General features: G+C 37.3%; 2 protein-coding genes and 1 non-coding gene across 3 annotated transcripts in view; 2 read left to right on the top strand and 1 right to left on the bottom strand.

Annotated features, from left to right (window-relative positions):
• Positions 1-984, top strand: part of LOC111890329 (uncharacterized) — a 2,538-nt gene extending 1,554 nt beyond the window's left edge. Inside the window, exons 2-4 of the mRNA XM_052767143.1 lie at positions 1-151; positions 263-358; positions 884-984. The exon at positions 1-151 is cut by the window's left edge and continues 429 nt beyond it. Of these exons, the coding sequence (XP_052623103.1) occupies positions 1-151; positions 263-358; positions 884-984 (348 nt within the window). The remainder of the gene's footprint in view (positions 152-262; positions 359-883) is intronic.
• Positions 985-36,680: 35,696 nt separating this feature from the next.
• On the top strand, positions 36,681-43,960 carry LOC111890328 (uncharacterized). The gene is made up of 11 exons (XM_023886459.3): positions 36,681-37,116; positions 37,890-37,951; positions 38,032-38,364; positions 38,466-38,680; positions 39,313-39,796; positions 40,357-40,449; positions 40,541-40,632; positions 40,728-40,845; positions 41,205-41,290; positions 42,142-42,193; positions 42,341-43,960. Exons 2-11 carry the CDS (start codon positions 37,943-37,945, stop codon positions 42,833-42,835), a joined length of 1,977 nt encoding a protein of 658 aa, XP_023742227.1. The 5' UTR covers positions 36,681-37,116; positions 37,890-37,942; the 3' UTR covers positions 42,836-43,960.
• Positions 43,961-52,539: 8,579 nt separating this feature from the next.
• LOC111877951 (small nucleolar RNA R71) lies at positions 52,540-52,646 on the bottom strand. The gene has a single exon (XR_002845594.2). It is a non-coding gene; the product is annotated as a small nucleolar RNA R71 (small nucleolar RNA).
• Positions 52,647-72,089: the final 19,443 nt, after the last annotated feature.

The raw sequence follows: 72,089 nt of genomic DNA, 5'->3' as shown, positions 1-72,089 counted from the left end.
TTGTTAAATCCAGTTTTCCAGTATGATCGTGAGAATCTTTGTTCTAAAAGAGAGATATTTCAAGGCGTTCTTGATATGGTTGAGAAGAATTTTTCTGGTAGCAGCATTAAAGATCTTACAATGTCTCTAGGAAAGTTCTATGATAGTGAAGGTACTTTTGGTAGACCTAGTGCCATTGCTTCTCGTACAAGTAACGTCCAGGTAACCCTTAAGTTTTTATATATTATTATGAAATGTTTTTTTGTAACCTTTTCTTTTGTAGATGAGTGGTGGAAGTTATTTGGTAGGGATACACCTATGTTGCAAAAGTTTGCTATTAGAATTTTAAGTCAAACCGTATCTTCTTCCGGTTGTAAACGTAACTGGAGTGTCTTTGAAAGGATTCACAACAAAAAGGAGAAATAGGTTGGAACATCAAAGGCTTAATGATCTTGTATTTGTGCACTACAACTTACGTTTACAAAATAGGTATGTTAAATTATAATAAAATATTTATCAATTTGGCATTTTACATTTTTTAAAAAAAATTGAATGGTATTGTAGACTCAAGGTTGATAAAAGATCTTATGATCCTATTGACTATGAATGTATTGATAAGACAGAATTTTGGGTGGTAGAAGAATAGTCGAATGGAGAACTTTATTACAATGATTTAGAAAATATGCTTGACGAACAAGAATATGAACCAACTTCTCAAACATAAGGTGACACTTCTTCCTATATATATATATATATATATATATATATATATATATATATATATATATATATATATATATATATATATATATATATATATATATATATATATATATTAATGTATTATTGTAATTTGTTTATTACTAGTCTACTTAACCTTAACATTGTTTTTTTTATATTGTAGAAAACGAAGTTGGTCATGTTTTTGATGAGAATGAAGTTGATAGTAAATTTCATTTACTAAGTGATCGTGAAATTGATACGTTTAACACTCCATTGTCTTAAAATCCGTGATATGATTTGATTTTGATGAGATATTATATATATATATATATATATATATATATATATATATATATATATATATATATATATATATATATATAGTTTTAGTACTATTAGGATTTACGTTTCTTTGTTTGATCCATTTGGATTGATGTTGAACCTATGATTATGTGTTTTTTAGTGTGTTTGAATTGATCTATAACTTGTTTGTCATACTTATTTTAATGTTTAAATTTTTGGATGTTAAATTATTGTTTTTTTATATATTAATATGTATGCAGATAATAAAAAAAAATACATAAAAATTCATAAAACCGGTTGAACCACCGGTTAAACTGGTTGAACCGCAAATCGGTCATTAGACCGGTTCAACTAAAAAACCGGTTTTTAAAACATTGGTTTCAACGATCAGTAAATAGTTTATTTGTTTTGTATATCGAAATTATAGCTTCAAAATTGATTGTTCCTTTATACATTGACCTAAAATGAGCTATCATGAACTAACTATATAGCGTTGGTTCGTGAGTGCTAGACTGCTAGTCCGTTGCAACAAATTTCATGATGCTTTCTTACATGTCTTTTATTTATTGGTTGTTATGTACACCGACGTAATTTATGTTGAAGTATCTATAGGTGGATTGAACTAACCATGGTGTGGGTTACACTACTACGAAAATAACTTTTGGTGGTGGGTTTTGGAAACAAGGCTGTTACGGTTTTGGTTATCACATCACTAAAAGTTATTAATAATGAAATATCAGTAATGTTTTAGTCACACATTTGCTAAAAAACGTCACCATTGCAAATCATGTTCACACATTTAGTCATTGTCGATCATTGTGACAAAATTATCAATTGTTAAGATTTTTTTGTTTGATATTTAGCTTTATATTGTGATGATTATTAACTGAGATGTAAAAACATATAAGGACATATTAAAATAAAAAATATGACTGTAAATATTTAATGGAATAGGCAATGATAAATTAACAAAATATGTGGTTATAAGTATTTTATGATCATAGTTTAATTTCTTATGAATGTCTAAAATTGATACGGTTTTACATAACAAGTATGACAAATACTAACCAATAGACACAGTTGATCATTAAAACAAAATATCATCGATTGTAATGGTCACATGAATTTGAGTTTTCAACTCCCAAAATTCCTCAATTTTCAAGTCCCTAAAATTCTTCCCATCCCTCTTTTTGGCTTTCTCTCAAAATTTTCATGTGAAAATTTTGAACTCTCTCTTTTTTTATGGCTTTGCCTCAAAATTGACATGTGAAAATTTTTTAACTCAAGATGGCATCCTCGGTTTTTTTTTCTCTAAACCATAAACGCCACAACCAAAATGCATGACTTGCTTCTCCTTAGACCCTAAGCAATGGCTAACACTCAGAAAAGAAAAAACAATGTGTTTTTTGTGTTAGATTAAGGTGTCTGAGCTCATAACTACATTAGTATATACTTGTATTCAGAAGCAAAGTTCTTTTAGGGTTGCCCTCATAATTAGAACTTAGTTAGAATGACATTTGTAAAGAGAGGATGATTTACTGATTTATTATATGATTAATAAATGATTTGTTAATATATTATGTAATTAATATATCAATTCAAAAGAGTAATAATTAATTAAGAATTAATCATAAATTAGTTTGGGGATTAATTACAATTGATTGAGAGTGTAAGGGTTAAGTTGTAGTTAATTAATAGTTGAACAAAGGAGATGTTCCACAACCTTCCTATAGGGGACAGTTTTGGAGACCCTAATCAGGGTTTTTGGAAGCCTCCATGATGATAAGGAGACTATATAACTCTCCGCTATCAGCTGCATAAGAAGTCCCTGCTATCTCCCCCTGACTAGCTCGCGAATAACATTACATATTACTAAGACCAGATAATTCTTTGAATGAGAGGTCTCTCCTTACAACGGTTAAACTCAAACGAAAGCTGCGAAATAGGGCTAAACCTAACCTTCTGAAATTGTTTAGTCCTTGTAATATGTAAGTTAACATATTCATTTACTTGTTAGTTAAAGATAACTAGAACTCCTAAAAGCACAAAGAAAGCAGCATTCGGGCATCGATTAAACAAAACCAAGCATATCCTAATCAGGCCATCATATCAATAACTAATCAGTACTAGCATGCAGTTCAATAAGCTCATACAGTAGGCATACAAGGCATCATTCCTAGATCCTTAGCCCTAATCTAGCATGTTGTAACACCCAAAATCTGGAAGGCCAAGAAAGGAAAGAAAACCCTAATTTTTAGGGGCGACTCGGCGAGTCCGAGCGGGACCCGGGTCGAGGAGTAAGTGACCGACTCGGCGAGTCGGCCAAGGTGACTCGGCGAGTCTGGTCTGTGCGTGGAAAACCCTAAATTCGGGACTTGGAGCCTATATAAACATCTTAACCTTCTTCCTAGGGTTCCTTTACTGCCTCTTTAGCCCTGGATACCAAACCTTAGCCGTCATATCCATTGATTGAGCCAATTATTGCCTTGAAGAGTGCATTAAGCTTGGAGAAAGAAGAAGAATCTTGAGAGTGCAAGAAGGGGGCTGTAGATCCGGGATTGGGAAGACATTTCTGAGCTTTTGGAGGTTAAGCTAGTCCTTGGACTCCCTTGCACCTAGATCTATGTGTGTGTTGGGCATTCTTGGCATGATAGTAACCATTTCGAGCTAGAAGTCCAGATCTGAGGTTGCTACCTTAGATCCATGCTTGTTTTGGTCTAGTGTCCCATAAAGTATCTGCCCTTGAGCTGATTATGGAGCCTTCTTGCCTTAAACCCTAGTTTATGGGGTATTGTGCCTAGATCTCCTTCTCTACACGTAAAGTTTGCAACTTTACGTGAGGAATAGGCTTGGGAAGGATAGATCTACAGTTTGGAGTCCATGCATGACTCCAAAGTCCTCTGCATGTATGTAGATTTGAATGGACTCGGCGAGTCCTTCGAGTGGACTCGGCGAGTATCATGAAGATGAGGAGGAACTCGACGAGTGGGATGAACAGCTCGTCGAGTCGGATGAAGTTGGGCATGAACTCGGCGAGTTGGAAGAACAACTCGGCGAGTTGGATGAAGATTGCCTTGTACTCGGCGAGTCTGCTCTTGGACTCGGCGAGTCTGCTCTTGGACTCGGCAAGTCAGGTTGCGGAACCCCAAACCCTTCGAGTTAAGACTCGAATCAGTGAGTCGGGTGGAGACTCAGTGAGTTGGATAGGTCAGGACTCGGAAATCGTTGGACTCGGCGAGTCATGGACTGACTCGGCGAGTCGTGTCGCGAATGGAAGGACCCGGAGCATATGAACTCGGCGAGTCAGTAGGTGGACTCGGCGAGTAGGGTTGACCTGGAAAGTTAACTTTGACCAGGACTTTGACTTAGACTAGAATTGACTTGGTTGGCTGTCGGGGGTCAGTTAGGCTAAGTGTTGCATTGATATTGATAGCTCGGGAAGCTAGCAGAGCAGGAGTTCAGTGAATTGTCGGGCAGCAGCTAGTGGGATCATCAGCGATTTCAGCCAGTGCAGGTGAGTTTCCCTTTGTATGAATGGGTCTACGGCCACAATGTCGGCCCATGTAGTTATGAGTAGAAGGCCCGGGGGTTAGCCCTAGGCACAGTATGCTAGTATGATATTCGGGACGAGGTCCAATGATAGAGGGCGGGTGCCCAAGGAATGGTTTATGTGATAGTTTATACTTGTTGTCTGTATGATACTTGTATGTGCCTGGTAGGGAGGTGAGTGTGGGCGAGGTCCCGTATCTCACCAATAGCAGAGTGTGGATGGTGTTCCACATCTCAGTAGCAGTAGATCAGGGGCGAGGCCCAAGTTAGGGAAGGAGTGAGGGTGGGCTGGGCCCGTACCTCACTATCAGCAGGAGTATGGACGGGGTTCCATGACTCATCAGTAGCAGGACAAGGGCGGGGCCCAGAGATAGGCAAGGCCTTAGGACAAGATCCGTTAGTATGCGTTTAGATTATGTGATGTGATGTGATATGCTTACGTGCTATTATATGTTAGTGGGCAAGGCCCTGTGACAGGTGCGGCCTAAGTGAAACAGATATGTATCCGAGCAGGGCTCGAAGCCAGGCGGGGCCTGGAGCGGCGGGGCCATTATAGAGGGCGAGGCCCGAGGTAGGGGGTGAGGCCCAGGATAGCGGGCGTGGCCCAGTATGTGCAGTATGTGGTTATGCATGGGATGTGGTAGGGTGGGGAACTCACTAAGCTTCGTGCTTACGGTTTTCAGTTTTGGTTTCAGGTACTTTCGGTAGCGGAGGGAAGAGCTCGGGGTGATCGCATGGCACACACCATAGTTTAGACAGTCTGGGAATGTTTACTCTGATAACGAACATGTATTTTGGAAACTAATACTTTGTTTATGTTTTGAAATGATGAATTTGCTTAAAGTAATGTTTTATTAAAAGAAATTTTTAGTCTTGAATTTTGGGACGTTACACATGCAATTCAATAAGCACATACAGTAGGAATACAAGGCATCCTTCCTAAATCCTTAGCCCCAATCTAGCATGCAGTTCACATATTCACTCTTCATATCATAATATAACATGTATGGGTATCTTGGGGAAAACTTACTTGAGCCCGGCCGATTACACGCACCACACCCTTTTCTCTTTTCAAAATCCTTTTTATAAAAATGGTTTTCTTTTGAAAAAAATTTATACCAAGTCCTTGGTTTGAGTTCAGACATACCCAACCCTCAAACCAAGGCTTTGATACCAACTTGTCACATCCCAAAATTCAAGACCAAAAATTTCATTTTTAATTAAGTAATTATAAAACAATAGTCTGAAAACATCCCATATCAAAACCAATATATCAATAGTCAAAACATGTCATAATAAAACAACATCAAAGTATAACTCCCAAAGATATAATGTAAGGAAATCATGGTGTGATGCGTTGCGATCATGCCGACTCCTTTCCTTTTGAAGAAGAACTACCTAAAACCAAAAATGAAAACTGTAAGCACGAAGCTTAGTGAGTTCCCCCATCATACCACATACCATACAATAAACATACTGTTAAGCATATTTGGGTGTTGGCCTACCCCTTCTGTCTCTTTCAACCGGTAAATGGCCTAACATATATGAGTGCTAGCCTACCCCTTCGGTCTCTTTCAACCGGTAACTGCCTAGCATATTTGGGTGCTAGCCTACCCCTTTAGTCTCTTTCAACAGTAACTGCCTAGCATATATGGGTGTTGGCCTACCCATTCGGTCTCTTTCAACCGGATACGAGGACTATTTCACCCCTACCACTACCACATAATATCCTAGCATAAAACTAAATCACATATTGCCTACATATCTGGGTGTTGGCTTACCCCTTCAGTCCTTTGAACCGGCTATGGGGACTATTTCACCCCTACCACTACCATGTAATAACATACTGTACAAGCACATAAATCTCAACAGATAGTGACATACCAGACAGTTATCACAAAGACAATCATCTCTACTGTAAACAACTACTAGTGGGCCGGCATTGGTGCCTTCGACTCACTCATACCGGGAAGGTAACTCACCTCGAATACTAGAAAGTAGCTGAAAATCCTCGGTTCCGAATATCAACCCAACTCAAGCTCCTAAACATAAAAGATTTCCTTTAAGTAGCCTTTCATACTCATAAACCCTTAAGGGTCACTTTGGTCCAAGTCAAAGTCAAAGTCAAAGCTCCGAGCTTATTCGGCTCGTTGAGTTCGCCCTTCGACTCTACGAGTTCTCAAGAACCATAGAATCATGAAATAGCGATCCAACTCGCCGAGTTCCTCCTTAACTCACAAAATCGCGATATCCCAGGTCGAATCGTCGAGTTTTCCCCTTACTCAGCGAGTTCGTCCTTTATAGCCACAATCGAGACACTTCCAATCAACTCGTCGAGTTCTCTTATGAACTCGTCTGTAACACCGTAATTTTTCAAACAATTTTTCACATTTAAAAAAAAACGTATTTTCATTCATAAACATTATAAAATCTCATCATTTCACATATCAATCCATATAACACAACCCAAGATTATAATGTATAAAACTCCTCATGTGTGTATTGATCATGTCGGCGCCTTCACGCGATCCTCATTGGTACCTGAAACACATAACACCAAACACTGTAAGCATAAATGCTTAGTGAGTTCCCTAAAATACCACATGCAACACATATTAGCCACTCGAGGCTATAAATCTGTATGATCCTCTGGTCAAAGTGTCTCAGTGGGACCCACCAGTCCCATAACTCTGTGGACCCTCTGGTCCTAACTTTGTGGACCATTCGGTCCTAACTCTGTAAACTCTGAATCACATATAGCACAGAATCACATAGATATCACATCATGTAAAAGCATACAACATACTCTATCACATAACTCTAATTACCACTCTAGGTAAGGTATAGTGAGAAGACTCACCTCGGGTAACTCGGTAAACCTCGAACTCTGAAATATTGTATTAGCCTCTGCCTAATCACATAAATAATTACTCTAATTAATACAACTTCTAAAGGCTATGCTAACCCCCCTCTTTAAGTTCTCTAGGAAGGGTAAAAGACCATTCTACCCCTCTAATGGTTCATGAGTCCAAACACTGACTAAACCCTAAAAGTCAACAAAAGTCAACAGTCAGACTTTGACCCGACTCGTCGAGTGCACTTGTGTGACTCGGCGAGTACATGTGTGTCCTCTTCGCCCTTGGTCCTCACTCAACTCGTTGAGTCAACCCTACACTCAACGGGTTATCACAGGTCGCGAATCGCGATGCAACCTGACTCAACTCGTTGAGTCCCTTATGGGCTCGGCGAGTTCCTCCCATGACAACACTCATCTGGCCTCCTGAGGTCAGATCTGCTGCTCTAATATATAGATCTGACTTCCTGAGGTCAGATCTACTGCTCTAATATATAGATCTGACTTCCCCATGACCAATAAACACGTAAAGGTCGAATCTTGCTATACATGCAATGCTCCTAAGGCTTATTTTGGTGAAGTCCCTTCTAACATGGCAACCTATGTCCATTTCCTCCATAGAACCACAAAAAGCAGAATGGTTCAAGCTCTCTGGACCTCAAAGGGTCCAGATCTAGAGTTTAGCACTAAATGGGACACTATACTCGACTAAACAATCCAAAAAGGGGTTTAGAAAACCCTAAATTCAATGCCCTTAAGCAAAACAAAAGGATAGGATCGAATAGCTACCTCAAAATTGAAGATCCAAGCTAAAAACCTTCTGAAATGCAATCCTCTTGACCTCCCCTTGCTGGAAACACTTTCTCCTTTGCAAAATCACACCAAACATGATCAAAATGGCTCAACCTCTCTCACAACTCACTCAAGCTCTCTAGGGTTTCTCTCTTGGGACTGGTAGCCGCAAATGGAGGCCATAAAAGCCTTTAAATAGGGCACAGACGCCGAGAATTAGGGTTTCAATCCACAGCGCGAACTCGTCGAGTCCACCCTTTCTGACTCGTCGAGTCCGTTCATTAATCCAGTCAGCAATCGTGGTCCTACTCGACGAGTCTACAACTCAACTCGTCGAATTCTTCAGTCTGTCAACCTTCTTAATGCATTAAGTCCCTATTCTACAAATCAAGGCCCTATCTTCTGGATCCATGCTGGAAATACGTCTAGAAGGGTAAAGTTTCCAACTTTACCCATTACAGACCTCTCCCCAACATATAAAACGCAAACCCTAACCCAAGGGCTTAGATCCAACTCCAAAAGCCATCAAAACTTCAAGATAGACCATGAGGTCATAGATCTGGACTCTAGGGACAATTTAGTCACGTAAAGCTCCTATATTTACTCACATGCATGACCTACTAGGGCTTAGAAGACCAAAAAGATAGTCTAAGAGTTGCATGGGACTTCCATGGCCATAAAGTGTTGGGGTTTGTATACTACAACATCCTATGGTGCACATATAACCCTAAATGCTTTGCATCTATGTTTTCTCTAATTATACATGCAATATTGTTTCCAAAGCATTAAGCCTACAACTAGCATACAATTGACATAAACAACATAAAAATGAGTTATAGAATTACCTCTTGTTGTAGCTTGTAGTTTTGGCCTTTAAGAACTTAACACCTCAAATGTGATGCCTCAAATGGTTCACAAACACCATGAATAAAGGAGGACTTAAGAGAGAGAGAGAGAGAGAGAGAGAGACTACTTAGCACACAAAATCGTTTATCACTTTCTTAGAATGCATAGGTCCGATTTTGGTGACTATGGGTTCTTTTTATAAGGTGGCAAAGTCTAGGGTTACATCCACGCAAACCCTAATTAATACGACCCTTCATATTACTAAGGCTCCATAGGTTAAACCTCCATGGACTATCATATTGGTTTAGCCCATCCTAAATAACCATGAATCATTGGCCTAAACTATAATAATCATTTATTTACTTAATTAGTCCCCATATAGTTAATTAGTCTCTTATGATCACTAAATTAATTCCAAATTAATTCTTTATCAATACTAATAAAAAAATATGATTTCATATTAATAGACCAGAACTTATAATTGTGACATCCCCAAATTTACGGTCATTTTAAAATTTTTATTTATGCTTATTTTAAAATCAGAGTAGCCTTTTAATAAAAATGTTGTGGAAGTTGTTCCCAGAAAAACATGATAATTACATTATCAAAGCGTTTCTGAAGAAATGTATTTTTTTTCTTTTAAAACATTGGGATGTCATCGTCAATATAGAAACATAAACATAAACAGACCTTACATTCATTTACACTAGTGATCTCCATCTTCTTAGTCTCTCAGTGTAATATAGCTTCGAATCGACACCTGTGATACAAATAAACTGAGTGGGTCAGTTTGGGAAACTTGGTGAGTACATATGGATTTCAATCCCACAATGTCATATATATATATATATATATATATATATATATATATATATATATATATATATATATATAATTTAGAACTCACAAAATATACAATTTCACCATATATATAAGCAATTCTTACCCCACCCGGTCGATCCTCTCAACGACACTATCCATACTCTCAGACCTTAAATTTTACCTCTTACTTAATCCATACTCCCAGATCTTATCCATGCTCTCATATTAATAACTGTGCCCATTCCATACTCCCGGACTAGGGACAATTGTTTGTATCTAAATCCATACTCCCGGATTAATGACAAATAACTATGTCCTATCCATACTCTCGGACTAAGGATAACTGACGATATCTTAATCCATGCTCCCGGATTAATGACAAATAACTATGCCCAATCCATACTCTCGGACTATGGAAGAATGACTATGTCTAATCCATGCTCCCGGATCAATGACATGATTTTAAAGTTTCATTCTCAGTGTATATCTCACTCGTACTCATAAGAAGATACTACCCAATATTCCTCATAATTAATTTAGGTTTACTCTTTATCCTAAACCATCATATATATTATCAGGTATGCTCTTTAATACGTATTTCAGGCAACATCAAATATTTCACACATAAACATATATTTAATACTTCAATCAATACTTGTAGTAAAATCATGCTCATGAAAGGGACTATGCACTCATTTGTCAAAGTGATGATTCCAAGCACGGGCAGCGCTTTGCTTCTAATGATTCTATTTTCCTTCGACAAAACCTAGCATTATTATCGCTAAGTTTTAGTATAATATTTTGTTGCGACTAGTTATTAGTCTAGATTCATCATCAACTTAAAGTCTACTTTCATGATCTATCAAGTAAGGATTAGCCAGGCAGGACAGTTGGGAGGCAGGACCATCTCGGCATATAGCTTTTCTGAAATCCAACAACCAAACCCAATGTGACCATTCTAGACACCTCTCCCGTAAGTAGTTCAATAAGTATAACGACTTTGAACCACTGATAAATCTTATTTATAGGTTCATAATAACGATAATATATTTAAATATAAGATATATTTAAACTATGGTAAGCGTATTTCACTTACAACTGGTTTTACTAAAAAATCAGGGTCCGCTAAAGTAGAGCTTCTGAGCTGAATGCTCTTCTTCTTTGAGCCTTCTGGCGCTCCGGGACTCGCCTCTAGCACTTAGAAGTTGCTAGGGATTAGGAGGGAGAGATTGAGAGTGTTGAGAGAGAAAGAAGGGTGAAGGTGTGAGTTTTTGGGGTGATTTACGCCACTATTTATAGGTTGTCTGGAGCTGTTCCACGTCGTGGACTTCTGTAGGCTCCAAGGCTTTGCCTGGTGCTAACATGTGGCGCTAGACGCAGCTAAAACAGCCAATCTTAAAAAAAATCATAACTTTCGCATATGAGCTCCGTTTTTGACGTTCTTTATATCTACGCATAGGTAATGACAATATCTACAACTGTTCATTTGACTCCATTGGCTAATTCTCAACCAATTTTAAATTTAACAGTACGAGAAGATTACACTGTTAAATGACTACGTAAAATTCATAAGAAAAATCATAACTTCCTCATACGAAGTCAAATTTGGGCGTTCTTTTTTTTGTATGTTCTCGGTTTAATGTATACTACAACTTTTATTTTTATCTCTAAGGAAAAAAAAAGTAGTTTATCAAAAACTCACTTTTTACGATTTCCGGTGTTGTGTCGGTTTTACCGTAAAACTTCGACAAGTCATAACTTCTTCGTTATAACTCGAATTTCGGCGTTCTTTATATGTACGGAACCCTTGTGACATATACTATAACTTAGTTAAGATTATTTACTCTTAACAATCTTCTATTAAACTCATTTTTTTACACTTATTGTCTCTAAATTAACTAGACCGAATATGCGGGCGTTACAATAATATATTAATAAATCACAAATAACCTCTTCTCAAAAGTCCATCCTATCAAATTGCTCTGGTGAAGGCAACCCAAATGGACCATGCTACTCTCGGGTCAAGTACATACCAATTATAGTTATGTGCTTAGACACCTAATTCAACATAAAGTTGGCGTCTTTATGCCAGGAAGTCCCATCAAGACCCTAGATCTGAAGCGTTTGCCCTTGTGGGACGTCCAAATCTCAACCATCAATATATTTGGACAAAAACATGAAGCAAAATATCCTAAGACTAGATCTAAGCATGATATAGACAAGGTTGAAGCTTTATACCTCATATTAACCAGAAATGAAGCCCAACTTCTGGATCTACTCTCCTCCCACACGTTCTTGCTCCTCTTTCAAGCTTCTTCTTCTTCTTCAAACCCACCAAGAATGCACAAGATTAGCTAACAATCACCAAAAATGGCTTAGGGTTTCGAGGTTAGGGTTTTGGACAGTGGAGGTTGGAGATGAGGCCAACACCTTGGGGTAAAGGTGTTTAAATAGGGTGCAAAACCATGGAACTAGGGTTTCATTTCTACCAGCCTACTCGTCAATTTGAGGCCCCCCAACTCGTTCGAGTAGGTTTCCAAACCTGCGACCCAATTCATCTCTACTCGACGAGTTTCTATATAAAAGTGGATAATTATAATTTAAATACATACCAAGAACCAGTCGTTACAACATTAAATGACAAAATATGTATGGAACTTTTGTCACATAAAATAACAATTATAAAGTTGACATAGAAAATATGTATGAACTCATTTTCTTATAAAAACAAGTTATCCATATTTTCCAAAAAGTAAGATTTCCAAAAATCATAAAATCTAACCAAACTTGCAAGGATGACTCTGATACCAATTGTTGGGTTTTTATTTAAAAATTAGTTTAAAAAACATAAGATTTTAGCAACGGAAGACTTTAACATTACAATAAACATAAAACTAGTTGATACCCACCATAGATTTTCGTGCAAATTTTGGAAAGAAAACACCAACCAAAGAGGAAGAAGAAGAAGATAACAACCTTTATTTTCTTTAAGTCCTCAAGGGGAGGCTTGGAAGTTGTAGAAGAATGTGGAACCTTTAAGACACCAACTTGATTTAGATGCTAGTTCATAAACTCTTATACTCTTAAGGTTAAAGTTCATATCCATATATGAAATTCAAGAGAGAAAAAATGAGCAAGTATTCTCCAACAAAAGGTAAACAAACGAGAGAGTATGCATCTCAAATGCATGCTCAGGGGCGGAACCAGAAATTTTTGTTAAGGGTAGCACAATTTTTTCCCCAATAAAATATAAGACCAAATTAACCACACAAATTTCACATTTTATGGGATCTCGCACAACCTACATCTTCAAATGACCATAATGGCGAATTTTAACAACTCCCATATCCTATAGTTTTCAAACTAATTAGCATACTAGAACATTAAAGCTTAATGAAAAATTGTAGGGTCAGGTTAGTTAAACATGAATGGTTCCCCTTGAGTATGAAACAATTAATCTAACAACATAATGTAACCCAAAATATCAAATAGATGATATAAAATTTAATAGGGAAAAAGCTTATAAGATGGGGTTAAATCACCAGCACTCTTTCAGATAGAGTGCATTTGTACCTCAAGACCATAAACCATAACATGCACTCAATGAATCACCTGTATCATAATAGATACACGATTCTATTTTGATTTGAAGTTGTAAGTCCCCAAAATGCTTGAGTATCAATCAGATCCGTTTGATGGTGCAGAATCCCAATCAAACGGATGATGTCAGATCAAAATAAAAGAGAAGGAGAAGAAGAAGATGATGAATCTTGAATGTATTGATGATATGAATGAAGCTCCTTACAATAGATTCATGCACACTCTCTTCTTCTCTTTTGTTTCTCTCTCTAGAACACACCTTAAGTTTCACACACTTAAGCTCCTCTATTCTTTCACATTCACACCACTCCTCACCCCTTACACCTATATTTATAGGGAACATGGGCCGAACACAAGTTCACGGCCGTGAACGGGTTTACAGCCGTAAACCACCTAGCCGTAAACACATAAAATATTACATAAAAATACAATTGCCCAGAAAAGCAAAGTATAAACCATATTTTTGACCCAACAATCTCCCCCTTGGTTTATAGCATTTTTTTTCTTAATTGACCCAACAAGATCCCCCTAAAAAGTAGTTGGCTTTTCTTGTTAATCTTCATTGGGAGATTGGCTTCAGCATTTATCTTCAAATTCTTCACAACTTCAAGATGAACTTGATGAATCTGCAATGAATGACTGCATCTTGAGCACTTGATATTTTCTTCAAGATTTGACTCTGAACGCACATTGGGTGAGGAGGCTTGATGTACTGATTCTTGAAAGATAGCGCTTTCAGCTTGAGAATCATCAGAGAGAACAACGGAGAGAAATATTCTTCTGGATCACTTCAGCAGGTTCAAGATAGCAACAGACTGATTGAGGAGACTTCAATGCAATCCGTCACATAATCTTCAAGAACAACTTCACCTTGCTTCTGGAGTTGAAGGATTGAATGTTTAAAGAATAATCTTCATTTCTTGCTCCTTCGAATGAAAATTCTTCGATGCTCACGGATGAAGCTTCGGCTCAGAAATCTCGATACAGACTCCATGAGTCTCATCTACATCTGAATTCATTTTTCAAGACAAAACAAAACTAAAAGAAAACTTTACCACACAATATTTTTGAGTTTTTCATATTTTCTAAAAAAATAAAACAGAAATAAAAATATTTTTGGATTTTTGATTTTCTTGAACAAGAAATAAAACATAAATAACACTAATTTTTTTTATTTTTTATTTTTTTTTTAAATTCTCCCCCAAAAATTTGTGCATAGAGGAAAACTATGAACAAATTTAACAAAAAGAAGAATATTTGGGATCAAAGTTGTGAGACAGCCTGAACTTGTTTATCAGTACCTTCACCTTCATGAATAGATCTGGTCAATTGTCGGTATTGTGGTCCACTTAAACACGAAGGATATCGACAAATTTTATCTAAATATACCATTTAGCTGACGACGACTACGAGTATTATTGTCCACTTAAATTAAGCAGCGAGATCTACAGGCAACCTCTAAATGGTTCAATTTTAGTTGCACTAGAACGTGTTCCCCAATTCTCGATATACCCTGGTTATCAAGAACTTCCTAAGGCCGACTTACTTTAGGTGAGTAAACAATTATTAAGGAGGAAGTCAGATTTAGAGATAGATGCATATGTTGTGTCCCAGGTCGGATCTTTTCAATCACGCAGAGGGGACACCATATGGCTAACTAGGATAAAGGGATTCAGATGTAGAATGTTGCATATGCTGTGTCCCAGGTCGGATCTTCCGATCATGCAGAGGGGACAACATATGACTAACAGATAGAGATAATTTCATAGATAAGAAGGTGTGTAGAAATTGAGTTGCATATGTTGCATTCCAGGTCGGATCTTCCGATCACACAGAGGAAGCAACATATGACTGACAGATAGAAAGCAAGAAAATAATTTCCTACATGCCTACTTTATTAGAACCACCAGTCGCCCTCTCAGAACCAGAATTAAGGACATAAGTCTGTACATCAAGGAAAATTTAAGCCACAGTTCTAGATGCGTATTAATTTAGTGTATCCGCAGATTCCCATGTATATCTCTCTGCTCAACCTATCTAAGCATCGTATTGTCAGACTCTATAGAACTATGTAGGTTAAAGTTTGTCAAGTCTCTAAACTTCTTAAGTTCATCTGATCCTAGTCAAGTCCATTTAAAAAATCCTTCATGTCTACCAGCACATCAAACACAGAGCACAGACAATTCTACTTTGGTACTAGCGCAGATTTAGATTGCCCGTTATCACATGATGATATCACTTCCCGATAAACAAAATTAAAAAACAACATATATTTTTTTAATTTTATGATTTTCTAATGTTTTTGAATTTTGATTTTCTAATTTTTGTTTGGTTTTTGTTTATTTCTCCCCCTAAATTTGTGCATCGGTGAGAATGAAATTAAAATGCGCAAATTTAAACTAACCTAAAACAAAAATTAATCCTCAAAACGAATCATTTTCAAAAAAACTCACAAGCACATCGAATCGAGCTTTGTTAAATGGCTTTGTGAATAGATCTGCCACATTATTAGCAGTGGGGACCTGTTCCAGCCGAATGAGCGAACGCTCATAGCAGTCTCTAATAAAATGAACTTTGATATCAATGTGCTTGCTTTTGGAATGTTGGACATGATTTTTAGTAATCTGAATTGCAACCTCATTATCACAGAAGATAGGGATTTCTAGATAGTTCAAATCATAATCCAACAGCGGATGTTGGATCCATATAACTTGAGAACAACAAGCAGAGGTAGTAACATATTCCGCTTCTACTGTTGAGGTTGAAATGGTGTGTTGTTTCTTGGACTGCCATGATACCAGCCCGTCACTAAGGAATTGACACCCTCCTGATGTAGATTTCCTATCAAGCTCACAGCCTCCATAATTATTGTCAAAAAATGCATATAAATCAAATTCAGAATATTTCGGGTACCAAAGACCCAATTTTGGGCTGCCTTTGATATACCGAAAGATTCTTTTGACATCAATAAGATGTGAAAGTTTAGGATTAGCCTGATAATGTGCACCCTGACAAACTGCAAACATGATGTCTGGGCGGCTTGCAGTTAGATACATCAATGATCCGATCATCGATCTATAGTGTGTCTGGTCTACGGATTCGCCATCAGTATCTGGATTTAGCAGGGGTCTTTTGGCCATCGGTGTCGATGCAGTTTTTGCATCTTGAAACCCGAACTTCTCAAGTAGATCCTCCATATAATTTGCTTGATGGAGCAAGATTCCAGTTGACTTCTGTTGGAACTGAAGCCCCAAAAACATGGTCATTTCACCTAACGAACTCATCTCAAACCTCTTTTTCATTACTCCTTCGAACTCTTTGCATAGCTGCAGACTGGTAGACCCGAAGATAATGTCGTCAACATAGATTTGGACTAGAATTTGATCATTAACCACATGCTTGATGAATAAAGTTTGATCAATAGTGCCACGAGAGTATCCATGTTCGAGCAAGTGCTTTGTGAGAGTCGCATACCAGGCTCGAGGAGCTTGATGTAATCCATACAATGCTTTGTCCAACTTGTAGACATGATTAGGAAACTTCAAGTTAACAAACCCAAGGGGTTGATCAATATATATTTCTTCCTTTACCTTGCCATACAAGAAGGATTTCTTGACATCCATCTGATAAACTGTGAAGTTCATGTAAGAAGCATATGCAAGGAAGATACAGATAGCCTCCAAGCGAGCTACCGGAGCATAAACCTCGGTGTAGTCAAGACCCTCGATATGTCTAAACTCGCGATCCACCAATCTTGCCTTATTGCACACTATGACTCTAGAATCATCCCGCTTATTGCGGTATACCCAGCACGTGTCAAGAGACTTTTTGCCCTTAGGAAGTTCAACCAACGTCCAAACCTCGAGTTTTTCAAATTGATTTAACTCTCCGTGCATAGCATCTACCCAAATGGGCTCATTAAAAGCCATTTCAACGTTCTTTGGCTCTATTTGAGAGATAAAGCAAGAATAGAGACATGTGTTTACATCTCCACTCTGACTTCTTGTTTTAACACCATCACCGAGCTGGCCAATGACATTCTCGATCGGATGATCACGTTGAATACGTGAGGGTATCTCCTGGCTGATGTCATTGAGGGAGACGAGAAGATTGTGAATGTTGATAACTCCATCATTTGCTGAATGTTCCACATCAGGTGAACCTATCTCTTCAGATGGATCTGATAAAAAAATCATCAACAATTTGTTCAGGAAAGAGTAGTCCATGAAAGTTGGAGTAACAACGGAAGCATCTCTAGACATAAACTCTCTTTCAACAGGAGTAAGGGGTGTAGCATCAACATCTGGAGAATCACGTCGAGCGTGAACGGATGACTCCCCGGTAGGAATTGAAGAGGATACCGTTGGAGGTCTGTAAACAACTTCTTCGTCTTCATCTTCAAGATCAATCTTCGAATCAGAGGAAGAACCGGATGAACCATCTGAATACATATTGAACGATTTGAACAAAATGTGTAATCAAATAGCCAATCCGGACCCACTATAGCATTTGTATCATTCTCCTCCAACCAGCGCACGTCGAAAGATTCAACAATATGCTTTGTCTTCTTATTGTAAACCCTATACTATTGGATAAGGTGTCTAAGTCCATAACTATTTCTGGTATGTACTTGACCCGACCCGGCATGGTCCATTTGGGTTGCATGTCACCATGCAATTGGATAAACTAAACGAGAGAAATAACACTTATGATTTATTAATATATTATAAGTTCTAATATATTAATAATATTATTTAATTAGTTTGATCAAGAATTAATTTAGAATTAATTAAGTGATCAAAAGATAACTAATTAAATATATGGGTTGATTATGTAAATCATCCATAACTTGTATAGTAGGCTAAGAGGTTCCATGGATTATCAAGTTAGGTTAAACCCATTGGATGCTCCATGGGAGTTACAAACCCATGGGTCATGGAAATGAAGAGTCATGACACATTAGGGTTTACATGGTGTAACCCTAGATGTGTCAACACTATATAAGGAACCCATTCTCCACCAAAATCGGCTACACTAAGAAACAAGAGGGCTAGAGCCGATTTTGCAAGTGTAAGATTCTCTCAAAGTTTACTCCTTTGTATTTGGTGTTGTGTGAAGCATTTGAGGCATCACACTTGGGGTGCTAGGCTCACAAGGTTTCAAGGATCATAATCAACAACAAGGTATGTTATTCTATCTTTCATTCAAGATAAAATTGTTCCCCATGTATGCTAGATAGGAATATAACCTTGGAATTCAACTTTGCATGATAATTAGAGAAACATAGATCCAAGGTTATTAGGGTTGAATGTACACTTAGGAAGTGTTAGAATGCTTAAAACCCATCAGTGGTATCAGAGCCTAGGCTTGTTTGTTTGTTATTTGTGCAAAATTGTGTTAAAAATCGAAACTGCATGTTGTCTGATCAGTGAACTCGCCGAGTCCATGGGGGGACTCGACGAGTTCAAGTGTATGTCCAACCTACTCGTCGAGTAGGTTCATGCACTCGACGAGTAGGAGGCCCTGACAGTATATTTTCGACTTTTGTTGCTGGAAATGGACTAGAAACATTACCCTAAACTATTTTGGTACTTGAAAACTTGTTTTAGATGGTGTAATGTTTATGCTAATCCATTTAAAATGGCAATTATCAAAATTACAAGTTTTTTAAGTGTAATTTTTGATTCTTGAAATGTTCATATTCATGTTCTTGAACTTATGAAGATTAGATGATCATAGGAATTGCTTGTAACCTTCATGGTAGTTTAATTCATGATCATAATGTGTTTTAATGGAGTCCATAACTTGTCCTCAAGTTATGGAAAACCAAAAGTCACACTTTTATTAAAGCCATTAAAAGAACATAAGAGTTATAAAAATGAAGAGTCTTCATTTTATATTACTCAATTAATTCATAAGTTATAAGAAATGAAAAGTTTTGAAAGTTTACAAAACTTGCCCTCAAGTTTTGGAACAAGTAAAGTCTTGATTAAAACTTTAGTTCCAACCCTTAGAATTTTAAAAATTAAAATTCAACCCTTATACTCTATACTATTATAAGTTAATAATATATATATATATATATATATATATATATATATATATAAGATCAAGTCGTCTTACCGCTAGTACGCCTCATTCACGAAGCCGGTCTATAAGGGGGTATAAGTTTGTTACCTATAAAATGACAACTTAATGGGTGTCCACTCTCACCCACCACTTCCTTGATCGGTGGAGGGTCGTTAGCCGAACGGGTAGGACAAGGACTTATAAATTCTCATTAAAAGTATGATGAATATTATAAATTAGCTAAATGTTTTATTGAATTCCCAATCTTAGATACTTTAGGAAAAATGTGAATAAGGTGTTAATCCATGAAATTACACTTTACACTTTGTTTAAGTCGTTGGTGGAGCGTGTGTGGTTAACCGGCACACTAACTTGGACTTAACAAGGTAGGTAAAGGGGGACTTAAGGTTTATTATAGTATCGGTGGAGCGTGTGTGGTTTACCGGCACATCGATTGAGTGATAAACATTAAGGGTGCCAAGTGACTTGCATGGTTACTTCACACCTCGTTTTGTGATCCTCGGTATCCCAGTCACAAAACTTGGAGGGCACACTCGAGATTGAAACATGCCTTTGAAAAGTTCATTGAATCTCAAAAGAATCTTGGAATTTCTAAGAACCAATTAAAAAACCTAATATTTAATATTTCGTTATTCATGGTGGAAATTGGTGAATCGTCATTCACCTACCTTTCAAATATGTTATAGCTTGGATTACAGAATAACTCTTCTAAGTTATAATATATTGTGATTGGATCCTAGTCTTAATATTACATTTGGGTGTTTTATTAAGGACTCTCTTAATATCTAAACTAATCTTATTCACTTCTTTCAGATGTCTTCAAACAATGCTGCTTTTGGTTCTAATCCTAATGGCTCCTTTTCCCTTATGAACTTGTGTGGGAAAGTCACCTTTGATGGATCCAACTTCAATGAATGGATCAGAAACATTAGGATGATTACCCGCTACAAGGACAAAGAATATGTACTCGACAAGGAGCTTAAGGATATTGATGAGACCACTGCAACTCCCCAGGAGATCGCTGACTTCCGGGCACATGAAAGGGATGCTACAAAAGTGGCATGCATCATGTTGGCCACCATGACAATGGAACTCCAAAAGTCCTATGAGGACTTCTACCCTTTTGAAATGCACCAAGATCTGATGGAAAGATACCATCAAAGTGCACGACAAGAGAGGTATGAAATCATTTGCTCCATGATAACAACCATGATGAAGGACGGGGAATCCGTCACGAGCCACATGCAGAAAATGAAAAGGTATGTGGATCGATTGCTGAAGCTTAATGTGAACTTCCCTGAGGAGCTTGAAATAGATATCATTTTGCACTCCTTACCTTTGTGCTATGATCAATTCCGCATGACATATCACATGAATAAGGAAGAGGTCACACCCAACAAACTTCAGGGACTCCTTAAGACCGCAGAAACAGGTCTTAAAGTTAAGTCGGTTGTTAACACTCCTACTCCAAACTCCGCCCCTGTTTTGGCAATCAGGAAAGGTAGAGGGAAGAAGAGAAAGAGATCTTCGAAGGGTACCAAGGCTAGGACCCTTGATGGCTCTTCTTCAAGTGGAACCAAGAAAGGTTTTGTTACTCCTTCTTCTGACCCAAAAGAGGTTGAATGCTTCTATTGCCATGAAAAGTCACATTGGAAGCGGAACTGCCCAAAGTACCAACAAGATGTGAAGGATGGGAAAGTTAAACCCAACCATGCAGGTATTTACATTATCTTATCTAATAACTCACCCCATTCTAACTCTTGGGTACTTGATACCGGTTGTGGTATTCATATTTGTTCTTATTTTCAGGGACTAAGAAGAAGTGAGAATATGGAGCATGTAAGAATAAACTTAATCATGGGGAATAGTAAAGCTTTACCTGTCACCAAGATTGGAGTTTATACTTTATCGCTAAGTAGTGGGTTTAGTTTAGATTTGAATAAATGTTGTTATTCGCTAGATATGGCAAGAAATATTATTTCCTTTCATACATTGTATAAACAAGGTTTCACCTTTTCATTTGATAATGAAGTTGGTTCGATTAATGCTTTCTTTAATAATGTTCTTTATTTTAAAGCATTACCTGGTGATGGTGTGTATGAAACTGTATATGTGGTTGATAACTTAGGAAATAATGTTTTGTGTATTGATTCTGTTAATGATAATAACTTGGATAAAGCGTCATTATGGCATTGTCGTCTTGGACATATAAGCAAGAAACACATAGGCCAACTCCAAAAAGATGGAGTCTTGGAGTCCTTTGACCTAAAGTCAGATGATAGTTGCGAATCATGCTTACTTGGAAAAATGACAAAGTCACCCTTCACAGGTTCTTGTGAGAGGGGTGAAGGTTTGTTGGATCTTGTACACACGGATGTGTGTGGACCCTTCAAACATGCCACAAGGGATGCTAATCGTTATTATTTGACTTTTACTGATGATTACAGTAGATATGGATATGTCTACTTAATCAAGCATAAGTCAGAGAATTTCGAAAGGTTTAAAGAGTTTAAACAGGAAGTCGAGAATCAATTGGGCAGGAACATTAAGATGCTTCGATCCGATCGAGGTGGTGAGTATCTTAGTTTAGAGTTCCTCGACTATCTTAGGGAATGTGGGATTGTCTCACAATTGACACCTCCCAGGACACCGCAGTTGAATGATGTGGCTGAGAGGCGTAATCGAACCTTGTTGGACATGGTTCGTTCCATGATGAGTTGAGCTTCGCTACCAATCTCATTTTCGGGGTATGCCTTAGAGATTGCCACCCATATCCTTAATCTAGTCCCTACAAAGAAAGTTGCCAAAACTCCTCATGAGATGTGGACTGGTAAAGTACCCAAACTAGACCACATCAAGATTTGGGGTTGCGAGGCTTTCTTGAGACGCGAGACGCATGATAAGCTCGAACCTCGAAGTGAGAGGTGTATTTTCATCGGCTACCCACAACAATCCTTTGGTTATCTGTTCTACAGACCTAGTGAAAATGTGGTCTTTGTAGCTAGGAGGGCTGTCTTGAGAGAGAGAGAGAGAGAGAGAGAGAGAGTTCATAAGCCAAGGAAACAACAGGAGGCAAGTTGACCTTGACGAAATTCAAGAGTCAAGTGGTGAAGGAACTTCAAACTCTAGCACTCAACTTGAGGAGGAAACTCCTGTTGAGCCAATTGACAAGTCTGTACCTCTAAGGTGTTCCACAAGGGTTAAGAATGCACCTGATCCTTACTATGGATTCCATATTACTGCGGAAGGTGATACACTTATCAGTTATGAGACACTGATAGGTTTGGATGAACCTAACAGTTACGCGGAAGCCATGGCAGGCCCTGAGTCAGCCAAGTGGAAAGAGGCAATGGACAGCGAGATACAGTCCATGTATGACAATCAAGTTTGGAACTTGGTTGAGAATGTACCAGGTCGTAAGACTGTAGGGTGCAAATGGATCTTCAAGAAGAAGACCGACATGGATGGTAATGTACACACTTATAAGGCACGACTGATTGCAAAGTGTTGCTCACAAACTATGGGAGTTGATTATGATGAGACCTTTTCTCCAATGGCCAAGATTAAGTCTATTAGGGTTCTGTTAGCCATAGCTGCATTTCATAACTATGAAATATAGCAAATGGATGTCAAAACCGCTTTCCTTAATGGAAAGTTGGCTGAGGATGTTTACATGAGTCAGCCAGAGGGTTTTGTCAATACAGAGTACCCTAATAGAGTGTGTAAGCTTGAGAAATCCATTTATGGATTAAAGCAAGCACCTCGCAGATGGAATCTTTGCTTTGATGAAAAAGTTAAAGAGTTTGGCTTTTCTAGGAGTGAATATGAATCTTGTGTGTATGTCAAAGCTAGTGGGAGTATAGTTAGCTTTTTGGTATTGTATGTGGATGACATACTACTTATAGGAAATGACATCTCAGCTCTGTAGGAAGTTAAGTCCTGGCTTGGGAAGTGTTTCTCTATGAAGGACCTAGGAGAAGTTGTCTATATTCTAAGGATAAAGATATTGAGAGACCGGAGTAAAAGACTAATTGGACTTAGTCAGAGTACCTACTTGGACAAGGTGCTGAAGAGGTTCAGCATGCAGGACTCCAAGAAAGGAGAGTTACCCATCCAGAGTAACGCCAGATTGAGTAAGACACAAAGCCCTAGTACTGAGGCTGAGATAGCAGAAATGAGTCAAATACCTTATGCTTCGGCTATAGGATCGATCATGTATGCTATGACGTGTACTCGACCTGATGTAGCCTTTGCCTTGAGCATGGTTAGCAGGTATCAGGGGAACCCTGGCAAGGTATACTGGACTGTGGTAAAGAATATCCTCAAGTACCTACGGAGGACTAAGGACTGGGTTCTTACCCTCGGTGGGAGTGATGACTTGAGAGTTGTAGGGTATAGTGATGCTAGCTTCTAGACTGATAGGGATAATTTCCGCTCTCAATCAGGCTGGGTCTTAACCTTAAACGGAGGAGAAACTTCTTGGAAGAGTTCCAAGCAAGAGACAGTAGCTGATTCAACTTGCGAATCAGAGTATATAGCAGCTAGCGAGGCAGCAAAGGAAGTGATATGGCTGAAGAACTTCATTGGAGACCTTGGAGTTATACCAGCTATTAAGGAGCCAATGGAAATTTTCTATGATAATGAAAGTGTTGTTGCCTTAGCCAAGGAACCAAGGGATCACGGGAGATCTAGACACATCGACAGAAAATACCATTTCATCATACATCGAATAGAAGAAGGACTCCTCGTGGAAAAGAGGGTATCATCGGATGAGAATCCAGCAGATCCCCTCACGAAGGGACTGACTCGGGTTAAACATCTCCAGCATGCTCGGAGCATAGGGCTGAAGGATGATATTAGATTTAGTAGTTAGATAACCTTGAAATTTGTAAAGTGTAATTGACATTAGATGATGAATAAAAGGTGTTTTATTTATGAGTAAAGTGTTGCTATCTCTTGTCGATCGTTTACTATATTTCTTTTACATGTTTTGACTTCCAGAATAATTATGTTTGATATATCATATTATTCGAACCTCCACAGTCGGTCATATGTTGGAAGTATGTATGAATCAAGACTGTCATGATTGGTTGCAGAGGTCTAAGTTGTTGGACATGGCTACAACAATCATGACTGCTCATAAGTTCTAAGCATTGGACTCAACCCACGCTCACTGGAATCACTTCATGGAATTTATCTCGAGTGATCGTGAGACGGTAATATCATATAAGTCTTCAAACCTGGAGATATGATTTGTTACTTACGAGTTGGTTGTGCATTGATTGTACGAAAACGCATTGGTAACTCGATGTTATAAAACGTGCTCTTGTGTATAATTCAATGAGTGGTAGAACAAACATATGAGTCGAAGTTTATCTGTTCCTTCTTGGATTAGAAGCTGATATCTGGGCCCCTCGATGATTTTGTTTTGACCTATGTATCGGGCCCGGTCAGAACTAAGTTGATGTGTTCAATTAAGTTCTTTGTCAAACAAATTGGAAATCAGGAAACAAACTGTTGGACAATAAGTAAGACATTGTTCCATGTATTTGTCTGGCTGATATCTAGAACAGAGGATTATATGATCACTTATCTTAAGTGGCGTATCATCATCTTCTCAGTTCTGAGAAACCTTGAAGGAGCTACGATTGTTGATCGGTTCCTAAAGTCATACTTGCAGTTATAGTTATTAGACTTATCCAAGTGGGAGACTGTTGGATAAGGTGTCTAAGTCCATAACTATTTCTAGTATGTACTTGACCCAACCTGGCATGGTCCATTTAGGTTGCATGGCACCATGCAACTGGATACACTAAACGAGAGAAATAACACTTGTGGTTTATTAATATATTATAAGTTCTAATATATTAATAGTATTATTTAATTAGTTTGATCAAGAATTAATTTAGAATTAATTAAGTGATCAAAAGATAACTAATTAAATATATGGGTTAATTATGTAAATCATCCATAACTTGTATAGTGGGCTAAGAGGTTCTATGGATTATCAAGTTGGGTTAAACCCATTGGATGCTCCATGGGAGTTACAAACCCATGGGTCATGGAAATGAAGAGTCATGACACATTAGGGTTTACATGGTGTAACCCTAGATGTTTCAACACTATATAAGGAACCCATTCTCCACCAAAATCGGCTACACTAAGAAACAAGAGGGCTAGAGCCAATTTTGCAAGTGTAAGATTCTCTCAAAGTTTACTCCTTTGCATTTGGTGTTGTGTGAAGCATTTGAGGCATCACACTTGGGGTGCTAGACTCACAAGGTTTCAAGGATCATAATCAACAACAAGGTATGTTATTCTATCTTTCATTCAAGATAAAAATGTTCCCCATGTATGCTAGATAGGAATATAACCTTGGAATTCAACTTTGCATGATAATTAGACAAACATAGATCCAAGGTTATTAGGGTTGCATGTACACTTAGGAAGTGTTAGAATGCTCAAAACCCATCATATACACCGTGCGTACAACATACCCCACGAAGTAACAGTCATCGACTTTGGCATTAAATTTCGGGTTGGACTCCAGGTGAAGAAGGGTGCAAGGACAGCCAAATACACGGAAGTGACTGACTGAAGGCTTATGACCATAAAGAATTTCGTACGGAGTCTTCATCTTGGCTTTGTTGATCAAAACACGATTATGAACGTAGCAAGCAATGTTAATCGCCTCAGCCCAATAGAAAATAGGTAACTTGGAGTCACAAAGCATCGTCCTTGCAGCGTCTTTCAATGTTCGATTTCTCCTCTCTGCCACACCATTTTGTTGAGGTGTGCGAACAAAGCTGTATTGACACCCAATTCCCTTTTCTGCGTAAAAGTGATCAATAACTCCATTCTTGAATTCTGTTCCATTATCAGTTCGAAGCGCCTTCACCCGGTTATTAGTTTGGTTCTCAATCATCACAATGAACTTCTTAATCAGATCAGCAATCCCAGCTTTGTTGTATAAGAAGAAAACCCACGTAAAACGAGAGAAATCATCGATCACAACCATACAATACGAGTTTCCGTTGATGCTACTGACCAGAGCAAATAATTCGATGTCCAATAATTGGAGTAACTGGCTTATTGAATTGACCTGTTTTGGCAGATGTGGTTTTCTATGATGCTTTCCCTGGGCGCATGACACACACTTCTCAAAAGTTATAAAGTCTCTGACAGGTAAGCCACGTAACATCTCATTTTTAGCAAGACTATTCAGATTCTTAGCATTCGCATGACCGAGTTGTCGGTGCCATAGCATAGTATTTTGTTCTGAGACCTTTGAAAAGAGGCAGGTGACTTGTTCAGGAATGTTACTGTTCATGTCAATTATATAAGCATTTCCATCCCGCTTTGATTTGACAAGGATCCACTCTCTCGGGATGGAAATGCCTGGCTTAAGGATCATGCACTCTTTATCAGTAAAATGCGTTGAATAACCTTTGTCGCAAATCTAAGAAACACTCAACAAGCTATGCTTTAACTCGGGAGCAAAGTTGACGTTCTCAAAACTCAGCACTCCGTTTGTCACAGTTCCTCTCTGAGTGATTTTTCCACCTTCTCCGCCTGCAAAGGAAACATACCCCCCATTAAAAGATTGAATGTTGCTAAATTGGGAGATGTCTCCAGTCATATGCCTGGAGCAGCCGTTGTCGACATACCAAGGTATGACGACATTCCTCTACAACTTTCCCTGCAAAATGAGCGGCATCATTTAGATTTGGGAACCCCATGTCGTCACTTTCCTAGGTTGACCCTTTACTAACTCAGATATGTCTTTTAAAACCTTTAATTTTGAATCATTACTTAAGACACATTCAGAGGATGACGATGATTGGTTGGAAGTTAATTTGGGCATCCACTGATATTTAGGTTTCTTAACAATCACAAGTGGTTTTGAAACATTTTTCTTTTCAGTTTGCATTGAGCATCTGGATTTTCTACCAGAAGTGGTTGAAGACCCAAATCTGCTATTTGACGAAACCGATATTGGCAGAGCCTTGTTCGATTTTGGCAAACTGTTTGTGACTTTGTTATTAAAAACCTGTTTGTTCCTTTGAAAAACTGCCCTTTTCTTGTTTTGATCATCCTTCCAATCATCATCTCGAGAACGAGTTCTTGAGGACTTTCTAGTTAAAGACCTTCCTCTAGACTCGTTCTCTCCTCTTGGTGACAGAAAATGCACAAAAGCTCGATTGGGACAATTCCTAGCAATATGACCACCAGTACCACAATTGAAACAAATCTGTTTATTGTTATTGAAATTGGTACTGCCCTATTCTGATTTATTTTCTTTAATGACACCCTTACTTTTCCCACAAGAACATGTACAAGAAACAGATTGTGCGATAAATGAGGGTGCATCAGATTGTGTGACTTGTGGAGTGGGTGTGCTTGTAATAGAAACATCAAGAGCATCAGGATTATCAAACAAGTTATCAAACATGTCAAAAAAATTCAACTCAACATGATCCGATGCAGAAGCATCACAAGATGTGTCATCAATTTTAACATTAGAAACACTAAAGTTTTCATTCGAAACAGAAACAGCATGTTTATACGCAGTTTTATTATCAAGTCCAGACATAGTTTCATTATCAGAAACATATCCTTCAGCTTCTTGCTTTGACTGAGTTAAGGATTGATCTGTAGGGGAAGTAGACACATTAGTACTTTCAATATTAATAATTCCTCCTGAAACAAAACCAGTTGGTTTGCCATAAACCATGAATGGTTTGTTGGTAATCTCCTCTTCAGTCACATGGTGATACTGATAATTATGATTGAAAAGGAGGAGGCACTTTATTGTATCCTAAACCCTTTTTCCGGTTATGTTTAAATTGCAAGCAATGGTCTATCATGTTGGAAACTACTTTGCTTGACACATCAAATTTTCTAAAATCAAAATCTGCAGTTTCAAATTTGCTTTTTAATGTGTCAAGCTTAGCAGTTAATTCAACAAGTTGTCTCTTAACATAGTCATAATTTTCACATTTATTACTATAGTCTTCCTGAAGCCTCCTAAAGTCTTTGATTTTTACTTCTAATTCAGCCTTTAGGGGTTTCTGTCCTTTCCTAAGTTGATATCCTTCGTATTTTAGGTCCTCGACTTCGCTTTTTAGCAAATCATTATGTTCATGAAGAATTTTAATCGTATGTTCACAAGATGGAGTACATGAAACTTCATTGACCGGGATGTTTGCAGAACTCATTGTTTTTCCACACTTCAAAGCATCAAGTTCTTCAGTTACAACAGCAAGACTAAGATGATTGAGATCTTTTGTCTTCTTGATGACAACCACGTTCATATCCCACAATTTCGGAAGTGAATTCAGTAGCTTTTTGTTTATCTCAGATTTAGTTAAGAAGATCCCAACTATATTCATCTCAGTAGTAAGTATAGTAAATCGCTGCAACTGAGCTTCTAGGGTTTCTCCAGGGATATAGTTGAACATGTTGAATTTTTGTCTTAACATATCTTGACTCTCTTTCATGTCTTCATTTCCCTCGTAGACCTCAAAAGCCATTAAAAGCACAACTAGAAGCCAAAATCAAACTTAAGTTTCACACACTTAAGCTCCTCTCGTCTTTCACATTCACACCACTCCTCACCCCTTACACCTATATTAATAGGGAACATGAGTCGAACACAAGTTCACGACCGTGAACGGGTTTACGGCCGTAAACACATAAAATATTACATAAAAATACAATTGCCCAGAAAAGCAAAGTATTAACCATATTTTTGACCTAACAGAAGTTAAATATAAACAATTGACAATCAATTTTGTATCAGCTTTTTAATTTAGTTATGTACAATTGACAACAATCAAGAATATATTTATAATTTGTATGGTTCTTCTAAATTCCAAACAAAGACTTTTCACAAACACTACTTGGCATGCAAAATTCAAAAACCACATTTAAAGCTAGAACCAAGACACACAAGATTATTGATTTCGTTCCTTTTATGGTCAATTTGTAAGTACTAAACACTCTCGAAGAAGTGCAATAGTTTAAAGGACAATTTTCCAATAAAAAAAGAACAATTAGAATCGAGACTTTAATGTTACCGAACATATGATCCGATGCCGAATTTGTTTTTGAAGCTATGTCCCATATCTCAATGTATGATCTAAATTATTACTAGAAAAAGACTTGATTTGCAAACTTCAAACAATTCTCAACTTCAATTAGAATCGAGACTTTATTGTTACCGAACATATGATCTGATGGAGAATTTGTTTTTGAAGCTATGTCCCATATCTTAATGTCTGATCTTAATTGTTACTTGAAACAAACTTGACATGTGAAAAAATTTCAACTCAAGATGGCATCCTCGATTTTTTTTTCTCTAAACCATAAACACCACAACCAAAATGCATGACTTGCTTCACCCTTTTCTCTTTTCAAAATCCTTTTTATAAAAATGGTTTTCTTTTGAAATTTTTTTTATACCAAGTCCTTGGTTTGAGTTCTGGCATACCCGACCCTCAAACCAAGGCTTTGATACCAACTTGTGACATCCCAAAATTCAAGACCAAAAATTTCATTTTTAATTAAGTAATTATAAAACCAATAGTTTGAAAACATGCCATATCAAAACCAATATATCGATAGTCAAAACATGTCATAATAAAACAACATTAGAGTATAACTCCCAAAGATATCATGTACGGAAATCATGGTGTGATGCGTTGCGATCATGCCGAATCCTTTCCATTTGAAGAAGAACTACCTAAAACCAAAACTTAAAACCGTAAGCACGAAGCTTAGTGAGTTCCCCCATCATACCACATACCATACAATAAACATATTGCCAAACATATTTGGGTGCCAGTTTTACCGTAAAACTTCGACAAGTCATAACTTCTTCGTTATAACTCGAATTTCAGCGTTCTTTATATGTACGGAACCCTTGTGACATATACTATAACTTGGTTAAGATTATTTATTCTAAATAATATTTTATTAAAAATTCATTTTTTGACGCTTATTGTCTCTAAATTGACTAGCCCGAATATACGGGCGTTATAATAATATATTAATAAATCACAAATAACCTCTTCTCAAAAGTCCATCCTATCAATTTGCTTTGGTGAAGGCAACTCAAATGGACCATACTACTCTCAGGTCAAGTACATACCAATTATAGTTATTTGCTTAGATACCTAATTCAACATAAAGTTGGTGCCTTTATGCCAGGAAGTCCCCTCAAGACCCTAGATCTGAAGCGTTTGCCCTTGTGGGACGTCCAAATCTTAACCATCAATATATTTGGACCAAAACATGAAGCAAAATATCCTAAGACTAGATCTAAGCATGATATAGACAAGGTTGAAGCTTTATACCTCAGATTAACCAGAAATGAAGCCCAACTTCTGGATCTACTCTCCTCCCACATGTTCTTGCTCCTCTTTCAAGCTTCTTCTTCTTCTTCTTCTTCTTCTTCTTCTTCTTCAAACCCACCAAGAATGCACAAGATTAGCTAACAATCACCAAAAATGGCTTAGGGTTTCGAGGTTAGGGTTTTGGACAGTGGAGGCTGGAGATGAGGCCAACACCTTGGGGTAAAGGTGTTTAAATAGGGTGCAAAACCATGGAACCAGGGTTTCATTTCTGCCAGCCTACTCGTCGAGTTGAGGCCCCCTAACTTGTCGAGTAGGTTTCCAAACCCGCGACCCAATCCATCTCTACTCGACGAGTTTGGGGCCTCCAACTTGTCGAGTTTCTATATAAAAGTGGATAATTATAATTTAAATACATACCAAGAACCGGTCGTTACAACTTTAAATAACAAAATATGTATGGAACTTTTGTCACATAAAATAACAATTATAAAGTAGACATAGGAAATATGTATGAACTCATTTTCTTATGAAAACAAGTTATCCATATTTTCCAAAAAGTAAGATTTCCAAAAATCATAAAATCTAACCAAACTTGCAAGGATGACTCTGATACCAATTGTTGGGTTTTTATTTAAAAATTAGTTTAAAAAACATAAGATTTTAGCAACGGAAGACTTTAACATTAGAATAAACTAGGGGTGACAATTGTTAACACGACACGACAAAAATACACGACTCGAAACGAAATTGGGACGTAACTGAAATTCAAATTTATGTTCGTGTTGTGTTTGTGTTAAGTGTAGAAAACACGATGTCGTGTTGTGTCGTCTTCGTGTTTAAAATTCCACACGAAATTGACACGATTTAGCAATTATTTTCGTGTTTTTCGTGTTTGTTGTGTTTTTCGTGTTATGTATGATTAAATATTAATTAAATAAACTATTTTTTATTATGTTATCTTTGTCGTGTCATGTCGTGTTTGTCGTTTTTTAATCGGTTCGTTTTCGTGTTGGTTAAAAAAACACGACATCGTGTCGTGTCGTGTTCGTGTTATATAAAACATTGTCGTGTCATGTTGTGTCAGATGAAAACACAACACAATGGCTCGATTTGCCACCCCTAGAATAAACATAAAACTAGTTTATACCCACCATAGATTTTCGTGCAAAGTTTGGAAAGAAAACACCAACTAGAGAGGAAGAAGAAGAAGATAACAACCTTTATTGTCTTTGAGTCCTCAAGGGGAGGCTTGGAAGTTCTAGAAGAATGTGGAACCTTTAAGACACCAACATGAAACCAACTTGATTTAGATTCTAGTTCATAAACTCGTATACTCTTAAGGTTAAAGTTCATATCCAAATATGAAATTCAAGAGAGCAAAAATGAGCAAGTATTGTATAAGAAAAGGTAACCAAAAGAGAGAGTATGCATCTCAAATGCATGCTTAGGGGCGGAACCATAAATTTTTGTTAGGGGTAGCACAATTTTTTCCCCAATAAAATATAAGACCAAATTAACCACACAAATTTCACATTTTATGGGATCCCGTACAACCTACATCTTCAAATGACCATAATGGCGAATTATAACAACTCTCATATCCTATAGTTTTTAAACTAATTAGCATACTAGAACATTAAATCTTAATGAAAAATTATAGGGTCAGGTTAGTTAAACATGAATGGTTCCCCTTGAGTATGAAACAATTAATCTAACAACATAATGTAACCCAAAATATCAAATAGATGATATAAAATTTAATAGGGAAAAAGCTTATAAGATGGGGTTAGATCACTAGCACTCTTTCAGATAGAGTGCATTTGTACGTCTAGACCATAAACCATAACATGCACTCAATGAATCACCTGTATCATAATAGATATACAATTCAATTTTGATTTGAAGTTAAATATAAACAATTGACAATCAATTTTGTATCAGTTATTTAATTTAGTTATGTACAATTAACAACAATCAAGAATATATTTATAATTTGTAAGGTTCTTCTAAATTCCAAACAAAGACTTTTCACAAACACTTGACATGCAAAATTTAAAAACCACATTTAAAGCTAGAACCAAGACACACAAGATTATTGATTTCGTTCCTTTTATGGTCAATTTGTATGTACGAAACACTCTTGAAGAAGTGCAATAGTTTAAAGGATAATTTTCCAATAAAAAAAAGAACAATTAGAATCGAGACTTTATTGTTACCAAACATGTGATCCGATGGAGAATTTGTTTTTGAAGCTATGTCCCATATCTCAATGTCTGATCTAAATTGTTACTGGAAAAAGATTTGATTTGCAAACTTCAAACAATTCTCAACTTCAATGAACTAGAACTATCATACTAAAAACCCTAAATTTAATACAATTATCGTCCAAAAAGATTCAAGAGGACACAAAGATTTAGAAGCAAAATCACAAAAGGAAAAGAGGAGGGATCTGGTGGTGCTGGAAGTGGCCTACTTGATTCCTCATCTTCCTCGTCAAAATCTTAGGAGTAGACTAGTAATAGCGGCTATGTAACATTTTTTTTAATATTTCTCGGATGATTTTGAGGGGTAGCACGGGCTACCCTGGCTACTAGGTAGTTCCACCACTATGCATGCTATGTTTTTTCACTAGTAAAACCAAAAGTCAAAAGCTAGTTATTTAAACAACTAAAGCAAGGTCGTTACATATTGAGTCTTGGTGCTTAAGGAAACCATGTCCCTAGCAACAAAAGTCTACTAAATTAAAAGTATGACTTTATGAACAATCTAATATAAACGTGTTACAACTAGCTTTTCCTTGTCTCCTTCTATTATTCATGTTTTTATAAGAAAAGGAAAGAAAGATTTTTATAAAAAAGTCTTTCATTCTTGAATAACTTATAATCTTTAACCTATTGGAAAAAGACAAAAGTCCTTTAAGGTTCAAAAATATTGTACATAACTTAATAAATCATACCATATAATATATTATGTTACTTGCTTATCAAAATTATTATTTTCAAGAAATAAATAATTTCAAGTTAATTATTAGAGTTTATTGAATATTTATTAAAATCAATTTCTAATAAATATTCAATTGTATCAAGTTGTTGTTAGTGTGACCCTTAAGATCATATGTTAATCAGCAATATCACTTTAATATGACTCTCGAGTATACAAGATATTTCAACCCAACATTAGCAACACTCCATCTGCTTAACATTTATTGTACTGCTTGAGGCTTATCGAACCTCCGTCCTCAAATGATGGTGTGTCGTGGTGCATGCCATGTTTATCGACCTACCACCTACTTGTGGTAGTCCATAGTGTTGGTGGTTGCTACTTCTCTCCTTACTTTATCTATTTAACCATGTAAGTTTGTAGTTTTCTTTTGTGCGAGATTGAAAGTTGAATTGCTTAAATTAGTTGAAGCATCGAAGGTATTATTAATATTTTAAATGAGAATATATATTTTTTTTGTTTTTTGTAACAATACCTCGCATCTCTGCTCCCTGCCTTCCATCCGTCATTTCCTGTCGGATCTCGACCCCTACCTTGGTCCTTTATCATGGTCTCGACTCTACATCATGTCTTTTGGTAAAAAAAATTTATTTTAATGGGAAAATGACTTATGTGGGTAATTAACTATTTCTTTTGTATTCAAATGATCACTTTTTTTTGCATCTGATTTACCATTAAACTTGTTGTAGATGTTTACATAAACGATTGAAACCAACTATTGAAGGTTTCCGACAACTTTCTTATCTCCGGCGACTCTCCGATCGTCTTCTCCGGCGAGCCTCCGACAAAATGATTTACCATTAAAATTATCAGCAAAACAAAGGGTAATTTTGGAGATTCTGTTACACTGCCAGGGTTGCGTTCGGAAGATTCATAAAATTATCAACAAAACAAAGGGTAATTTTGGAATTTTGGTTTCTCCTCTCAATGTTGTTTTGTGATTTAATTTAACTGTCGATTGATAAGAACAAGAATTTTGGTTTCTCTTCTCAATGTTGTTCTGTGATTTAATTTAATTGTGATTTTATTGAGATGTTGAACAAGGATTTGGTGACTGTGAAAGAGGCAACTGATATGAAGATGCTGGCGGAGGTTCTGAAGTAGAGGCTGAAGAGGGTGGTGGAGATAGTTTCGGCGAAGAAAGATAGTGGTGACGAGAAGAAAGGGAAGGGTAGTGGTGGTAACGACAGAGTGGAGAAAGGCGGCGGCGGTGGTCAGAAGAAGGGGAAAAAGGTGGTGGCGGAGATGACAGAGACGGAAATGATGGTACTGGTGGGAAGGCTGAGGTGTACCATTTAATGGTAAATCATTTTTGTTGGTGGCTCGCCGGAGAAGGCGACCGGAGAGTCACCGGAGATAAGAAATTGCCGGAAACCTTCAATAGCCGGTTTCAATGGTTTCTGTGAACACCTACAATAATTGTAATGGTAAATCAAACACAAAAAAAGGAAAGTGACCAACTGAATACAACGGAAATAGTTAATTACCCACATAAGTCATTTCCCTATTTTTATTTATTGGTTTTCTTCTTTTACCTTATATTAATTTTGTTTATTATTTTTATGATTTGTTGTTGACTTCTTAGGCTGATTAGCTATGTCGTTAATCGTATGCTATAGCGTTTATCGGTCCTCTAAGAAATAATGGTGGATTATTTATGAAGATGCTGGCGGAGGTTCTGAAGCAGAGACTGAAGAGGGTGGTGGAGATAGTTCCGGCAAAGAAAGATGGCGGTGATGAGAAGAAAGGGAAGGGTGGCGATGGTAACGACGGAGAGGAGAAAGACGGTGGTGGTGGTCAGAAGAAGGGGAAGAAAGGTGGTGGCGGAGATGACAGAGATGGAAATGATGGTACTGGTGGGAAGGCTAAGGCGTACCATTTAATGGTAAATCATTTTTGCCAGAGGCTCGCTGGAGAAGACGACCAGAGAGTCGCCAGAGATAAGAAATCGCCGGAAACCTTCAATAGCCGGTTTCAATAGTTTCTGTGAACACCTACAATAAGTTTAATGGTAAATCAAATACAAAAAAAGGAAAGTGACCAACTGAATATAAATGAAATAGTTAATTACCCACATAAGTCATTTTCCCTATTTTTATTTTATTGGTTTTCTTCTTTTACCTTATATTAATCTTTATTTTGTTTATTATTTTTATGATTTGTTGTTGACTTCTTAGGTTGATTAGCTATGTCGTTAATCATATGCTATAGCGTTTATCGGTCCTCTAAGAAATAACGGTGGATTATAACCATGACATTATTAACGTTGCGATTTACCACAATTTGTAACACCGTTATACCACAATTTGTAACACCATTATAGCTGTGTCACAACCACGATTTGTAGTAAATCCATATGGGGCTACTTAACATAAAAAATGATTTTTGGGCTAAATCTATTTGATTTCTTTTTAGCCCAAACACAAACTTAATTAACTTTTGTTTTGTCCAATCTAATTTGAAATCAATCGTGTCTTTTGTTTCCCGTTTCGAATACCATGAGTCCACGATAAGTGTTTCTCTCCCAAGTCCCAAATTTCTCAAGCTTTCAATCGACGAGTGGAGTGGGTGTGATTTGCGACTTTCACTCAATCGACGGGTCTGACTTTGGATTTCCCTCCCTGAATTGACACCGAATCTCACAGAGTCACACTCTCACCTCAACAACATGACCGTTTTTTTTTGAAGTGCATAAACCTAAAATGTACACTTATGTATGGGCCGTGCAGACCAAGTGTACACATATGTCCCCAGATGTTTGTTTTTATTTTGTTTTTGTTTTTGTTTTTGTTTTTTTTTTTTTTGAAGTGCATAAACCTAAAATGCACAAGGTCTTCTTGTCGATGTCTTCCGAGATTTAACTTAAAAAAAAAACAGAATGCACGCTTGCTTTTATTTTATTTTTTTATTATTTTTTTTTCTCACAGCCTCCAACATCGATCCTCAGTTCCTCACCATTGACGCCTGCTTCAACCTATCATCTCCTCCTCGTGCCGCCTCCGTCCAGACCAGCACCGCCCTATTCCTCCTGTCCAATCGCACAACCAAACGCACTCTGAAGGTTTGAACCGTCGGATTTCCCCTGAAAACGAAAAAAGGATTGTACCTCCTGTTGCATACACTCGCCGACTCCGACACCTACTCGCCATATCCGACGTCGCCTTCGCTCACCACGTTGTCTCCATCGTGTATTCGTCGCCGGTATGTTCTTTTGTTGTTTAGAAAATCAGATGTTCCCTTGAAATCACTTCTAAAAACTGATATGCATAAAAATCGGATGCATTTGCTGAAAATACATGTTTTCTCTTCTAAGGTTTGTTGTTCAAACATTAGAAATCTGAAATTAAATGCTTACATTTGTTGAATTTGATATGATGTTTACTTTTGTTGAAAATACATGTTTTCTCTTTTAGGGTATGTTGTTCAAGCATTAAAAATTTGAAATGAGATGCATATATTTGTTGAATATGATCTGATGTTTAAAATTTCTGAAACTTGAAATGTTATTCAAATTTGATGAATCTATATGGCTATTGGAATTTGTTGTTAATTGTGTGTTTTAGGTGGTGGCTTTGGATTTCTTTTTGCTGAAATTATTTTGGTTTTCTAAAATCACATAAACATACCCACCAAGTGTTTGATAAAATGTCTATATGAACATTACATCTTGAAAATATTGCTTTATTGTTTATAGTTCAATTTCACATAATGGAGACTCAAATTTACCCACTTTGCAGGAGGAAGTGGAGAAGATTAATGTGTCTTATGTGACTTTTGTTATGCAAGTCTTAGTTTGATAAGTTACTTGAGGGAGTTGAAGTTAGGATTAGGATATTCTTCATGTGATTAGTTTGCAAGTGAAATGAAAAATATTGTTGTTGATAGTTAGGATATTTTTTTACTATTATTTATTTTTCTGCAATGAAGGGTGAACTGATTATGCACATTATGATTTTGATTGCTCGTATTTGCAGGGTGTACCTCACCTGTTCCATATCCTGATTGATACAACTCTCATTCATACCCAATGAAGCTTGTATGATTCCTCTTCCAATTATTTCTACTCTACTTCTATGTATAATGCTATAACCATGTAGCTCTTTTTTGTATGTGCAGACATGTTTGAGCCAAAGTAGGGGTTACAATCTTCCATCATGCCACATGGTGAACTTATCTGGTTTCCACATCTTATTTGATTGCCCACTTGACCTCTCTGCTACAACAATCTTCTCCCCTGTATCTACTAGTTTATATGAACAGACATTCACTACTCCATCTTCAAAGAAGCTGCTTGATAGTAACAATTTAATACCTATAGAACCTTACTATAAAACCATTGAGGGAGTTCACCTATGGAATGTTTCTTTGATTGATGTTGTATTGATATCAAGTCCAATGGGTATGCTAGGGTTGCCATTTCTTACTCGATCCAAAGGTTTTTCTGCTAAGGTATATATATATAGGACTCTGTTTCTTTCTTTCTTTCTTTCTTTCTTTCTTTTTTTCCTTGATTGATGTTTATGCTCTTTTTTGTTTGTTATTATAACTAGATATATGCAACTGAAGCAGCAACAAGGGTTAGTGAGTTTATGATGAAGGATCTTGTTGCTATGCATATGGAATTTAAGCAATTATATGGACCTCAGGAAACTAACTTCCTTCAGTTGTTCAATTGGGAAGAGCTTGAAGCTCTTCCTCCTTCACTCAAAGAGATAGTTCTTGGTAAGAATGGGACCCACCTCGGGAGTTGGATGCCACTATACAGGTAATAACACTGCAAAATTTTTCTCTACAAATATCAGCAGTTTACTTAGTTTTTTTACACATAACAACAACACTCTTGCAAGTTTTTACTTATAATATCAATTTACTTACATTTAGCTACCAATTTGGGGATTGAATTTTATTTTACTACATATTGCTACTACAATGTAAGCAGATTGTTATTAGGGATAACGACTTAAAAGGGTAACAAACTTTCAACTTTGTTTATTTTTAGTCACTAAACTTTTTTTGTTCTTGATTTACCCTTGAATTATCTGAAAGTCTTCACATTTTGCCCTTATTACCGGTTGTAACCTTTCATAAGGGTAAAATGTGAACAAATTCAAATAATTTAGGGGTAAATCAAGCACGAAAAATGTTCGGTGACTAAATATCAACAAAGTTGAAAGTTTGTTACCCTTTCAAGTCATTATCCCTTGTTATTATGACTAATTAATTGTAACTTGTAAAGAAAATGTAAGTAACTTGATATTATTAGTTGCTGCATATTGCTGTTATTGATAAAATATTGCAAGTATTTTGGTATTTTGGATAAAGAAATGTAAGTACATTGATGTCTCTTGCAATTTATAGATAATTGTGTTAAAGGAAATAACATAAGATTCTTCTCAGTGCAGCTGATGTGAAGGAATGTTTGCAGAAAGTTGAGACTCTTAAATATGCAGAAGAAGCTTGCTATAATGGCACATTGATCATGAAGGCTTTTAGCTCTGGTTTAGAAATAGGCGCATGTAATTGGAGTATTAAAAGTCCAAAAAGGAATATTTCATATATTTCAAGCTCTATATTCTCATCTGGGGTTGCAATGGATTTTGATTTCCATGCTCTTATAGGAAGTGATCCTCTTATATATTCTGATTTTGCTTCAACTCTTGGTAGTGACTATGCAAATGCACTGGAATTCAATTCTGATGATGATATCTTGTTGAATTCTGATGAAAACTCGGAAGAAATGGAGAAAATGGAGTTCATATGCTCATGTTCAATGGATTCTGTAAAAGATGGTGGTTCTGTTCTAATTCCCATTGGGAGGCTTGGAATTGTTTTGCAGCTTTTGGAGTTGTTTGCTTTGCATATTGACTCATTTGATATGAAGGTATTTTCTTTTTATTTCATCTTTTATTATAAAAGACGTAAATACCCTCCTCATTTTCATTTGATATTAAGATGCAACAAATTTATTGAAGTTTCTATCTTATATTAAAATATGAGTAAATTACACGAATTGTCCCTATGGTTTGGGTTAATTTGCTCGCTTGGTCCCTAACTTATTTTTTTAACTCGAAAGGTCCCTATTGTTTGTTTTTGTTATGCGCTTGGTCCATACTGTTTGTTTTTGTTACGTGTTTGGTCCCTGTCTTACCTAAAAATACTATTATTTAAATAGGAAAAAATTGTGGGGTAGGTAAGGTAAGGTGAGAGGGGTAGGGTTGAGGGTGTGTTTATTTAAATATATTAAAAAATCAAGGGCAAACTAGCCTTTTTAGGTAAGACAGGGACCAAGCGCGTAACAAAAACAAACAGTAGGGACCTTCCGAGTTAAAAAATAAGTTAGGGACCAAACATGCAAATTACCCTAAACCATAGGGACCATTCGTGTAATTTACTCTTAAAATATTGATATTAAAATGTTGTGTGTTTGTAATTGTATTGTAGGTTCCTATATTTATCATCTCTAGTGTAGCAGAAGAATTACTGGCATACACAAATATTTTACCAGAATGGCTATGCAACCATCGACAAGAAAAGGTAATAAAAATGATAATACTCAACTCAAAAGACGGAAATGCCCTCCTTATCCTTATTTGTATTTATTATTTACCCTATGGTCCTACTACAGATGTACTCTGGGAAGTCGGTTTTTGGTCATGAAGAGCTCATAAAGGAGAAAAAGATCCACATATTTCCAACACTTGATTCACATGAATTATTGTAAGATACTAATTATTATACTATTGTAAACAATCATTTACTTTGAGACATTTACATGGTTTCATTATGTCATGTTTTTTTTTATATGTACACAGAATGATGTGGCAGGAGCCATGCATAGTGTTTTGTCCTCACTGGAGTTTGAGGGTGGGACCCGTTGTACATTTACTTCATCGTTGGCATGAGGATCCAAATTCCCTACTTGTTCTTGAGGTTCATTTCTCCTTCTCATTGAATTTAGCAAAATACAATACAAAAGGGTAAAATGGTCATTTTTATAATTCAGCACAGTAATTCAGAGGTTCCAAGCAAACAACATGTTAAAAATCAATACCCGCTTACAAATTCAGATTCTTAGATGACACTTGGGAAAATTAAAGAAAAAACAAACGAGGGGAAATTTGTAAAAAAAAGTTGAAGGACTTAATGGAGAAAGTTTTCTTTTCTTTTGTTTAGTTTGTTTTTTCTTATTAAGTAAAAAAAACATTCATATATAGCTTATCAGAGTATGTCATGTTCTCATTAAGTGAGAAAGAAATAACATTTTAATTTATAGAATTTACTATTTTCAGGAAGGAATTGACACTGATCTAGCACTCTCCCCTTTTAAACCTATTGCAATGAAGGTTTTGGAATGCTCCTTTTATTCAGGCATAAAGTAAGTCATCCACCACTTTGAGGATTAATAATTTTTTTTTTTGATTTTATATAATATATGAAATTATATGTAGTTTTAAATAGAGTAAATTACACGAATGGTCCCTATGGTTTAGCGTAATTTACGTGTTTGGTCCCTAACTTATTTTTTTAACTCGGAAGGTCCCTATTGTTTGTTTTTGTTACGCGCTTGGTCCCTGTCTTACCTAAAAAACCTATTTTGCCATTGATTTTTTAATTTATTTAAATAAACACACCACCAACCTTATCCCCTCACCTTACCTTACCTACCCCACCATTTTTCCTTGTTTAAATAATAGTATTTTTATGTAAGATAGGGACCAACGTGTAACAAAAACAAACAGTAGGGACCAATGGTGTAACAAAAACAGACAGTAGGGACTTTCCGAGTTAAAAAATAAGTTAGGGACCAAACACGCAAATTACCCCAAACCATAAGGACCATTTGTGTAATTTACTTTTTTAAATATTTAAAATTAGAATTAAACGGGACAGATTTCATGATTTTTGGGTTCTCAGCAATCGAACTTCTTTTAATTTTTACTTTTATATCGAATTTAGAGTTATAATAATTTTTAAACTGAATATTATCTCTCTTTTTTAAAATAAAAAGCATATCATTTTTCTCAACTTGATTAATTGCTATAACCAAAAAATAGTTTTCTTTGTTTCTATTATTCTCCTAACTACCACCGCTACTCCAAGTACTCAAGAACAGTTATTTTTAGTTTTTTATCTTTTAAAATTTCATGAAATTATTTAAATCGAAATAAAAACTAGTTAATTAATCTCTATATATAAGTTAACCCTTACCCTATTTCTTGCTTGTAGATTGGAGAAAGTTCCACAATTGCTGAAAATGCTACACCCAAAACAAATTTTGGTAACAAATTTCTTACCCACCTCTGCTTTCTTTTTCTTTTCAGATAAATAACTAAATAAGATAAAGCACATGGCCTATATTCCTATTTTGTTAATTCATTATCTAACTTTTTTTTTTGTTTTTCGATTTTATTTTATCAAAAAACAGCTCCCGGATTACACAAAACAGTTGTTTGAACCTTTGAGCAAATCATTGCCATGTTTATTCTACACAGAATTCGAAACACTTTGCTTACCAAATTCCAATAATCTTTCTGAGCTAAATATCGCAACAAACTTGGCCTCACAACTCACTTTCTCAAAGATGAAAAACGAGGAGTTGAGCATTTCAAGGTTAAGGGGTGAGCTTTATTTGGAACATGGGAAACAATATTTAATTGGGGGAAAAGAGGTGAAGGGTTTGGAAACCGAGATTGGGCTATTGGTGCATTGGGGTAAGGTTGATTTAGAGAGTTTAGTGGTGGAATTGGAGAAGGTTGGGGTAAAAGGGTCATTTGAATGTGGATCAAATGTGGTGAATGTGGTTGAGCCTAACAAGGGTTTTATAGAAGTTAAAGAAACAAGTGTTGTTATTAGTAGTGGGGATGAGAGCTTTGGGTTGCTCATTTCTGATGTGGTTCTTAGCCTTCTAAATGGTATCTAACACAAATTTGCTCATAGGGGATTTGCTTAGGTGGGTAAGTATGGGCAACGCGTATTCGTGTTAATCCGATGTGGAGGGGTAAAAACGCCGGTATAACGCGCCGAACACCTCGCCCGACGTGCGTTATTAGGCGTTACGTTATAATACGTTACTGTGGTAACGCTCGACAACGGGAAGAATTCCAAGCAAAAATGATCCAACGTCTATATTTTTAATTTTTCAACCGTTGTAAAACAGTTAAAAATGTAAAAAAAAAAAATTAATACAATTTCAATCTTTATATATATATATATATATATATATATATATATATATATATATATATATATATATATATATATACACACACACACACACACAAACACATATACATCAACCTTTATATTTTACAAACCTTTTATTACTCTCAAATCTTCAAAAAAAAAAAAATTCTTTTCCCTGCTATGGATCAAAACCCCAACACTCCTTCAAAAAAAAATACATCTTCGCCTCTTGGTTTTGCACAATACGAAATGTACCGAACATTCTCAACACACAAGACAACTTTTTCAATACCGCCTCACCACCACCACAATTCACTATAAACCTTCCACAAAACATTTTCAACCCATTTGCTATAATTCAGAAAATTATCACACAGGGACAACCCACCCAACAAACTGTACTGGACGACTTGAACGACCTTGAAGAGATCTCTTCGCCCCAACAGCCGATAGGCCGCGACAAAGCGAGGCGTGCTCAACGGCACGCGGATGAAGCCGAAAATAGACGACGACAGCAAGCCGAAATGAAACAAAATTCTGACGAACACAACGAAATCGCACGTAAAAGATATGGGTTGCAACGGGATCATTTTGAGTTCCTACATCGTGAAGCCCAGGACGATCGTATTGCGAAAGATTTGACAATTCTCCAAACTAGCGAGGATAATTTGCCACCGAGACGGTTGGAGACACTCCGAAAAATAAAGACGAAGATTGAATAAAATATTTAGATGAAAATTAGTGTTTTTTTTGTTGTAATGTTTTTTTGTTATTTTTTATTTCGGTCTATGTTTTTTTTTCGTTGGAATATTGTTTTATGTTTTTTCGTTGTAATGTAGTTTTTAATTAGTATTTATTTTAATTATGTGTTATTTAATTTATATGCTTTTTAAAAATTATTATGACATAAATTAAAAAAATAAAACAAAATAGAAAAATGGGAATTACAAACATAAAAAAAAAATTAAAAAATAAAATAGAAAATAAGTGGTGTTATTACATGTTATTTGGTGTTGCTCATTTCTACATTTTGTGTTATAACACCAATTTATGACTAGGATGATGATGTGACACTTTTTGGGTGTGATAACATGTAATAACATGCCCACACCTACAACTTATATAACTCAATAAGCATTTAAAGAAAAGAAATGCTTCTTAGTTTATATGGTGACAAAAGAGTTTTCAAAAGAATTAGCTAATGTTGTAGCAAGAAGCTATAATTTATCGATAAACATCTAGAAACTCTATTCTAGATGAATAAGTTATAAAAGTTTTAATAGCTTTATTTTAGAGTATATTTTCCAAACAATTTTTAAAATTTATAGGAAAAAATATACAAAAATCATTTATTAATTTAATCACTTAATATTTAGTTTTCAGTGATCAAGTTATAAGATTGTTGTTTTCTCTCGAGACTTGTTATTCAACCCTATTCTTCCTCTATAGACACCCTAAAATTTTGGCATATTTTTTAGGGTAGATGTAATCCCCCCCTTCCATTTTTTTTATCACCTATCGGTTTGAGGTTTTGTTTTATATATATATATATATATATATATATATATATATATATATATATATATATATATATATATATATATATATATATATATATATATATATATATATATAGAGAGAGAGAGAGAGAGAGAGAGAGAGAGAGCTATGTTCAAATATTGATTGACATCTATTGTGTGAACGTGTGTATAATGCTATTCTGTGAGAATTACAATGAAAATATGTTTTTTGATAATATGAATACGTTCAATCTTATATAATTATTTTAATTATTAAGCATTTTCACTAATTAAATCATCTATAAGGTTATTATACATTTTTTTTTTAATTATTCTCATTCTGTCAGAATGTTATCAGGATGTTTATTGAATCGTATTCTGTAAGAATTAAAATAAATAAAAAATGATGAATTAGAACAAAAATGAATTAGAATGGATGAGAATCCATTAAAATAACAATACTTCTGTGAGATTGAACGTATTCACATTACTAAACAACATATTCTCTTAGTAATTTTCATAAAATAACATTATTCACACGTTCACATAATAGTTGTCCATCCACATTATAACCTAGTATGTATATATATATATATATATATATATATATATATATATATATATATATATATATATATAACATTTTTAAATATATAATTATATAAATATTTTTTTTAATAAATATTATTACATATAAAAACAGTTGTAAATAATTCATCAACGTTGCAACCAAATTGTCAAACAATAAAACTAAAACAATAGTAATTATTATACATATTTAGCCATTAAAAATAGAATGATAATAATTGTTATACATATTTAGCCGTTAAAACTAGAACGATAAAAATGATTGTACATATTTAGTCGTACGATATATAGGGTGACCCATTCAGCTGCACATTGACGTTTGCAATGAATACAATAAATTATTATATAAAAATAAATGTATAAAAACCAATTTATAAAACCGACCAAATAATTACAAAAACTTAATAGGGCTATATAAAATATAAGTTATTTCCGAAGGACCAAAAATTAAAGTACTTAAAATAGAATATATATATATATATATATATATATATATATATATATATATATATATATATATATAAAGGTTCAAATGAGAACAATAAAAAGTTAAGAACCATAAGAACCACTTTTTACCTTATAACTTAAATCATCAGACATGACAACTTTTCTCTCATCTCTCTCTCTCTCTCACCTCCTACCACTGCCAACGACCACCACCGTCGCCGTCGCCAGAATACAACGATCTTCAGATCTGGAGCCGCCGCCTTCACATCTGAAGCATTCACCTTTAGATCTGGTGCATTCGCCTTCAGATCTAGAATCCCCGACTTTAGATCTGCCATTACCACCGAGGGCCACCTCCTTCCACAACCATCTATCTCACCAGCACCGATTATCGCCTTCCATCAGCCGCTTTGCTTTCCTGGAACACCTAGAAAACACTACACTCTATTTTGAAGTCTGAATATGATTCTTCTCCAGATCTCCAACGTTTCAAATCTGATGAAGCACGAAAAAAACTCTTCGATCTGCTTCGCCGGAATAACATATGTGACGGAGTATGAAGCTCTTCGGCGAAATGTTTGTCGGATTTGTACTAGATCTGTTATGTGTCGCCTCATTCTCATCTATAACTCATTTTCGTCTCTGTCTCTCTTATCCCTGGTTAAAACACCACCAAATCGGCATCAGATCTGATGTGTTTGTCCATTTTCAGGTTAGATATGGTGTGTGTATGGTGTTTACATTGATGGTGCTTACAAAAGCAAGTTCTGAAAAAAAAAGCACACAAGGTGTTTGATGAAATGACTCAGTAAAATTTGGTAAGTTATTAAGCTATGAATTTAGTTGTGAATGCATATTTTTTGTATATTAAACTATGAAGTTTGTGTATTTAGCTGTGATATTTGTGTTTAAAACTGTGAATTGAATACATTAAGCTGTAAATTTGTTGTTTAAACTGAAAATTGACTATAATAAGCTGTGAGTTTTTTATATTTAACTATGAATTAATTGTATTAAACTGAGAAATGATTGTATTAAAATTTTTAAGTTGATAATATGCTTTTGAATACATATATTTTTTATTAAACAATGAATTTTATGTATTTAACTATGAATTAAAAGTTTTAAGTTGATAATATGTTTTTCTACTTGCATCTGTTGTAGATCTATATGATATAGTTTTTATTTTTGTTTGTTTTTTTTTTCTGTTAAAGTGTGAATTTGATGTTTTAACCTCTCATTTGTCGTATAATTTTGTTAATATTAGTTTTAACTACTAGTAAGTTGTGAATGTATAATTTTTTTTGAATTAAACTTTGAATTTATCATACTAATTTGTGAAATTTCTGTATTAAATTGTGTATTAATTGTAATAAGCGTTTTAAGTTGATAATATGGATGTGAATACTACTTTTTGGGTATTAAAATGTGAATTTAGTGTACTACACTGTCATTTTTGTGTTTTAAAGTGTGAATTGATTGCATTAAGTTTTGAATTTTCTTTTTAAACTACGAATTGACTGTATTAAGCGGTGAGTTTCCTGTTTAAACAGTAAATTGACTAGATTAAGCTGTGAATTATGTGTATAAAATTATGAAGTTACTTGTATTATGTGACATCCCCATTTTCACGGCCAGAAAAGACCGATTTTTGTTTATGCTTTGTTTGAAAGTCAGAGTAACAGTTTTAAATAAAAGTGTTGCGGAATTTGTCCCAAAACAATATATGATAAAGATTTATCAAAAGCATTTCCAAGGAAATGTATTTCATTAAAAGACTTGGGATGTCATGTTCGATACATATCAAAAGCATAAACAGTACAATATAAGCCTTACTACATTATTTCGTATCTACAAGCCTATATCCGTAATCCCTCATCCAAAACATCACATTTATGCTCATGCGCCACTACCTGTAATACAAGAAACTGAGTGAGTCAGGCTGGGGAGCCTGGTGAGCACATAGGGTTTTCAACCCATAATAAATAAGTTTATTAATTTCATCAATCAACAATAACCCGATTACCCGTTCCCGTTATCCTCACTTTACGTCCCTAAACACCTATCATAAGGGACCTAGCCTAAGGATCATCATCGGGATGGACACTGCTGCTAAGGGGATTCCTTATCAATAAATGTCCTTAAGGCAACTATGTGGGGGATGGAGTACACCGGTGAACACATCGTTCACAAACACCTACAGGTTGCGAGCCTGCTGGTGTTCCACTGGACTGTCTAGAAGAGTCTGTGGTCGTCATCCATACTCCGCTAGATGACAAAATCAACAACATCAACATCGAGACCTCTCATCATTTTATCACACATCACCTATTACATCTACCCATGTTTTACCACAACATTTTCGTAGATATAAAATACATATACAGTTTAAATCATTGAAAACATGTATAACAATGTTTATCCAGCATAGATAGCAAGTATTCAGATAATATGCACACATAGCACGTAATTTATATAAAATCCTTCATATCTATGTGTAAGCTGAAAGTAACTATGCACTCACTTGAAAGGTGGTGACTCAGCACTCGGACAACGCTTCGATACTCTCAAAACCATTTTCCTTCGACAAAACCTAGTATCAATACCACTAAGGTTTAGTCTAACATCAACCGTGACTAATTAATAGTCTAGCTATTATTATTATTATTATATAAGCATTAAATAACACTCAATATAACTCATAATAATAGCCCAAATAATTATTGGGAAAATGACAAATATGCCCTACGAACTTTCTAGGGTTTACCCATTGAGTCCCTAAAGTTTTTTCGGGCATTATGGGTCCCTAAGCTAGGATATGACCTGCTCTTTTAGTCCATGTCAACATATAATAGTCAGTTCAGTGACCTTTTAGACCAAAAAAACTCACATTGTGCCCTTATAAAGCCAAAATAATAAGTTCGATGACCTTTTAGACCAAAAGAACTCAATGCGTACCCTCCCAAAAAATAGATCGTTGCTGTTCTTTACGTCTTCACCCTCGATCGTCACACATACTCACCGAAGATCACAACCCCCTTCCCCTTCTAATCGATTCTCGATCAGAACCTGCTTCCACTATTTTCTTTGATTCTATTTCAGCTCTTCAAGGAATTGACCCCTCCTTCCTTTTTCTCTATTCAAAATCACACAAGCTACCTCTCCTTCTCCCTCCGAGTTGCAAGTTTGATGGATGCGATGTTGAGAAGGATGTGTGGGTTTGATGAGGTTCACAGAGAAAATGAGTTTTAATCTCCTTTTTCTTCGAATTGAGTGTGAATCAGCTTTAGAAGAAATGGAGAGTTTTTTTTTCGGTACGAATTGATCCCCCGAGCTTATTTTTTTTTGGCTTTATATAAGTACAATTTGAGTTTTTTTTGTCTAAAAGGTCATTGAACCGGCTATTACAGGTTGATAGAGACTAAAAGAGCAGGTCATATCCTAGTTTAGGGACCTATAATGCCCGGAAAAAACTTTAGGGACTCAACGGATAAACCTTAGAAAGTTCGTAGGACATATTTATCAATTTCCCCTTAAATTAAAGACCTAATAACATTACTATAATTATTTGAAAGCTATATTAAAAATTGCGTAAGTGTAGCTCACTTACATCGGATTTTAAAGAAAACCGGAACTTTATTTGGAGCAACGTTTCGAAACCGAAAGACACTTTTTCTCGGGACTCCAGGAGCCTCGGGGCTTCCCTCGGGAGCTAAGGGGGTTTACCAAGGGTTTTGGGAGGCTTAGGGCACTTAGAGAGAGAAAGATTGTAGAGAGAGAAGTGAAAAATGGGTGAAGAATGAGGCTGCCCTCGGCCCCCTTTTATAGCTGCGAGGCCTCGGACATACGCTGGGCGTAGTCCTCGGCTACGCGGGGCGTAGTCATCGGATAAAGTTGCCAGAGAGCCACCAACTGTCTTACTCTCGGAGCAGATAAGAGCGAGGGTACGCGGGGCGTACCGGCTTCGGATGCTGGGCGTAATGCGAGGACAGGTGTCAAGATCCGAAGCGAGAACCGTGGGGAGCAAGGTACGACTAGGATCGCACCACGTCATCAATCTCGCACCGGTTTCGCATTTTCGAGTCCCAACTTCAAAAATTCGTATCTTCCACATACGAGCTCCGTTTTGACGTTGTTTATATCCACGCGAAGGCGGGAACGTACTCTACAACGTTCGTTTAGACTCCGTCGGCTAATTTTGACTTTATTTTAAATTTTATATTATTAACAGGCCGGGACAGGATTGGTCTGTTAAATTATCATAACCTCTTCATCCGAAGTCCGTTTTCACCCATCTTTTTCTCGTTACGCTACTCTTAATGAGATATTCGATTCTCGTTTAGGTTGTGTCGGCTAAAAATCACTCGATCTAATATTCGAATTTCAGGCTGTACATTGCTAAGCCGAAACTTCAAAAAATCATAACTTCTTCATACGAAGTCAGATTTGGGCGTTCTTTTTATGGACAGTCTCGGTTTAACGCATTCTATGACTTTCGTTTAGATCACTAAGGCTAAATCTTGCTCTATCGTAAATTCACTATTTACGCTTCCCAGTATCGTGCCTGTTCTGTCGTGAAACTTTGACGGGTCATAACTTCTTCGTTATAACTCGTATTTTGGTATTTCTATATTTATACCTATTTTTAGGCAATATTTAAGTACATTTTTGTATATAAGTTGGTAATTTGTTTAGAATAATGGTACTTATGAGTTTAAATGTTATTTGCAGCAAAAAAGAAGACATTTTGAAGAAAAGGGACTAAAAACGTTAAAGGAAGAAACTTTGGGAGTTAAAAGATTAAAGGCGTCTTCACGTCGTGAGAACTGGACGATTCACGACGTGAGAATAAGTTCTAGAAGATATATACGCGGGTGAAGGAATCCTTGTCGGGCACGATTATCTTGTATTCACGACGTGAATATCTTATTATTCACGATGTGAATTATTAAAATCAGAAAACTATATATATCCTTAAGCATTACAAATTAAGGAGACTTTTGGCTAGAGAAAGGGATTCTAGAAGGCGATTTTTAGCAGAAGAAAAGTCCTGGAAAGAGGTTTTCAACACCAAAAGAGTGAAGGTCCATAATTTAGTTTACTTATTTGTTACCTAGGAACATGTTTCATTATACTTTGCTTTGTGTTAGTGTGTTAGTTGCTATTTTGAGCAGCTGAATCTAGCTACTCTTGTTTAGCTAGATGAAGCTTCCAGCTTATGAATAGCTTAATTTTATATGGATTTATTTAGTTGGTAAATTGCTTGTGTTTGATTTATAGTTACATAGAATGCTTGTGTTTGTTTCTCTAGTTGCTTAATTTCATGTTTTGTGTAGCTTAGTGACCATTAACTGCATGAACTTGTTTACCTAATGATTTAGTGAACATTAAATTGTTAGAGCTAGGATTGACCAATATTAGTTAGTAACTAAAGTAAATAAACTTAGCTGTGCTAGAGAACGTAGATTATGACTATAATTGCGTTTACATAATAAATCTTACATAACATATTCATATTCATAATTGGTTCTGTGTTTAATTGTGTGTGACCATACATAGTTTACATGAATTAATTAATTATTGGTAAAATTAGACTTAAATTATTAATACAATTAAAACCAACTTGATAATCCATAATTATTAGCTAGCCATAAGGACGAAGTGGATTCGAACTAGATAAGAGTGTTTTTACTTATTGATTGAATTTGAGTTAAGTTCGTCTGATCTTGTAAAATCAGATAAAACCCTTTCTAAACTTGTTAATAATTAGGTTAATTTGATAGCAAGTAGATTAATTAGTAACACCGTTCCCTGTGATCGACACCCGACTTACCCAAGCTATACTGTAATCTGACTAGGTACATTGCCTATAAGTGCAAAGTTAGTTTAAGTTTGTTAGGCTATAAATATTAAAATTACTGGGTACTTCCGTGCACATCAAGTTTTTGGCGCCGTTGTTGGGGAACGGCTGAGTTTATTAGTTTATTTAGTTGCATTAGATTAATCGACCCTTTTTGTGGGATAAAATCTGCAAAAAGTTAATTAGTTATCTATTTTTGTTTATTAGCATATTATTTTAGCAAAAATTTTGATTTTTGTTTCTGTCACAGAATTCACGATGCGACCTTTATAAACTCACGACGTGAGAACTGTAATTTTTTAGCTTTTAGTATTTTCCTATTTTAGTTCAGTTTTACGTTTTTATTTTATCGAGTAACAGGAGTTCATGACCAGAGGCTCTACCACACCTTTGGTGTCACAAATTGAAGATCCAGAGGCTGCACTTCACAAAAAGACTGATAAGAAGACGCCACTGCAAGAATTAAAGTCAGCATTTTCAAGGAAGTCGGGAAAGAAGATAGGAGAGTCAAGTTCATCCTCAAAGAACAAGAGCAAGCGTGAACACTTGGATCAAATACCCGTCCAAACCGAATCCAAATACGATACCGAGCCTGAATTTGAAGAACATACGAGCGAACCCGAGAACGAGCCAAGGAACGAGATGAAAGACATTGAAGAGATGTCCATGGGAGCTTACAAGAAGCGGATCCGAGAAGATGTGGGTCCCGGTTTAGTCCAACCCGCAATACCTGCCACTGCCACATTCGAGATGAAAGGGCACATCTTGACTACACTGAAGGAAATCCCATTCTATGGGAAAGATCATGAGGATGCTTTTAAGCATCTAGATGAAGTCAATGACATTACGGATTACTTCAATGTCCCAAATGTCAACAGAAACACTGTCCTACTTAGGATGCTTCCCATTACTTTCAAGGGAGCTGCTAAAGAGTGGTTAAAATCACTTCCACCAGGTACAATCACCAGTTGGGATCAAATGCATGAGCAATTTCTGGACCAGTTTTGCCCACCATCCAAGATAGCTAAACTGAAGAAGGCAATAGCCAACTTTGAGCAATAGCCGGGGCAGTCATTATATGAAGCATGGGAGCGGTACAAGGGCTTGCTTAGAAATTTCCCTCAACATGATCTAAATGTGCAACAAGAGATGTCGATTTTCTATGATGGGGTCAACGTTATGACAAGACAATTCCTTGACTCTCAAGGAACTTTGACAAAGAAAAATCCAAGGGAGGTCAAGGAGCTGATTGAAGAATTCGCAAAGCACTCTCGCGAATACCACAACCCTAGGCAAGATGGAATCAAAGGCGGTGGAGGGGCCCAAACTGAACAAATAGCAGCCATGATGGTGATGGGTTTTAGCCATATGAACATTCCTATGTGCACATGCAACCCTAATGCTTGGATCTAGATTTCTCTAATAGAACATACATTGAATCCAAGACTTCTAATAGCTAATAGAGTATAATAACAATATGAAATCAGAATTAGAAGATTACCTTGAATCACTTGCTTGATCTTCTTGTCCTTGGAGCTTTAGAGTCACAATTGTCACTCCTCTAATGGCTTACAAACACCAACTAGCAAGAGGATGATTTGAGAGAGAGGAGAGGGAAGAGAAATCGGCCAGGGTTTCTTTCTAAAGCACAAGTTCCGATTTCCTTAACCCTTGGGGTCCTTTTATACTTGCAAGGCTCCTAGGGTTTCACCCTTAAACCCTAATTGGATATGTTGGGAATGAAACCCTAATTGAGATTTGATGAACAAGATGCGGAAAATAAGAACAAACACAATAATGAAGATTATGTCGAATGATCACTCGATTTATTGAAATATGAGGAAAAAATTACACTTAAAGTATAGACTAAAGAATCTAACACTACATAAGAAACCTCACATGGCGGCTACATTTTGCCTCACACTCTTAACCCTAATTATGAATAATACATGACTATTTATAGGGAAAAGACAAGTCTTGGGATTTTAACCTAGAATTCATCAAAGGGGCCCATTGCCATCATCCATGGAGTGCTTTGAAACCCTACAATCTCCCCCTCAAAATATGGAATGGATGACAATGCTTTAACTTCCAAAACAAGCATCTAGCAAATAAAAAGATCTGCAACGAGGAATATATGAAGCAATCCACGAATCTTGATTCTTCAAAAGTCTTCAAACACGTGCTCTAGGATATATAAATCAAGCACTGAAGTAATGTCTTTAAACTTCATTTTCGAATGTAATCCCAAAGAATCTTCATGAAAACCAAACCCGCCATAAAAACCCATTTCAGAATAAAGAGACCGAATCACTTCTTGTCTTTGAAGAGTTCCCCCTCCAAGTCACAACGATCTTCAAATAAGGTAATGATATAAGCCATCAAAAAATATCATGTAACAACCCAAACTTTAAGATTCGTAACGCCACTTGATCCAGAAAATACAAGAAGTCGGAGATATAACAAGTCCTTAGCAGAGCTCGATGAAAAACTTCCGCTGTAAAGGATACTTCTCTGTAAAAACTTTAGTAGAGATCGATGAAGAACTTCTGTTGAAAAAGCTACCTTCATAATTCTCCCACAAGCTTTATCAAAAATCTTCAACTTTGAAAAGTCACAAATCTAATTTCGAATGGTGCTGTATGTGTCTTCTTCCTCTTCGGTTGTGGGGACTATGCAACCTTTGTTTGTTTCCTCTTTTTGGGAGAAGGACCCTTTGGAGCTTTGGTCGCTTGCTTCCCTTTGTCAACCTTTTTGCCCCTGTTTACCGGTTTGTTTGCATCGTGGATAGACCTGAGCATATCTGGTGTCAGTTCCCTAGGACCAGTTGGCCTGAACTCCTTGATCGTCCGAATCAACCTGCTGTCAGAGGGCACGTCGCCATACATTGTCTCCGGGATGGAGCCAATGAAAGAAAATTTAGATGCATCTGAGACGATGATCTTCTTGGTATGAAACGTACCAACAGAAGACATCGATGCACCGGCAGCAGTGGGGATGTCGAACTTGTCCATCGCCCATTTTGTAATCAAAATCCAGAACCGGGCCAACGACACCTCAGAGTGTCGTGATGATGAAGAAAGGCTCTGGATGAGCTATTGCCATAGGACCAACCCATAGTCCAGGTTAATCCCGTTGTAGACCGCGTACATGATCGATAGGAAGAGGCGACTGGCACCGTCGGATCCTGAACTCCGTTCTGACAAGCCCTTGAATAGGACTGTAAACAAGCCGTTCCACTGTGGCGGCAGGCATGACTTTTTGAACTTAGCGACGGAGGTGAGGACCTCCGTGTACCCCATGTTGTAAAACATGCTAAACAAATGCCCAACCGGAATCGTCTCCGGATTTATTCTCGATGGGTCAACATCCAACCCAAGCATGATGCAGAATCGTTGGCGAGAAACTGATGTCTTGTGGTCTGTAATTTCGAAGAACACCCGTTCGACTGCCTTGTCGTAATAAGCAGTCGCATAAACCTGCGATAGGGCCACAATTGGCACAAATTCGATCCTTGAGAGAGCGGGAGCTAGTTGGGAGTACTTCAAGCACTCAATAATCGGCGACATGTAGGAGTCGTACGCCAGTGGGTTAAGGTCAATAACCAGACATTGTTGTGGACGGATGGGGAGGATTTGTGAAGTAGCATGGACGGAAGAGGATTCAACCATTGTTGAAGGTATGAAGAAGAAGATGAATAGTGAAGCTTTGGGAGTTTTTGCTCTCTAGAAAATCCGGAAGCAGTAAAAAGGTAAATGGTGTTGTAGACCGCCTTTTATAGTGAGGGATTGGAGAGAGAATAATCGTTTCATATCTTCTATGCGATGATCACGTAGGAGAGATAGTGTCAGATTCCTAGGATCACGCTACCCAACAAGCGCCGTTTCAGAAGAAAAACGGTTCAAATCCGCACGCGCCTTTTAATGCCAGAAGGATGTCGCTTGGATTTCGCACACGCGTCCTTAATGTCAGTAAAAGTAAGGGCGTTTCAAATTCACACGCGCCCCCTTTTTACCGTCGTTTGAATTTTAATCCTTTTAACTCCCGCCGAGTCAGCAACCTTTTCGTCTTATCTTTTTAAATGGCAGCTTTTGAATTAAATACCCACGTGGATTGTTTTTGACCATAGCTTCATAATTAACCACCAAGTAATAATACAACCTGTAAAAGTTAGTAACGGAATTTTGGAAAATCAATGATTTTCGTGCGAAGAGTGTAAAAGAAAAAGAAATAAAGCAACTCTTTTAAGGATATTCTGTGATGTCAATAATGACACGAAACTGATGATCCCGGGCACGAATCTCTTCCTTCAAGGTCAAGAGAGACCTTAAAGTGTTAGCGTGGATTCCCGTTGAATTACGATCAAACATTTATTAATAAATGTTGAAAGGCTTCTTTTAATTAGGCTAAATAAGGGTGGCTTTCGCTCTGATTCAGCAATTCTATTCTTGAAATAAGAAAGAAAGTGAACAAAGGACTTGTGAGACCGGTGTAGTCTGTTGAACAAGTAGGTAGGAATTTATTTTAAATTGGCTTGGAAAAATATAAAATCTCAGATAAAAAAAAAATAAAACCTGGATCCCAAGGGAAGAAATGTTATGGTGTTTAACAATTTCATAGGAATCACACAAAAGAAAATTTGAGATTTCATTAGGGTACATTCGTCAATCCTTTGGTGAAAACTTGAGCAAATTAATTGTTCACCGTCAATTCATTAGGTGTTGAATTTTGGGTTTCACTTAGCTCGTAGTGACACGAAACTAAGATCATAAACACAGATGTTGTGTAAGCATAAACCTCAGTGGTAAGTATGAGAGTCTCAAGGGTTACGTTGATGAAACGAATGTGATGGAGAAGTGTAATAGAGATGGTGTAAGAAAACATAGTACCTCTGCTGCGAAAATAAGGATCAAGCAGGAAACTCTTAACTCATGTGAGATGAGAGTGAGGTAGCTCACGATTAGAATAAATGTATTAGCCTTATTGGGAAGACAAGGTTTGTGTATACCAGGTCATGAAGGCTATTATTCAAAACTTATGAGGCTTGGGACACATACAACACCATACAACCGAAACACCACCAGTAACCGAAACCCCTCCCGTAACCGAACCACCACAAACCGAAAACCATACAACCGAACCTACCCACACTCAACCACCACCCAAAACTACCCCACCCAATACTCAACCTCAACATACCCCAACCACAACACCCCCAGCTTCACCACCCCCTCCATCTCCAGAAAATGCCTCTGATGGAGACGACACTTACCTTGGCGGGGAACACATGAACTTTGATTCGGTCTACTATAGTCCGTTTCAGGTTCAGAGTGACGAGGAGGATGATGCTCCAGTGACAAAGAAGCATCTTAAAGAGCTTAACGAGAAGGTTGATCTACTTCTCGCCTCCTCTTCCAACCAGCAGTCCTCTCTCTCTGAAGCCGCACTTCAGAAAATTGTTGATGCTTTCTCTAGGGCTCAACATGATTCGTGGCTTCCGCAACTGTTGCGATTGATGCCTCAACCAGAGCCTGTGAGGCAGCGACCGAAAAAGTCGATAAACTATTCTCCGACGCTTCTCTCCTGTTGAAGTCCTTACAGGAAAGCGCCGACGCCACTAAGACAACTTTGGAACCGATTGTTCAGCAATTGGTCAAGTTCGTCTCAACGGAGTTGACTTCGTTCGCTTCCCTTCGCCAAAACATAAGCGACGACAACTCGGCCCTTCGTGCCTCCATCGATGCGCGCCTCGCTAAGTTACAGGAGGATCTCGCAGTCGAGAATTCATTGATGGACGTTCCGGCGAGCAAAACCACCGCCCTCAAGATCAAGAGCACGCAACTTTCAAACTCACAACAACAACTTGAAGCTCTTCGATCCGAAAGGGAGGTCATCAAGACATGTGTTTCGGATGTACACGCTGTCTTATCCAACATCCTGGAAGCACATGATCCGATCCTAAACTATTCGGTGAGGAGAACCCTTGCTGAAAAACTTGCTCCTGCCTTGGCCCTTCTCAGCAAAATAGAAGGCTTACCGAGTTTCGTGTCCATTCCGAAACAAGGGGGAGAAGATAAGCAGACCGGATCGAAACCACCTCCTTCCTCTAAAGCTACTCACACAACCGAACCACCTCAGACTGGTCAAGCTTCGGGTTCGGGTGTGAAGAACAAAGGGAAAAACATAGCTGAGGAAGATGAAGATGAAGATGAAGACAGGGAGACCATTGCGGACATGTTGAAACGAAAGAACAGTCGCAATGTGGATGAAGATGTAAATCGTGTGGCGCGAGAGGCTGAAGAAGCTGAACGCAAGCAAAAGGAAGCCCACGATCTCCTCGAGAGCAGGAAGACTCTATTCCCTGTATGGACTCAGGAGAGAATGTTTAAAGAGGCCATAGACACTCCCAACATATTATGGCTCGAGCCGGTTGTCTTGTTCGACTGCAATAATACTGTCGACTCGCAGTTCGACATGCCGCTGACTCGAAAGGCGTTTATCTTCCACGCCTTCTCAAACATCTTTGAAGTCCCTCATCCGAACGCTGAGCTTGACAGGGAGCTCATCGACTTCTATCTGGCGGCTGCTCGTCCTCAGTACCTAACTTGGAGCGCCCAGAAGATTGTGAACGTTTGGGTACTGAAGCCTTACACCGAAGGTCGTTTTATAAACATTCGGTTCAAGGTGATTCGGGGATCTGCAAGAACTGCTCATCTTATCTCCCTGGCAGATCTACCGAATTTAAATCCTCATGATTGGATTGTCCTATATAATATCCTTTTGACTAATGAAGCCGAATATGGTCCCATTATAGACCATATCAAAAGGATGTTAGCCTGCTACATCATGGAGGTTGCCCTTATGGATCAGGAGGTCGCCACAGTCTTCAAGAAGAAACCAAAGATAGCTCCTGTGGGATCGGCCAGTGATCTCAACCAAATGCAAATGGGCAAGATCGACCCGAGACGTAACTCGGTTATGTTCACTAGAGCAGAAGGACATAAATGTCTCTTTGCTTTAACTGACAAACACCTTTACACCACTGCTCGTCTGGAGCATGTGTTATCAATTATCAAACGGTGTAAAGAGAATTCGGCTGATGACATCAAGTACTTCAACGACATGATCCAATGGTACATCCGGTTTAGACAGACCATACTCTCTATCACCAAATGTCTGTTTAGCACCGTGAAGAAGAAGGTACCTGCTTCAGCTGCTGGCCCAAGTAACAAGTTAAGGTCTCGCTCCAAGTGACGCAAAGGGGGAGATTGTTGGGCTGAAGATTATTTTGAAGTGTTGCGTCGTTGGGCTCGATAGTTTATTTATTTTGTATTCCGGTTTGGGCCTGTCCGACCGAGAGCCTTTTATGTTTTATATATAAGAATATGCTTGCATGCATATTAGGTTAACGATTTGATACGATAATTCTAGAGCTTAACGATAGTATTCAAGATTTCTTTAATCGTTCTTGTGACCTACCAATCCTCTACAGTTGATGTTCTTAATCGAGCTCTTCTGAGGATTTTGTTTTAATCATTCGACTCGTTTGATTCACACTTGTCTCGTTCTTATTTTCGTGTTCTTACAGTTTTATATTTATTCGCCTGTTTGAGATCTAATCGATCTTCATAGATTTAAAGGTTTTAAATCTCATCAGGATAACTTAGGCCCTAAACAATCCAATACCCTAATTGATAAGCCCTTAGATGAATTCTAAGCTTATCCTAAGCCCTAGAAATCGTCCACCATTATCCAAAAGGGATTTATAGCCCAAAGTCCAACTATCATACAATTGACAGTTTATACCCCTTTATTTAATTAATCTCTTTAAGTCACCAAATTAATTCCTAATTAATTTATGACTTATATTAATCAAATAATATTATTATCCCTTATATTATTCTCATAATATATTAATAATATTTCTTCTCTCATAATAAATCATCCTGTCAAGTTGCTATGGTGAAGGCAACCCAAAAGGACCATGCACAACCGAGTCAAAAACTTGCCTAATATAGTTGTAGACTTAGACACTATTCCAACAGTCTCCCACTTGGATAAGTCTAGTAACTATATACAAGTATATTCCGATTAGCAATCGTAGCTCTCAAAGATGCTGTCAAACTCTGATCTAATAAATCTTGTCCTTCAGATAAGGGATCGTACAGTCCTCTGTTTAGATATCATGCTGACAATTCTATGGAACCAATTTGTCTAGCATTTGGTTTCTCGATCTCCGATTTATTCGACATAAAACTTATTCGAACACATCAATTCAGTTCTGACCGGGCCTGGCACATAAGTCAAATCAAATCATCGAGCGGCCGAGATATCGCTTTTACCCTCTTGGGATAAAAGTAACAGATAAACTTCGACTTATATGCATTTACTTATTCATTAATCAACTATACACAACAATGCGTTTTATAACATCAAGTTACTGATGCGGTTTCGCATTATCAATGTACAACCAATTAACAAATAACAAACCATATATCTTGGTTTTAATACCATATGATATTATCGTCTTGCGATCACCCCTTTTTATCATATTCCATAAGGTGATTCCAGCAAGCGCGGGTTTGTTCCAATGCTCAAAACTAGTTCATAAGCACTCATGAACGTTGCAGCAAACTTTTGCTATGTCTAATACCATTTAGACAATCTACACACCAATTCATGACAATCTTCATTCATACCTACTTCCAACATATGAACGATTGTGGACAATTTGAACAATTCGATTATTCTTAATAAAGTCAATTATTCTGGAAGTCAAAACATGCAAAATGAAACAATAGTTAAACAATTAACATAAGATAGTAACATTACTCATAAATAATACTCTTTTATTTAATCATCAAATGTTAATTACATTTATCTATTACACGTTTCTTCTACTATCTAATCTATACTAATATCATCCTTCAGCCCAATACTCCTAGCATGCTGCAAGTGCTTAACCCTACTCAGTCCCTTCGTAAGCGGATCTGCTAGGTTATCTTCTGATGATATCCTCTTCACTACGAGTTGTCCTTCTTCTATACGATGTCTAATAAAGTGATATTTTCTGTCGATATGTTGAGATCTACCATGATCCCTCGGTTCCTTAGTCAAGGTAACCACTCCTTCATTATCATAGAAAATCTCCATGGGCTCCTTTATGGCAGGTACAACTCCAAGATCATCGATGAAGTTCTTTAACCATATTGCCTCCTTCGACGCTTCGCTTGCTGCAATGTACTCTGATTTGCACGTTGAATCAGCTACGGTTTCCTGCTTGGAACTTTTCCAAGTCACTGCTCCTCCATTCAGGGTAAAGATCCAGCCTGATTGCGAACGGTAGTTGTCCCTATCGGTCTGAAAGCTGGCGTCACTATACCCTCGCACCTTCAAGTCATCACTCCCTCCGAGGAATAAGAACCGTTCCTTCGTCCTCCGAAGGTACTTAAGGATATTCTTGACCGCAATCCAATGGGCTCTGCCAGGGTTCCCTTAGTATCTGCTAACCATGCTCAAAGCAAAGGCTACATCAGGGCGAGTACAAGTCATAGCATACATGATTGAGCCAACTGCGGAAGCGTATGGTAGTCGGCTCATTTATGCTATTTCAACTTCGGTACTCGGACTTTGAGTCATACTCAATTTGGCATTACTTTGTCTCGGTAATTCTCCCTTCTTCGAGTTTTCCATACTAAAATGTTTTAGTACCTTATCTAAGTAAGTGTTCTGACTAAGTCCTATTAGTCTCTTACTTCGCTCTCTCACTATCCTTATTCCCAAAATATAGGAAGCCTCTCCGAGGTCCTTCATAGCGAAGCACTTCCCGAGCCAGGACTTAACTTCCTGCAGAGTTGGGACGTCATTTCCTATGAGTAGTATGTCGTCGACATACAGAATGAGGAAGCTTACTATACTCCCACTGGCTTTGACATATACACACGACTCATCTTTGCTTTGTACAAATCCAAACTCTTTGACTTTCTCATCGAAGCAAAGATTCCATCTGCGAGACGCTTGCTTAAGTCCATAAATGGATTTCTCAAGCTTACACACTCTATTTGGATGCTTTGGATCGACAAAACCCTCTGGCTGAGCCATGTAAACATCCTTAGCCAACTTCCCATTAAGGAAAGCGGTTTTGACATCCATTTGCCAAATCTCATAATCATGAAATGCGGCAATAGCTAGCATCACTCTAATAGACTTTATCTTCGCAACTGGTGAGAAGGTCTCATCATAGTCAACTTCGGGAGTTTGAGTAAAGCCCTTCGCAACCAATCGCGCTTTATATGTGTGTACGTTTCCATCCACGTCGGTCTTCTTCTTGAAGATCCATTTGCACCCAACGGTCTTACGTCCGGGCACATTATCAACCAAATTCCAAACTTGGTTGTCATACATGGACTGGATCTCACTGTCCATCGCCTCTTTCCATTTTACAGACTCCGGGCCTGCCATGGCTTCCTTATAGCTATTAGGTTCATCTAGATTTATTAGTGTACCATCACTAATATATGTGTCCCCTTCGGTAGTAATATGAAAACCATAAAACTGGGGTTGAACTCTAACTCTTTCGGAACGTCTAAGAGGTAAGGACTCGTCAATCGGTTCAACTGGAGTTTCCTCCTCGGGTTGAGTGCCAGCGGTAGAGGTTCCTTCATCTATCGACTCTTGAATCTCTTCAAGCTCGATTTGCCTCCCATTGTCTCCTTGGCTTATGAGTTCTCGCTCTCGGAAAACTCCTCTCCTCGCAACAAAGACAACATTGTCCTTCGGTCTATAGAAGAGATATCCAAAGGATTTCTGCGGGTAACCGATGAAAATACATCGCTCACTACGAGGTTCGAGCTTGTCGTAAGTATCTCGTCTTACGAAAGCCTCGCAACCCCAAACCTTGATATGTGCCAACAAGGGAGCTTTCCCTGTCCACATCTCGTGAGGTGTTTTGGCAACCTTCTTAGTAGGGACTCGGTTAAGGATATGGGCGGCAGTCTCTAAGGCATACCCCCAAAAGAGATAGGTAGTGAAGCATGACTCATCATAGAGCGACCCATGTCTAACAAGGTTCGATTACGCCTTTCTGCCACACCATTCAACTACGGCGTCCTAGGTCAATTGTGAAACTATTCCATACTCCTTGAGATAGTCATGGAATTCAAGACTTAGGTACTCTCCTCCTCGATCGGATCGAAGCATCTTGATTTTCCTGCCCAATTGATTCTCCACTTCATTGTTGAACTCTTTGAACTTTTCAAACGTTTCTGACTTTTGCTTGATTAAGTAGATATACCCATATCTACTATAGTCATCGGCAAAAGTCACATAGAAGCGGTTCCCATCCTTCGTGGTTGATCTAAACGGTCCACATATATCGGTATGTATTAGGTCCAATAGACCCTCACCCCTCTCACATGTACTTGTGAAGGGTGACTTAGTCATCTTTCCAAGCAAACAAGACTCGCATGTGTCATCTTCCCTAAGGTTGAATGGCTCCAACACTCCATCCTTTTGGAGTTGGGCTATGCACTTCTTGTTGACATTTCCAAGACGACAATGCCACAAGGATGCTCTATCCATACTATTGGAAGAATCCATGCATAAAACATCATTTCCTAAGTTATCTACAATCATAACAGTTTCATAAATTCCATTACACGGTATTGCTTCAAAATATAAGACACTATTTAGATAAGCAAGAATAGAACCATTGTCATTATTGAAAGAAAATCTAAAACCTTGTCTAAACAAACCATGAAATGAAATGATGTTTCTTGCCATTTCTGGTGAATAGCAAGAGTTGTTCAAATCTAAACATAAACCATTCCTAAGCACTAAAGAATACACTCCAATCTTGGTCACAGGCGGCGATCTTCTGTTCCCCATGATTAGATTTATTCTTCCATGCTCCACATCCCGATTTCTTCTTAGCCCCTGCAATTCATAACAAATGTGGTAACCACAACCGGTGTCAAGGACCCAAGAAATAGCATGAGATGAATCATTAGATTTAATTGTGTATATACCTGCGAAAGACGGCTTGATCTTTCCTTCCCTTATGGCTTGCAGGTAGTCTAGGCATCTTCTCTTCTAATGCCCTATTTTATGGCAATGATGGCACTCTGCCTCCTTAGGGTTAGGGTTAGGCTTAGCGGGATCAACTTTGGTCCCACTAGAGGAGGAACCATCTCGGGACTTTCCCTTGCGGTGACTCTTAGACGGAGCCTTCCTCTTCTTGCCTTTTCCTTGCCTAATGGCCAAAGCAAGAGCAGCGGGTGGATTGGGAGTGGGTGCAAAAGACTTGTCCTTGAGGTTGCTTTCAGCAACCCTAAGGAGACCTTGGAGCTTGCTTAGGGTGACCTCTTCCTTGTTCATGTAGTAGGTCATCCTAAATTGATTGTAACACAGAGGCAAAGAGTGAAGCACCATGTCGATCGCCAAGTCTTCCCCAAAGTCAGCATTCAACTTGCGAAGACGATCGACATACCTTTGCATCTTTTGGAGGTGCATGGTAAGAGATTCTCCATGACCCATTTTGGCGGAAATCAAGTTAGTGAAAATCTCGTAACGCTCTTGCCTCGCGTTTTGGTGGTATCTCTCCAACAAGTCTTGGTGCATTTCATACGGATACATGTCCTCATAGGACTTTTGGAATTCGGCATTCATGGTGGCTATCATGATGCAATGTACCTTCGTTGCATCATGTTCATGAGTTTCAAAAGCAGTCATTTCAGCCGGAGTAGCGATTTCTGGGTTGATCTTCTCGAGCTTCTCATCGAGGACATACACCTTGTCCTGATAGCGAGCAATTGTGCGAATGTATCTTATCCATTCGCTAAAGTTCGTCCCATCGAAAGTCACCTTTTGACAAAGGCTCATCAATGTGAATGAACTAGCAGCAGCGTTGTTTGCGTTCGACATCTACAAATAGAAAGGACAAAGATATATTAGAATATGAATCCCTAATTATCACCCAATAAGAAAAATTAGGGCTAGGATCCAACAACAATATTTACATATTAGAAAAGGGATGCCGTAATCTAACATGCAAACAATTTGAAGGTAAGTGAATGACGATTCACTAATTCTCCACCACAAAAACATAACTTTAAGTTCTAAATGTATTGAGAATTCCTAGGTTTGGATGAGATTCATTGAAACTTTTCAATGACATGTTTAAATCTCGATATGCCCCTCTCGTTTGTGACTGGGATACCGAGGATCACAAAGTGGGTGTGAATTACCATGCAAATTTACATGGTGCCTTCATTGTAACAATCACCTATTCGATGTGCCGGTAAACCACACACGCTCCATCGAACTATGATAAAAAATGAATCACCCTCTGCCACCTTTGCTTAGAACCAATTAGTGTGCTGGTAAACCACACACGCTCCACTAATTTCTTAGCAAGGGTGCAAAGTGTAATTTCATGGGATTGCATCAATTCACTTTTCCTAAAGTAACTAAGATTGGGAAATTTTGAAAAAACATGTAGTTACTTTGTATTTCATATTATTCTTTTAATAAAGAGATGAGGTTGCCCTATCCTACCCGTTCGGCTAACGACCCTCCACCGATCAAGCAAGTGGTGGGTGTGAGTGTACACCCATTGTAAGGTCGAACCTTATAATATGATGATGTTTGAGACTGATCACTCAGCATCAGCATATCACTTAGTGTCAACATCAACATCAGCATCAGCGTCAGTATAATAATTGTTCAGTGTGTAGTTTAATATTCAGCATTTTGTAACAGATTTAGTACTTATCTAGTTTCCATAGTTATCGTCTATTAGTTAGCTGGTATATCCCTGATTTGTAGGGATTGCCTAGATTAATTCTATATAGTCTTTTGTACAAGTTTGTGAAAGACACATCTTTCACAAACCCTAATAGCCGCTTTGTGCATTCGATAATCTCTTTGTGAGATTATTATTCTTAGCAAAAGTTTATCTTCGTGAATCTTCGTTGTTCTTGTTGATAGTCATTGTTTGATAAATTGTTTGATCTTAGGTCCTTTCAATTGGTATCAGAGCAGTGTTCTCTTATCAAACAAATGGCTTCATCATCCTCTTCTTTAAACTCATCAAATCATTCTTCTGCTAAAATTGCTCCATTTGATGAAACCAATTTTGCTATGTGGAAAATTAAAGCTCTCTATGCATTAGAATCTGTAGATGAAGACATGTTGGACATCATCGACAATGGTCCATATGTTCCGATGTATAAGCCCTTGAAAAACAATGCTCCTGATGGTGTCATGAAGAAAACACCTAGAGAAAACTGGACAGCAGATGACAAAAGAAAGAATGGTCTAGATGTTCGTGCTCGGGCTGCAATCAGCTATGCTTTGCCATACAATATCTTTGGGCTGGTTCAGAACTGCATCTCAGCAAAAGAAATGATGGACACGCTGACTGTATCTTTTGAAGGCACCGAGGAAGTCAAGGCTACTCAGATAAATGATCTAAACAGAAGGTATGAACATTTCTTTGCAAAGAAAGGTGAAACCCTGACTCAAACCTTCAACAGGTTTAATACTCTTGTTAATGATCTGCGGAGACTAGATCAGTTGAAGCATCGAACTGTTCTAGTGCAGAAGTTTTTAGATTCTCTGGGTGCAGGTTAGGAGAATCATGTCGATGTGCTGAAAAATAGTGAGAAGATCAGCACAATGGACTTACAAAGTCTTTATGGAAACCTTCGATACTATAAGGAATCCAAGCTCCAGAGAAAGGAGCTGATGAAGGATGCTCAGCGTGAGTCATCAGTGGCATTATTTTCAAACAAAAAGCAATTGTCAGAGTCAGACACTGGAAACCATTCTGACACTGATTCCTCTAAAAGTGAGACGGATGATATGGAAAAGGTAGTTGCTAGTGCTGCTTTTATTGTGAAGACTTTTGAGAAATCAGGCCGTAATTTCTCAAAGTTTTAGAAGAGGATAGATGGGAAATCCTCGAAAAGGTTAGATGCTAACAAGAAACATGTTACCAAAAAGAAAGGAAAAGCTGAGTGCTTTAACTGTGGTAGCAGTGATCACTTTGCAAAAGAATGCAAGCAAAGAAGAACCCAAAGCTCGGAGGAATACTGGAAGCAGAAGTACAACAAGTTGGTTGAAAAGCTAAAAGAAGAGAACTTGGAACACAAAGTTCTTGTCGCTGAAGAAGAAAAATGGAAGACTGATGAGGAGTCATCGGATGATGAAGTTAAATGTCTGATGGATAAGATAGAAGATGCTGATGAATGTGAAGTCAGCAACAGTTCGTTTGATGCTGATATGTCTGATGCAGTTGAAAACTCCAGGAAGCACAACACTGATTCCCCTTCAATGTATCAGGTTCAAAATTTTGTTTCCTATTCAATGAATGAAAAAATCAAAATGTTTGAGTATTTGGGTGTTCTTAATTCTAAGAAGAATCAAATCATAAGAGATATGTAGAATCAAATTAATCTTCTTAAAATTGAACTATCCTTGAAAGATAACATTATTGACACTACTCAGGAAAATCTAAGAGTTACTAGTTTATCAAATTCTTCGCTGTCTACTGAAATTGATAAAGTTAAAGACCTCTTGAACAAAGAACAAACTGTGCTACAACTTTGGGCTAAATCTCACAAAAATGCAAATTATGTCATTTCTGCTCAAATACCTCATTCATGTGAGAAAATTCTTGGGGGAAATTTTCCTGAAGCTGAAAAAGTTTTTAAATCTCAAGAAAAAGAATCTGAATTTTGTTCCATGAATGAATTGAATGATAGTTTCAAAAACAAATTTATCAGCAACACTTTTGTTAATCAAAGTCTCATTGTTGAATACTGTGTTACTGATTTTAATGGTGTTACTGAGTGTGATATTGAAATTACTGGAATTGATCCTACTTCTTATCCTGCACATCTTGAGAGACCAAATCCTCTCACTGAAAATATTATCGCATTTCCTATTTCAAATGGAATATTTCATGCTGTTCATGAACAACTTAAGTATTATCCTGATTGCAGTGTTTCAGTGCATAAGTCTAAATCTGATACTGATGTCAGCTATTCATCCATCACTAATCATAGCTCTTCTGACACTGAATTCAGTTGTAATTCAATGTCAAACAAAAGGACTCAAAGTTCACTTGGTGGATCTTACAAATCCAAATGTGTTGAATCTAAAAATCTGCTCACCAAGAAAAACTTTGGTACTAGAGTTTGTTACAGATGTGGTGACACCTCTCACACGATCAGTGAATGCAAGTTTGATAAAACATCTTTAAGAGTTGACAACATCAAAGATAGAAATGAAAGATGGACTCTTAAATCAAATTCTTTGAACTGTCTTCCTAAAGAATGATATAATATATTGTCAAATAACTTTGTGAATGACCCATTTTACAATGGGTCAGTGTGTTCTAACTAGTTTCTCAGCACTGCAGGGTCAAGAGCATCTTTAGTACTTAGACAGTGGTTGCTCAAGACATATGACAGGATCCAAGTCTCTCCTGGAAGACTATATTAAGAAAACTGGTCCTGCAGTAACATACGGAGACAATGGAAAGGGGTTTACTAAAGGATATGGGAACATCAAGTGCAATAATGTGGTGTTTCAGAATGTTTCATATGTAAAGGGTCTCAAACACAATCTTATCTCAATCAGCCAATTGTGTGATGCTGATTATGAAGTTCATTTTACAAAGAAGGAAGGAAGAGTCATCAACATTGACAAGAACATTGCACTATCAGCAAGTAGAAAAGATGGCATATATGTTCTTGACATGTTCTCAAGTGACAAGGCACCGATGCAATGTTTCTTTTCCAAGTCTCAAACCAATCTCAGCTGGATTTGGCACAAAAGGTTCTCTCATTTGAACTTCAATAATCTATCTAAAATATCCAATCAAGATCTAGTTAGAGGTCTTCCAAAATTCAGCTTTGTCAAAGACAAGATGTGCTCAGCATGTGAACAAGGAAAGAAAACCAAGTCATCATTCAAACCCAAGTCATGCTCTAGCATATCTGTTCCTCTTCATTTACTACACATGGACTTGTTTGGATCTATTCCTGTTCGTTCCCAAGGAGGAAACAAGTATACGTTGGTGGTTGTGGATGAGTTTACCCGATTTACATGGGTAGTCTTCTTGAAGAAGAAAAGTCAAGCTGCACAGGAAATTATCTCACTAATTCGTCAAAACGAGACGCTAACTGGTCTCAATGTTAAGCAGCTTAGGAGTGATCATGGCACTGAGTTCCGGAATTCGACTCTTGAAGACTTTTGTAATTTTCAAGGTATTGGGCAGAATTTTTCAGCTCCTCGCATGCCTCAGCAAAATGGAGTTGCTGAACGAAGAAATCGAACACTAATTGAGGCAGGAAGGACTTTAATGATTCGTGCTGGCCTTCCTATGTCGTTTTGGGCTGAAGCTGTTAATACAGCTTGTTTTACTCAGAATCGCTCTCTAATTCACAGGATTCACAAGAAGACACCATATGAGATGCTGAAAGGTCGAAAGCCGGTCGTATCATTCTTTCACGTGTTTGGATGCATTTGTTATATTCTTAATCAGCGCGACCCTAGATCAAAATTTGAGCCCAAGGCTGACAAAGGTATTTTTGTTGGATATTCATCCATTTCAAAGGATTTTCATGTCTTTCATGTAAACATGCAATGCATTGAGGAATCCATTCATGTAAAGTTTGATGAAGAATCATACACGGATGAAAAAAATAGCTCACTCCTCTTCCATTTTTCAAGAGCCTCTCTCCTGTCCATCTGATGAAGTCTCTCATACTGATCCTATCGTTCCCGATCCAAATCCTGTCAATCAAGGCACTGCGATCAGCACGACAACTATTTTGTCTGATGCTGATGAAACCCTTGAATCTGAAGACTCCCTTGTAACTGATGTTCCTTTCATTGATAACTCTTCAGCTTCAAACTCTTCAGCCCCAGTACATCGAGATCACCCTTTTGATCAAATTATTGGGAACCTTCATGATGGTGTCCAAACCAGATCTCTTGTATCCAATAATTTCTGCATGTATGTGAACTTTGTTTCAATGATCTTACCTGACAAGATACACTCAACACTTCAACACGCTGACTGGATTAAAGCCATGCAAGACGAGCTGAACGAGTTCAAAAGGCATAAGGTTTGGACTCTTGTTCCCAGACCATCAGGAAAGACCATCACAGGAAGACGTTGGGTCTACCGAAACAAGATTGATAAAGATGGTGTTATTACTCGCAACAAAGCAAGACTTGTTGCTCAGGGGTTCACTCAAATTGAATCTACTGATTACGAGGAGACTTTTGCTCCAGTTGCCCGCATTGAAGCAATCAGAATATTCCTTGCATATGCTTCATATATGAACTTCATTGTCTACCAGATGGATGTCAAAACAACATTTCTTCATGGTGTGTTAGAAGAAGAAGTATTTCTCAAACAGCCCCCAGGATTTGAAGACAAAGAGCACCCTGGCTATGTGTACAGACTAGATAAAGCTGTATATGGACTGAAGCAAGCTCCCAGGGCCTGGTATGAGACGTTGACATCATATCTCCTTGAAAATGGCTATAGAAGAGGAGCTGTTGATAATACACTCTTCATAAAAAACAAAGGCTCAGACATGATTCTTGTTCAAATCTATGTCGATGATATCATCTTTGGCTCTCAAAATGAGAAGCTGAGCAAGGAATTCGCTGAGATCATGTCTCAAAGGTTCGAGATGAGCATGATGGGGAAGATGACCTTTTTCTTAGGTCTTGAGGTCCAGCAACAAAAATCAGGTATCTCAATTTGTCAAAGTAAATATATTGTTGACAGGCTTGTTAAGTACTCTCTCAGCGACTGCAAACCGGCCTCTACTCCGGTGTCCAAGACTGATAGCAAATACTTAATATTTATGTGTTAGAAGAAAGTGACCACACACTCACACATATAAACAACTATATATATACACATAGCACGTATTTTATAAAATACTTCATATCTATGTGTAAGACGAAAGTGACTATACACTCACACCAAACATATACTTAATACATTCAAACAATACTTGTATTATAATCGTGTTTATGAAAGGTAGTATACACTCACTTGATCAAAAGATGATCGGACAACACTACGACTTGTAGAAGTAGTATTCTTCGGTGAAACCGGGATCACTTGACACACCGGGTTTCTCGCGGGCAGAGCTTCGGCTCGGAAACTCTTTTCTTCTTGGGATCTTCAGTGCTTCGGGACTTGCTTTGGGTCTCGGGGTTGATACCGGGGCTTCGGGGGGTTAAAATAGGGCTTAGAGGGTGTATCGGGAGTGGGAGAGAAGGGATGGAGCAACCATAGTCGGCTGGCCCTTCAAATCTATTTATAGGGCAAATTTGGCCCTTGCCACGTCGTGGGATCCTTTTGCCACGTCGTGGGCTTGATCGTCACTGCATGCGTCATCCCAAGTTGCATCTGGGGGACTCCCGGAGCTTTCAGGAGACTTGCCACGTCGTGGTCTCTGACAGTTTTGGGGTTTCGCGCCCCGAACTTCAGAAATTCATCATAACTTTCGCATACGAACTCCGTTTTGGACGTTCTTTATATCGCCGCGAAGGTGAGATTATGCTCAACAACTCTCGTTTAGACCCCATTGGCTAATTTTGAATTTATTTTTAATATATTATAAGTATATTACTTATATATTATCTTTAGTAGGCCGGGACAGGAAAACTCCGTTCGAAATTCATAACTCCTTCATCTGAACTCCGATTTCGTCCGTCTTTCCGTCGTTGCACTACTATCGATGAGATCTTCAATTCTCATTTAGATCACTAAGGATAGATATCTATCTACCTTAAATTCACTATTTACGTCGCGCTGGGTCGCGCTAGGACGTGCCGGTTCTGTCGCGAAACTTCGACAGGTCATAACTTCTTCGTTATAACTCGGATTTTGGCGTTCTTTATATGTACGGAAACCTTGTAACATATACTACAACTTGGTTAAGATTAATCCTTCTAGATAATCTTCCATCAAAAAGTCATTTTTGATGCTTATCGTCTCTAAATTGACTAGCCCTGATCTACGGGCGTTACATTATCAGAATCTCTCTGGAGAGTTTCATATACTGATTGCTATGGAGTTACTGAATTGAAGACAGGAGCTTCTAGATAGTCCCTATTGGCCAGTGAAAGTAGAAGCTGAAGCTGAGTATGAAGAATTTTTGTCCAGAGGTGTTCTAGTCTAGCTGGTTTTGAACATCATCATATTGGGGGAGATTGTAAGGTCGAACATTATAATATGATGATGTTTGAGACTGATCACTCAGTGTCAGCATATGACTTAGTGTCAACATCAACATCAGCATCAGCGTCAGCGTAATAATTGTTCAGTGTGTAGTTTAATATTCAGCATTTTGTAACAGATTTAGTACTTATCTAGTTTCCATATTTATCATCTATTAGTTAGCTGGTATATCCCTGATTTGTAGGGATTGCCTAGATTAATTCTATATAGTCTTTTGTACAAGTTTGTGGAAGACACATCTTTCACAAACCCTAATAGCCGCTTTGTGCATTCGATAATCTCTTTGTGAGATTATTAT

This window comes from Lactuca sativa, chromosome 1, assembly GCF_002870075.4.
Source record: "Lactuca sativa cultivar Salinas chromosome 1, Lsat_Salinas_v11, whole genome shotgun sequence".
In the NCBI taxonomy this organism is placed as follows: domain Eukaryota; kingdom Viridiplantae; phylum Streptophyta; class Magnoliopsida; order Asterales; family Asteraceae; genus Lactuca; species Lactuca sativa.
The sequence above is the reverse complement of the archived record's forward strand: the minus strand, read 5'-3'. Positions and strand labels throughout refer to the sequence as shown.

Bases quoted from the DNA above. Each gene is read 5' to 3' on its own strand.
- LOC111890328 (XM_023886459.3), top strand. The intron at 39,797-40,356 runs GTATTTTCTTTT...ATTGTATTGTAG, and splicing joins TTGACTCATTTGATATGAAG to GTTCCTATATTTATCATCTC. The intron at 40,846-41,204 runs GTTCATTTCTCC...TACTATTTTCAG, and splicing joins ATTCCCTACTTGTTCTTGAG to GAAGGAATTGACACTGATCT.